This window comes from Mytilus edulis, chromosome 12, assembly GCF_963676685.1.
Source record: "Mytilus edulis chromosome 12, xbMytEdul2.2, whole genome shotgun sequence".
NCBI classification, from domain to species: domain Eukaryota; kingdom Metazoa; phylum Mollusca; class Bivalvia; order Mytilida; family Mytilidae; genus Mytilus; species Mytilus edulis.
In genome coordinates, this window is record NC_092355.1 from 17,027,080 (window position 1) to 17,099,168 (window position 72,089).

The window sequence follows — 72,089 nt, forward strand, 5'->3', positions numbered from 1 at the left end:
CAACCAATATATAATCATTCTAATTTTCACCTTTATTTCAAGAGGAAATCTACCCAATTCTCCGTAAACCATAAAATTAGGCGTAGTGTTTCTAACTTTCAGCGCCCTTTTGCAGAATTTCAAGTGAGTTTTTTCGATAATTTTCAGGTTTTCAAAGCCCCAAACTTCAAAACCATACAGTAAGATAGGTTCTATCATAGAATCAAAGAGTTTAAATTGTAGATCAATAGGTAAAGATTCATTCCGTATAATTTTGTAAATATAAAACAGTGCCTTTTGGGCTTGATATACAAGTTTCTTTTTGGTATCAAAAAATGTACCATTATATTTGAAAATGACACCCAAATACGAAAATGTATCAACAATTTCAAGTAAATCATTCTGCAGTGTAAATTTCAGATTTTGTTTAGTTTTCCTCTTGCTAAATACCATAACTTTAGTTTTCTTAACATTCACCTTCAGTTTCCAATTTTCACAGTACAACTGGAAAAATCTAAGGAATTTTGCAAGCCTTCTTTAGTTTCTGAAAAGATTACTGTATCATCAGCATACAGAATTACGAACAATTCAAAAAATATATGAAGTTCGTTTTCAAATTTTTCCTTTAAAAGTTCTAAAGGTATACCATCTAAATTTCTAAAATATTGTTCCAAATCGTTCAAGAAAAGAGAAAATAAAAAAAGGAGACAAGTTTTCCTCTTGCCTAACACCAATCAGACATGGAAAAAATTCTGATTGTTCACCATTATATTGAACATTGAGGAAAATCTGTTTGAACTTTAATGACATGGTCAGTCAACTGTTGCAAAGCTGATTACAGGTAATTATAACATACAGTGATTTTCCATTACGACAGTGCGTGTATTCTCCGGTGTGTATAACGTATAGTTTTCTGGAGAACATCCTGTCTACGTGTAATACAGATTGATGACATTACACAAAATTTCTTTTGTTGATGTGCTTAGGTATCTGTGTCCATTCCCTCTTTCAACACCACAAATTTTTCGAAGAAAAAAATTTAAAAATCATGGGTCCGTAGAAATATAGCAAAGGACCTCCTTAGTGCACTAAGAAGAAACATGTGCACTAAGAACCTGATGGAATGATACAACTGTCACAAAGGACATGACATATAGAAATAGACTTTGTAAAAATAAATAATTTCAAATTTTATGATCATATCTTTTGTATAATTAGAAAGTTATTTCATATTTTATCGACACTCGCCTCAATCAGATGATTGTCACCAGTGTAATCGATAAAAATGCATGTTCGCTCAACCATGACCGTTTATAATCCACTTTGTATACTGATTACACATGTAAAATTGAAGATGCGAAACATGTTATATTAGACTGTCCTTTATATGCAGATTTACGGGAAAGTTTATTTTATGACGTTAAAAGAAGTAATGGTGATTTTAGTATTTTATCTGATGATGATAAGTTTATATATCTTTTTAAAAGTACTGCTTTGGTGTGGTTGACAAGACCTGATGTAAATTCTAAGTAGAAAAAATTGTTTTTTATATGCTTGATTGATAGTGATGATTTTACAGACCTGAAATATTTTTATAGACATGATCAATGCAGTTATATGGTGTTTTTATTTGTATTTCTGGCGATTATATTTTTTACTTCTAGCTATGTTTAAGCGTATTTTCTATTCTTATTGTAACTCACTTTTCGTCCGTCGTCGTTAGCTCTTACAAAAAACTTCTCATCTGAAATCTTGGCCAAATTTTAGTTATAGAACAGTAATTTTGTTCAACCGAAATACTAATGAAAGATTATAAGAGTTTTATTTGGAAGCAATACAGCTTGATTAAAGATACATTTAGGTGAGGTAAGGTTAAAATTAATAAATCAGAAATTTAAAATTGATACTATAAGATGTTAGAGCATATGTTAAGGATAAAATAACCTAATAATATTGATAGGTCATGGACCTTCTAGTCGAGATATTTGAGATTTAAAATATTGCGGGAAAAGAATGACTCGGACTTTAACCTTAATTTTGCATTGATATTATTTGGATCTCAAAAAAAAAAAATAGAAAATCAGTGAATCAAAGACCTTTCATGAGCTATTAAGTCTCATATGAAAAAAATAAATGGGTGTTATGGGGCAAATTGTTTTACCTTGTTTTGTATGGAAAAACACCAAGGAGTCCGAACGTTTGACAAGATTGATTGAATGTCGGTTGCTTTACGTCCAGTGGCAAATATTTCATGCGTTTTCAACGAGAGCAAGTTAACAATACATACAACAGGAAGGTCTTGTTATAATAGAGGCCACCCGGGATGATGGTCGGGGAAATTTGGATTGCCACTGGAAAACGAATGTATATTGGATAGGGGCAGACATTTTGCCTTGCAACAGGCCACCTACGGACCCCTCAAATAGTTGTTGCAAGGGTTCTTAACGTGCAAAGATACTATATGTAATAGGTCAACTATATTTGGTGTATGGAAACATTTTATGACGTAAGTGTCAGTCTAGCATGTTTTATTTGACCTTGACCCCATTTTCATTGGTTGTTGGTCACTGTTAAGTTTTCTTGGTTATATTTGTTTCTTGGATACTATAAGCAATTAGTCAACTTAATTTGGTGTATTGAATGATTGTATGGTGTACATATATTTCCAGTTTGCTTTTTCTGACCTTGACTTTATGTTCTTGGATCTTGTTAAGTTTATTTGAAATTCAAAGCACAGCTTTATATTCAGGACTATCAACATAAAATCAATGGAGAGCAAAGAAGTCGAGACATTTGCGTGTGCATTGTTGTCATCATGGAAATGATTCATTGATAAAGCAACACATATTAATAATCATTGATGAATGATTTAAGCAAAAATTAGCAGGAGAGCGATTCAGGCCCTTGATAGCCTCTTGTCTTATTTTTTATGTGTATGGCTTTGATCTGGCTGTGGATTAACATCTAAGAATTGAAATTGTTAAATTCATATTTATGATTTATGTCAACCTTATTGTAACAATTATAAAAATCATTGTAATAAATTACTTTGCTCTTCATGGGCCCTTTAATTGGAATAAAACTATCTTATCTTATCTTATTTCCCTGTCCCTGACTTTCTTCTTGAGTGATCAAATCGTTTATAAATTTTTATACGCCCGTTTACGGGACGTATTATGGTATGTCATTGTCTGTCCGTCCGCCGTCAACATGTCGGACAATTAAATATAACTCAACAGTTCACCTTAACAAATACATAACATAAACAATACAACGTCCATGAAGTTGAACATTTAGAATGAAGAAATTATTTAATTACAGCATAATTATGTACCCAAGAATTGTATCTATTTTGCTCTTTGGTATAAAGTCACATCACAATTTGGTCCAATTAGTGAACTATATTTGCGTGCGAATTGATCGATGACCAATTCCCCCGGATACCTGAGGGCACCGGATACATCAGGGCCTACATCAGCGGACCTTTCTTCCACCTGCACTAGGTACAGGCAAATACATACAGAATGTGAGGGGTTAAACATGTTAGCGGAATCACAACCCTCCCCTAACCTGAGACAGTGGTGTTACAGTACAACATAAGCTTGATAAGAACGAACTATAAAAATCAGTTGAAAAAGGCTTAACTCATGAGATGGAGAATTTAAAAAATCATGCATCTTAGAACATCCAACATCCAATGTATTTAGTGTAAAGACGTCATAAACTGTCAGAGAGAAAATATCCTTGTGCAATGCCAAGATACAGGAGTCGACAGATTGTAGATCCTTTAAACATGTTTGTAAGCGACAAAACCTCCCCTAACTTAGGACAGGGATGTAACAGTACAACATAAGAACAAACTCAAAATCAGTTGGAAAAGGTTGAACTCATTTGATGCGAATGATTTATGTTAAGCACGGGAGCATTTACATGAAATAGTTTTAAGATATTTCTGGGTTTTTGACGTATCTTACCTTAATAGATATAAGAAGCTTACTATATTAATATTTCAAATAATTGCTTATTGTTATCACCCTTTGGCCATTAAACTTGTAAATTAGACATAAAATCGTATATTTTGACGTACGAAATACGCCTAAATTGTAAAATTGTGTTTGTCTTTCTGTTTCCATATTTTAAATAGCGTATTCCTGGAAATAGAGAGTCTTCATATTTGAATATATGAAAGAACAAACGTTGTTCGCTTGTGACACGGGAATATTTTAAATCAAATACAGTTTACAATTTTTTCTATCTTCCTATCTGTGCAATGTTTGTGGCGTTAAATATAATATAAAAGAAAAGCAGTTTAAAAACTTTTAACTAAGAAAGTTCATTATGGTTAGTGAATACAAACATATAACATCTCGCGTTATGATAAATTTTGCCTTGATTTAAACCCCTTTAAGGATGCAGATTCAAGACTGTCAACAAGGGTGTCACGAAAGGACTGACCCAAGGCTTGGTAGGTAGGAAGCATGTTTTACTATAACCATTCAAAGCATCGGTGGTGAAAGATATTTACTGAGAAAAAAGAAAGCTGTTGCAGGAAGAGAAAAGGTCGCCGTGACGACAAAAAGGTTTCCAAGGTGACATGTTACAGTAGTTAACCCGTGTTTACCTGAATAATAATATTTCAATCATTTATGTCAACGTATCCGATTATAATTTAGTATTGGACTTGACCCTTTTATCATGTTATATCCCTATAGAAATGCTCCTGTTTTGTTCGATAGAACCCGTCATGCAGAGACGGGGATTCCTCTGCGTGTGTTGTTAATCAGCGTGCATCATCCAGTACGCCGCTACCCACAAGTACCATTACTTCGGTGGTCTGGTACAAAGCCACTGAATATAACATATACCTTACAGCTATAATTATTTCGGCTGCAAAATATAAACACATACGACCCTTCTAAAAAATCACATTGCCAGTTGTTTGCTTGTTTACAAACAAAAAGGAAGATTCATTGAAGAGCCTACACAAAACTCTACTCTTATATACATCGGACATAGAAATTACCTTAATTATCCTAATCGAAATAATTGATGCAAGCTATACGTTATTGTAGTTTTAACAAGGGTAGGCATTATTTATTCGTGTTATATAGCCCTCAATATCGCGGTGGCACAAATGATCACGAATATAATGCCTACCCATATCAAAACTACAATAAAGTATATAGCTTGCATCAATTATTTCTTAATTGAGTCTTACAGTTTGTTTTTGTATAAATAACTTATTCTTTATACAAAATCTTTTGATAAAATAATACCAGCGTCTCCCATTCAAGCTTCGACTCCTAACATGTACATATATTCTTCAATGTAATAGGACAGCCTACAACCAGTTTGCAGTCAACCCCAAATTTCTTTCATGCGTAGAGGACTTGGAAATATTATATTATTTCATTCATGAATGTTCTAGCTGCTCTTGTCTCTGATATAAACTATCACTTGCCTGAACTTGTACAAAATATCAATAATCAATATACCTCATATGGAACATTCATGCTGTTTGATTTCAGTCGCCCCAGTGGTCTTTTTTTAGATTCGAGCGTCACTGATGAGTCTTTTGTTGACGAAACGTGCGTCTGGCGCAAATACAAAAAAAAAAAAAAAACAATCATGTCGGGACCTTTTATAGTTGACTATGCGGTATGGGCTTTGCTTATTGTTGAAGGCCATATGGTGACCACATCTTCATTTTTATATGGTATTTATTATGAGTTTATCTCTAAAAGAAGACATTTAAATGTATTGTTCAGAAGGTCCTATTTTGAACGAAGTTCCGTGCTGGCGACCAACTTGGCTGATGGATCAGCTACACAGTAACAACTCTTGGTCAGCACTTCAGAAGGAATATTCATAAAATGTTTGGTTGAATTCACAAACATACCGAACTCCGTGGAAAAGTGAAAACGAAAAGTCCCTAATCAAATGGCAATATTAAAATCTCAAGCATATCAAACAAATGAATATATTTCTGACTTGGCACAGGCAATATCTGTTGCAGAAAATGGTGGATTAAACATTAATTTATAGCTAGCTCAACCTCTCACAGGTATGACACTCGCATAAAATTCCATTACATTGAAAGAGGGACGAAAGATACCAAAGGGACAGTCAAACGATACTTATCTATGATGAGTTTATTTGAACAAAACAAACAGACACAATAGGCAACTAGAGGCCCCAAGGAGCCTGTGTCGCTCACCTGATATTTTTTTGCAAACTGCGTTTTACCCCTATGTTCTATTTTTTACAATGTCGGTCAGGTTGTTTGGCCGTGAGGGTCATCGGACACGTTTTTTTTAAATAAATATCCTAATGGTGTTTGTGGCCAAGTGAGGTTAAAATGTCATAACAGTTTCAGAGTATCCCGAGAAGATTTACAAACATTTATGAAAAATTGTTAAAAATTTACTTTAAAGGGCAATAACTCATTAAGGGGTCAATTGACAATGTTGGTTCTGCGGACTTATTTGTAGATCTTACGTTGTTGAACATCATTGTTGTTTACAGTTTATCTGTATCTATAATTATATTCAAGATTAAAACCGAAAACTACGAAATATCCTTAAAATTACTAATTCAGGGTCAGCAACCCAACAACAGATTCTCTGATATATCTGAAAATTTCAGGGCAGAAAGATCTTAACCTGACGAATATTTCTACAACAGTCAGATTTGCTCTAAATGCTTTAGTTTCAGAGATAAAAGCCAAAATCTGCATTTTACCCCTATGTTCTATTTAGATCCATGGCAGCCATCTTGTTTGGCGGGCCGGGTTATCGGACATATTTTTTTTCAAATTAGATACACAAATGACGATTGTGGCAAGTTTGGTCAAATTTGGCCCACTAGTTTCAGAGGAGAGGATTTTTGTAAAAGTTAACAGACGACGACGGACGACGGACACCAAGTGATGAGAAATGATCACGTGGCGTTATAGAAGTCAACATTGTGTTATAATCTTTATTGCTTTAAAACAAACAAAAAATATATATATGGTACAAAGAAACTTTCTCTGTGTTATAAATCGGCAATTGTCTCCTCTGTTTATTGTTCCATTTTGATAAATATTTCAAAACTATAAACAATATAAACTGCTGAGTATAACGGTTCATATTGGTCAGTAAGGACCTTTTGGACTACACAAAAAAAATGTATAACTTTTGTATTGCATGTCATTGATTTGTTTGGTCACATGACGTCTGTCCACCATTTTTATGCTTATTAGTTTCTATTTTTTTCAATTGCATTAAAATCTGATCATACTTTCTCCTTGCATACACATGTGATCTTAAAAATCTATTTAAACCACAAATTTATATGTGAAAACACACTGTTTTATTAAATAAAAGATATTCAAAACCTGCTATAAATAAATATATACTTGGAAGTCACTACAGACTATATTGCATTTTATTCAAAATTCATACACAAGTGAAACATTACATGATTACATTTAACAATTAAGGTGGTGCCAAGCACCTTGACTAAAATTTTGCCCTGTTTAATCTTAATAAAAAAAAATGGACAAAATGTTTACTTTGACCATTTGACAAAAATATAAAAATTTCAAAAATCTTGAACAACACACTTTCTCGGAAAAAATTCCTTGGACATATAGCAGTTTGACAAACACTAGTTTTCATAATTGAGAAGCTTAATAATTCTTTACCAATACATCGTCATTAAAACGTTTAACTGAATTTACAGAGTTATCTCGGTCCGTGTATATCTGCGTCCATTCGTTTTTCGTTTTGAAATATCAAAAACAAAAAACAAAAAACGAAAGTGATTTCATTTTTCGTTTTTGATTTCTTAAAACCAAAATGAAAAACGAAAGTGTTTTCATTTTTCGTTTTTGATTTCTTAAAAACCAAAACGAAAAACGAAAGTGTTTTCATTTTTCGTTTTTGTTTTCTTAAAAACCAAAACAAAAAACGAAAGTGTTTTCATTTTTCGTTTTAGATTTCTGAAAAACCAAAATGAAAAACAAAATAGTTTTCGATTTTCGTTTTTGATTTCACAAAACAAAAAACGAAAAACAAAAGTATTTTCATTTTTCATTTTTGATTTCACAAAAACAAAAAACGAAAAACGGAAGTGTATTTAATTTATCTTTCCCACACTGTTTATATGTCATTCAAACAATGACAATGTTGTTATTTGTCATTCATTTAAAGGTTCATCAGAGATAAAATTAAAACAATGTTGTCGATTTTTGTTACATATTTTACTATCGAAATCAAAAAGGGTGAACACAGTTCGTTTTAAGTATGCATAAAGCACTTTCTTTTTATTATTGTTAGTTGTTGACAATACAACTGGTGCGAAATTTAACGAGGACGAAAAAATGACGGCATTAGAAACATACGTTACTGAGGTTCAAAAAATGGTTATGCAAGGGATGTCACACAAAGACATCGCTATTTCTTTAGGCAGACAATATCAAATCGAAAGAGGGTGTTCCGAGAGAAGCGTCTGTAGTGTTAGGTACCACATTAAACAAGTACAAAAGCAAAAACAGGAACCAAATTAATTGATAGAAATATCTGTGGGGTCAGACGATCAAATCCTTTTTAGAATGTTAAGGAGAGAATAAAAACAAAACCCTAGACCTTTGAATACATACTGATCAACCATTTTCTACAAAAAAATCTGTCACATTTATAAAACGTAGTACACGAACATATTTAAAGTTAGGATTCATATACAATAAACGCAAATCATCACATTAATTCTACAATATATACAATTTAACTTTTTTCTTTGCTTTAAATAAAAAAAAAGAACTTTTCCCGCTCTTTTAATGGGTTAAACTCGAGGTACGGTGGATGTTTCTTACAAATGTATTTTATGTCATTTTTCAATTGAAAAAAAAACAGTGGTTGCAACAGTGAACAAGCATTCATATTATTTACATATGTCAAGGAGAATGATGAAGCATAAACACACAGCATCTAAGAAAGTTGTGCAAGTTTTATCCAATCAATTAGGAATTTTTGTTTTTCCTTCTCAAATATGAACGCAAATATTCTAGGAAGTAGGAACCAATGTTACATATTTCTATGTTGCTATGTTGATCAATCAATCGTTTCTTACTGAATATTACTGTTTTATTCTCCTAAAATTAACTACAATTATTGAAACAAACAAGTTTCATGCAAGCAAACAAACATAGGGCAAAGAGAGACTTTGGAAGATTTAATATGGAAAAAATATCAACTTATACAAAATGTTCTTTTTATTCTGTCTGACAAAACTGTTTGAAATACATACATTTTATAGAGTCCATACAAAATAGTGATTTACATTAATTGTTTCAGAAATTATTTCCAAGAATTTAATAGTAATATAGTTTCCAGCGAGGTTTGCGAAATTCAATTTTTTATTTCAGATTGACCGACTTTGACATTATCACTAATGTATAGACTATAAATTTACTCAATGAGTTCATATAGTATGATGATATTTCTGATTCACTTAAAACAAGTCTCTACTACGCATTCTTTGAATATTCCAATGAGAAAATGTGATGAACAGCAAACATTAATAAATATTTATAAGTGGTTTGTTTAGTTTTTTTATGTACCCAAAGACGTATCCTATATATTTTGAAGCATACATTTAATCGAGGGATTTTGTAATACTTGTCTTGCCTAGAGATGGATTACCGTAGTCATATTTGACAAAACTTTTTGAAATTTTATGTCATTTATGCTCTTCAACTTTGTACTTTATTTTGCATTTTAATGAGTGTTACTGATGAGTCTTGTGTAGATACAACGCGTGTTTGGCTTATAAAATTTCAATAAAAAGTAATATTACAGTAAAATGTTGGGGTTACCAAATTCTACGAAGAAATCGACACCATTTAGTAATGGTATAGGCTTAAATAGCTATTAAAATTACCAGGCTTATAATCTAATAAGTCAGACGCGCGTTTCGTCTACATAAGACTCATCAGTGACGCTAAGATCAAAATAGTTAAAAAACCAAACAAGTGTAAAGTTTATGAGCATTGAGGACCCAAAATTCCAAATATGGCTAAAGTAATCTGTGCCTGTGATAAGAAAATTCTTAGTATTTTGAATAAGTCATACTTTTGCTAACAGTAAATTTATAGAAATGACCATAGAATTGATATTCATGTCAACACTGGAGTGCTGCCTACTGGGATGATGATACTTTCGGGGTCGAAACGTCCACCAGCAGTGGTACCGACCCAGTGGTGTAAATAGTTTTCAAAGTTACCAGGATTATAATAACTTGTAAATGAGATAATTACGAAACTACATGTACAATTTGAAGGTGTTATGTTCAATGTTTATATACTTGTACTGCGGATGGTTGGAAAACAATTACAATAGCATTTTGGTCATCTGCAAGAATATAAATCAACATCATCAAAATGAATAAAAAAGTTTATCCCTTTTGCTAGCTTGTTTTACTCTTTGATTTCTTGTCCCAGCCACTTTCGAAAACATAAAAGTTTAAGTATTTGTTTGTGCAGTCAGTACACTGAATTAGATTTATCATTTTAAAGCAAAGAAAAATACTATTTTGAGAGGGATTAATAAGATATTGATTCCTGAATTGTTCAAAATAACCAAAATGGCATGTCCCTAGTCCTGCTGTTCAACATTCTAACTCTAAAATATTATAAAAAAGTTAAAAATAAATGTTATTTTTACTAATATAAGTTCTTTAACATGTTTAATTATTCAAAAATATGTTTTTAGCCAACATATTTTAATAAACAGCTTTTGACAAAGGATTTTAAATTTAAGAAGGTGTGTCCCTGACATTCCTGACAAAATGTCCACTACGAAACGAAGTCATTCAATTTTGCTTTATAAAATCAATGTTTCCAAGAGATATCAACATTAGGGTCTTACAAAAGAAGTAATGCTTTTAATACGGCAGTTCAAATGTTGGCAAAAAAAAAATTGAGCACATCAAATGGACCAGAGTGATACCGTATTTTTGTTAATGTCCACTACAAAACAGGTCAAATCTCCTTCAGTATCTGGTTTTAAAATTATGAAAAAAAATCAGTGTACAGCTAAGTACGTATTTTTATGAATTAGAATAATTATTGTAACTATTGCAATATAGGGATTGTGGGAAAACAAATAAAACATGTGAATATGTCTACTACGATTGAAACGGTCAGATACGAAACAAGTATGGGAGAAAAACGTTTCGTAATAGACACTACCACTACCATGACTACCATGCAGTCGTTTTTTTACACTTTTATTAAATTATATTCGTGCAAAACAAATAACAAGGATTATGTTCATGTAATTTGCATTGTGTTTTTATCAACATAGAATAGGATTGATGTCCGCTATGAAACGGTTTTGTCAACTACAAAACTCATCAAAATGTCCACTACATGAGTTGTACCTTCATATGTAAAGAACTGTCTAATCTTTACCGATAAAAAATGGTTCTCGAATTTAGAACATATGAGATCGTTCTAGTATATGAAGTAAAACAATCTGGAATGGCTATAGAAGACATTAAATTGTAATAAGATGTGCGTTTAGTAGCAGTTTCGTAGGGGACAAATGTCACTTATGAAACAGTACATAAATGAAAATTATATCATTTTAAAGAGTATTTAAGATTGCACTTTTTTTTTACAAACAGGTCTATAATAGAGGTATTCAAAATAACTCTTGAAATAAAAAAAGTTGATTTTCCATTTTTTTAGGTCTAAAATTCACACTTTTATTGAAAAAATGAATATGACAATAAATAAAACAACAATATCATTTGTAGTGTATCATCAAAAAATGTTCCTCGCAATTTCATGTGTAGTGTTATCTTAATAATTATTGATATGCAGTGAAGAAAACAATAGGCACATATTGTATGTGACCAAAATATAGATAGTATGCCTATTTCCAACCAGTTAATAAATTCGGATTCCACTATAAGTGTACCATTATAACTTGAACTTGTTGTATTTGGGTCAGTAAGACATTGTACAGAGAAATCTACACCACTCCTATAAGTAATGTTATAATCTAAACTTGTACATGAGATATTAACAGAACTTAATTCGGTACAATTGTAAGATGTTATGTTGAGCGTATATATAACCCGATTAGTAGAAATATCGTAAAAATATTGATGGTCTTTATTAAAAGCTCCGCCAATTAAACCAATTGTTAGAACACAAACTATGAATATGTCTAATCTTAAACTGTGTTTTTTCATAAAAAAAGATTTACAATACTGTACGGTACCTATACTCAATCTAAATCCAAAAGTCATCAAAAGCATCTTAAACATAAACTCAAACTTTTTTATGACTTGAATGTATAAAAATTTTCCATACAATATAAAAAAACCACTTCCATAAGATATCAAAAATAAAATTGGTAGCCATTGTTCAACTAAGTACCTCATGTCAAACGTTATCAATGATAATGACCAATACAAAACAATAGTCAGTAACACGTACATGGATCTTGTTACTTGTACCAAAGTAATATTAGTAGATTCTGTACTTTCTCCAACGCAATGCAATTCGTGTTCACTTCCCTCACTCATCATCCAGTTATCGAATACTATTAAAATGATTGTAATTAACAACGTTACTAAAGCAAATAATTTATGAAGGTTCTGAATTAGTTGTCTATGTTTTGTACTACTAAGTATGTGTGTGTTTGTATCAGCACAATCAATTAACTCTAATGCCGACATGCACGAGTTATTAAATAAATAAGGATTTGCTCCATTCTTTATCAATGTTCCCATACAATCACTGCTGTCCTGTATTGAAAGACGCCTTTTTATAATAGAATGTAAGGGTGTATTACCATCCTTGTCTTGCACGTTAACGAAGTCATGTAAATAAAATCTTAACGCAGTTTGTCCAGTTATATTAAAACACGTGGTCCTAAAAGCTGATATAGGTGTTTTTCCATACTCTCTGTTGTCATATGTATTTCGAATTGACTCAAAACACTGTCTCTGAGAGCTATGAGTGAGTAATAATTCTGTTGCACTTGCACTTTTTGTGTAATGTAAAGGGGTTCTATAGAAATTATCACGAACATTAACGTCAGCTTTGTTACGCAACAGAAGAGATAACATTTCGATATTATCTTTTATAACTGCTAGATGGACAGCAGTAAGTCCACTATTGTCACCTATGTTTACATTCGGTATCGACTGTTTGCATACATATTCTCGTTGAATATCTTGTGTGAACTCAAAATGGAAATCATCATTTTCAGGCAATTCTTTCCGAAATAAAACATTCATTGCATCTAAATTATCTAATAATACAGCGTAATGTAGGACAGTCAATCCCCTTATCGTTTTAGAATCAATATTCTCTGGTTTAATGTTTGATCTCAAATTTTCTAAATCGTTAAGGCGGACTGCCTTATGAATCACGGTCTGGGCTGAATCGTTTTCAATACATGCACTAATAAAACTAGCAATTTGTTGACTGTTTGGAGTAACAGCAATAGGGATTTCTTCTTCACCATGGCCAAAAAATTCTCGTAGACTTACTTGTGCTCCATTTTGCAAGAGTAAACGTACCATATCATGACGACCTGTCTTAAGTGCCATGTGCAAAGGCGCTTCCCAAAACAAGGACGAGAAATTAACGTCTGCACCCTGACAAATTAATTCTTTGACAATACGTAAGCTATCACCCAATACAGCTAGATGAAATAAGGACTCCAATCCAATTATTTGTTTTAAGGAATATCTACCTACAGTCATTTTACGCTCACAAATTGTCATTTTGTCCCATGCATATCGAAATAATTCATAGCAACCAAATGCCACAATCCAGTCCATAAGTGTTAGTTGACCCTTCATAACTTGTCTGATTGTGTCATTGCGTTCATCAAATAGATAATAGGATAACATCTTTAAAGCCTGTTGCACCACTGACTGATCCATGCTTGATATTTTCTCGGAGCTGCACTGTTTCATTAAAGTCTGTATGCTCTCATCAAAAGTGATTGCAAATAAATGGACGAATTTTCTATTCATAAAAAGAGGACTCATCAACACATTGGAAAATCTCCCGTTTTGTAATTCAACCTTAAATCTATTATATAATGGTCTGAAACGATCCTCATTCAACTCATCTTCCAGAATATTAACAATATTTTCATTAACATTTTCATTCGTGTTTTCAATTGAACGAACTCTGACTCGATCCCTAATAAACACGATATCACACTCTGAAAACATTTCTTTGGGATCAAACATATAAAAATGATAACTGATTGTCTCTTCAAAAACATCGTGAATAAACCAAAACTTGTTACTGACCTTAGTAAAATATGATCCTATAGCGGAAAGAGCACAATCCTCAAGTTCTTTCTTAGAAATGTTTCTTTGAAGTCTGCAAGTTTGCACTATTTTATATATTTTCTCATCATATTCCTTTGAGTCAATGTCAAATATACTTCTACTAAAGTTTCTATTGAACAACATACAAAGCACCAAAACGCAATAAAGCTTCTTGTTTTCATTACATATTTTATCAAGTTCTTCTTTGAACAGGGATAAAGGTTGCCTAAATAACGCGATCCTGTTTTGGAATCTTCTGTTATCATTTGCAACTAATTTGCAAAGGAGAGGGAATGCATAATTCGTTTTACATATTATTTCAACTTCCTCTGTTGTAATTTCGTTTTCTAGGTTGCTTCTACTTAGGTGTTTCATTAATATTTTCTGCTTTTCTTTTTGTGAAAGAGCAATTGACTCGTGCTCTAAATTAATGACTTCTTTGTTTAAAATTGTGGAGGCATTTTTGAATCTTTTGACGAGTGATATGTGTAATCGTAGTGTACACAACAGTTTGTTTGCCCCTGATACTGTGTTCAAGCAGCTTATAAGCTTTTCGTTCAATCTTTCCCATCTCTCTAACAAGGTTGGACTTAAGTCGTACTTACCAAGGACGTCATCAATAAGAAATACTTGTTTTTTATTTGTTTTGTATTTGATTATATCCTCTGGCGTCTCAATGGGAACAATTTCAAATCCTTCGTCTCTTAATTTGAATGCTATATGTCGGATGGTAGCTGTCTTTCCTAATCCGGAATTTGATGTGACCAAAATACAAGTACAATTTTTGACTTTATTATAAACAAGTGCTGATCCCTTTGTCTCATCAAAACTTTCATCATCTTGTTGCCAAGTTTCAACCAACACTGCATTTGTTTCTGTGAAAATTGTATGTAAAATGTATACAATAATAACTAGAACAGAAATTACCATACGTTACAGTCGTTACGGTCTTCTTCATTGTAATCAAAACAACATTGAAACAAGAATTACATCGCCTGGATACATTACGCTTCTATAATATAATTATATTGTGTTCATTTGCCGCGGATTTTTTTCTATTTGTTTAAAGATATAGGAAGATGTGGTGTGAGTGCCAATGAGACAACTCTCCATCCAAATAACAATTTAAAACCAGATGCTCCGCAGGGCGCAGGTTTAAACGACCGCAGAGGTTGAACCCTGAACGGTTGGGTCAAGTATGGACACAACATTCAAGCTGGATTCAGCTCTAAATTTGGATTGTGATTAAATAGCTGACACAGCATAGGTTTCGGACACAAAATGAATGTGGTCTAATGAACTTAAAATATTTTTTTTGCCTTTGAGCAGTTCACTATGCTGTTGAATATTAATCCTCTCAAAAAAATGTTTGAAGAAATTTTCTTTTTATTTATAAAATCTGAAATGAGAAAAATTTAACTCCCCCCCTCCCATTTTTTTTCACATCCCCCTTTCCCTTTTTCCAAAACTGATCTCAATTCAAATTTCTAATGGAGTTTGCAACAATAACTTCTCGTTTAAATACATCATAAAAGATTAAAATGTAACAAAAGCTGCTTGTTATCACTGAATGGTAAAGATTGTTTTAATTTATCAGTTGGTAGTAAAAGTGAATATACATTGTATATTGTATAAAACAATGATTTAAGTTGATTCAACTACTATTCTGGACAAAGAAAGATAACTCCAGTCAATTGAAAATTTCTTGCTATTGCACAATATTGTGCAATTAGATATTTCTTGCTATTGCGCAATACTGTGCAATTGAAAATATTTGCTATTGCACAATACTGTACAATTGAAGATTTCTTGCTATTGCGCAATACTGTGCAATTGAAAATTTCTTGCTATTGCACAATACTTAATATAATAATTTTGGAATCTGATTTGAACCAACTTGAAAACTGGGCCCATAATCAAAAATCTAAGTACATGTTTAGATTCAGCATATCAAAAAAGCCCAAGAATTCATTTTTTGTTAAAATCAAACTTAGTTTAATTTTGGACCCTTTGGACTTTAATGTAGACCAATTTGAAAACGGGGCTTTAAATTAAGAATCTACATACACAGTAAGATTTGGCATATCAAAGAACCCCAATTATTCAATTTTTTATGAAATCAAACAAAGTTTAATTTTGGACCCCGATTTGGACCAACTTGAAAACTAGGCCAATAATCAAAAACCTAAGTACATTTTTAGATTCAGCATATCAAAGAACCCGAAGCATTCAATTTTTGTTAAAATCAAACTAAGTTTAATTTTGGACCCTTTGGACCTTAATGTAGACCAATTTGAAAACGGGAACAAAAATTAAGAATCTACATACACAGTTAGATTCGGCATATCAAAGAACCCCAATTATTCAATTTTTGATGAAATCAAACAAAGTTCAATTTTGGACCCTTTGAGCCCCTTATTCCTCAACTGTTGGGACCAAAACTCCCAAAATCAATCCCAACCTTTCTTTTGTGGTCATGAACCTTGTGTTAAAATTTCATAGATTTCTATTCACTTTTACTAAAGTTAGAGTGCGAAAACTAAAAGTATTCTTCACTTTTACTAAAGTTGGAGTGCGAAAACTAAAAGGTATGCTTCACTTTTACTAAAGTTAGAGTGCGAAAACTAAAAGTATTCGGACGACGACGACGCCAACGTGATACCAATATACGACCAAAAAATTTTCTATTTTTGCGGTCGTATAAAAAGTAAACCATTATAGGTAAATGTCCGGCCTTCAACACGGAGCCCTGGCTCACACCGAACAACAAGCTATAAAGGGCCCAAAATTACTAGTGTAAAACCATTCAAACGGGAAAACCAACGGTCTAATCTATATAAAATAAATAAACGAGAAACGAGAAACACGTATAATTTACATAAACAAACGACAACTACTGTACACCAGATTCCTGACTTAATAAATAGGACAGGTGCAAACATTTGCAGCGGAATTAAACGTTTTAATGGATCCAAACCTTCTCCCTCTTTCTGAAACAATATCATAACATCACAACATAGAAAATAAATGTTTTCCTATCGTTCGTTCACAGTATTGAGTCTAGCAGGCTTTAAGGTCGTTATTTTTTCTTAATCAAAAAGGCTTCTTTACTTATTTGGTAACTTTTTGTGCATAATACGTTTTCTAAATTGCAATAACTTTTTCTATGGAGTAAGGTTTTTTTTTATCGAAAAGGCTATGTTCTATGAGGTGATGTGCTACTGGATTGTCTGTTTTGTTTGTATTAATTTTGAAAAGTTCAACAAAATCCTTTGATACAGTGTTTGTCCTTTTTTTTCGCATTCTGTACAGTAAATAGATCATGTTGGGCACCATATCGAAGAGAGACATGTATTGTCGAAATGCGCATCTGGTGCAGGAAAATTGGTACCGTTAATGTTATTACAGCCAATTAGGTTCTAATTTTTTTTCCGATGTTAGCACAGAAGACGTATGTTTAAACAGTGTGTGAACACAGTGCGTAATTTGTGCCGCATGTATCACAGCCATTACTCTGTTCACAAAAACAAAATCCGATACTTTTCACACATTAAGGAAACCGAAGTATTTAGTAATAACACCGAAATGTCCCGAAAAAAACTATTCAGAAGTTTTTTCTTAGATAAAGAAACAACAACTAAAAAGTCAAATGGACTCAACACTAATACCGTATACGAACGAATAATTACATTAGATGTAAGTTTCATCATAATACTTTATTCTGATTGGCTAACTACACATCACGTGTTATTCCTAAAGCAATTGCATCACTCAATAAAGCTTTTCATTCATGATAACACGTGGTCCCACAATAAAGTGTACAGGTGAATTAAATGAAATAATTATAAAATGTATTTCGGTCAACGCTTTTACACCCCAATGAAGTTACAAAAAGAAGCATTCAATTCTTAATATAAACAAAAATATACGCAGAGAAAATAAATCGTGGTAAAAGATCGTCATACAAGTAATTGTAACAAAATGTATCAAAGCAATGTAATTGTTGTTTCACTGTTATAATTCACTTCAACGAAGAAGGCCTTAATGGTTGAAACAAATGGAAATTTGCGATATACATGTTATAGTTTAATTATAAAACAATCAAAAACTCTTCATATATATTTCACTGCTGATGAAACTTTGGTCCGCAATTCTTTTCAACTTCTTACTTTATTTGTTTTTTTCAACATTTTTTTATTCGAGCGTCACTGCTGAGTCTTTTGTAGACGAAACGAGCGTCTGACGTCAACAAACAATTCTATCCTGGTATCTATGAAGATTATATTTATAGCCAGTATCATTATAACATAATATTGAACATTGAAAAGATACTGCATTTCAAGGTATGTTTACTACGGATTTAACTTGTGGAGAATGTTGTGTCTCAAATTCTAAAGCACCTGAGATCCCAATCGATATTTTGGTTGAGTTCGTGTTTCTCAGTCTTCAGTTTTCTATAGATTGTCTTTTAGTCGTTTTTGTTTGTCTTTTGTTCGTTTGTTGGTTGTTTTCCATGAATTTGTTAGATTGTTTTCTACATATGAGAATAAATGTTCTTTTGCTTCTTTTCTTTAGCATTATGATCGTTATAAAAAATACGACACAAGAAAAACAAAATCTGCAAATTAATATGTTCAACAGATCATATTATCCTGCTGGGGTTAAATATTAAATTGTTCCACATAAAAGCACTATGTAGTAATAAATTGAAACCCCGATCTTGGTTGTTTCCAAATATTAACAGAGAAAACACTAGACGACAACTAGACACAATCCGAACTTGTCTTGTGTTTTGTCTTCTTTAGATGGCTTGTGTGATTATATATTACAAACAAACCTGCAATTGTTTTCGGGAGATATCCTTCCTTGTAATAGGAGAGTTCACTTTTTATCTCTTCTTTTTCCTTGTCACAATCCACGTATTCTTTTTTCAGTTGCTTCAGTTCTTCTAATGTGTTTTCTTGTTCTCCATCAAGATCGTAATTCAAGATTTCAGTGACCTCAGATGGTCTTTGACCTTTATTTAAAGACGTCAATGCCTAAATAGATTATACAAGAAACTGATGAATAACATTCTATAACTTGTTTTATTTTTTTTCAACAATTTATCGAACGTATGCACTCGTTTTAATAATAAAAAACCTATTATGCATACATACATTTTCGTACACATCTTTTTTTTCAAAGCTAGTGATCTTTGATTTAAAGGGGCACTACCTACGAGATATATAAAAAACTAAAGTAAGATTTTTTTTGATCAATCAATAATGAAAGTGAAATAGTGAAATAATAATTCGCTTTTAGCAGCCAAAATGGTTCAATTTTGTCAAATTAAGCGATAAAACATTGATAATTACTCATTCACTTGCGTGAATTAGTCGACCTCATTAAATCCGTATTCACGTGTACTGCTTATTTAAAGAAAAAGAATGTCAACAATGAAAGTGAAACTACGGTAAATCATTTGATTACTGATTCGATTCATATTAAATCATTCTTATACGGTTAAAAACAATGAGAAAAATCTATTTTTAATCTATAACATAAACTCAAGCAGACCTAAAAAAAATCCAATTGCACGTGTTGGTTTAATCTATTCATATCTTTATTCATGTTTACATCGCTTATATGGTCTTCTGATGTCAAATTGATAGTTAATTAGATGACGTCTGGACTAAAATACACACGAAACGAACCTACACGTTATCTACCCCATGCTCTGTAAACTGTTTATTATAGACTTTTGGTAGTTTGGATAAATATTTTTCATTATTATAAATCAAATATGAGGATTGATTCAAATCGGTGACCACGAATTTGACAGCTAGTGCCCCTTTAACAGATTGCAATGTAATATATTGAAAATCAATCTTTACCCCGAAATAAAAAAAAAATAAGTAGCTGAAATATACAACGGCTTCCTGTCTTATTTACATGTTGTTGTCAGGGAATATCACACTCTTTAGATAACTAGTAAGTTTCTGTTGATGTTACTATTACATTTTTTTTTAATATTTTCCTTGGGATTAGTTGATATTATCTGAATTGCTAAACAGGTACATTTTTCAATTACTTACACTTACTTCGATTATTGTTATGTCAAAATGTCAAGCTTTCATTTGTTGTGTTAATGTAGTATGTGTTATATGAAAAACAAATGTGGTTTGATTACCAATGAGACAAATCTTAACAAGAGACAAAATAACAAAGAAATAAACAACTATATGCCCCTCTGCAACCTTCAACAATAGGCAAAACCCATACCGCATAGTCAGCTATAAAGGACCTCATAATGACAAACTTGAAAACGAACGGCCTGCTTAATGTACAAAAGATCGGGAAATGAATATGTTATACAGCAACAATCAACAACCACTGACTTACAGGATCCTGACAAGGAACATGCAAATACATGATGTGACGGGCTTTACCTAGTTCGAAGTTTTTCCACAAGCCTGGGGCACAAACTAGTGTAACAGTACAACGTAAGAACAAACTATAAAAATTATATGAAAAACACTTCACTCATCAGATCAATACAAAGCAGATAATACATCTAGCACAACCACAGAGTTGACTCTGCAGGATACTTATTCATTCCCGCAAGTAAAATGGCACTAAGCATATATTATATCAAATACAAGTTTTAAATAGGTTATTTTTTGTTGGAGACTAATATATGAATTCAGTAAATTTGAATTAAGCTGTCATTTGACTTGGGTCCTCATTTTCAAGATGTAGCAACAAATAGTGACTTCGGAGATAGCACCGTGTTAACATGAAAGCAAAATACAATAATTTTAATTAACATATTTACCTGACGATATCGGGATATCGGTATTTATTCGGATCTTAACATGCACTTGTGATGGTATTTAAAAAAAAAATTGAAAAATGTTGAAATGTTCAGGACTTAATTACATCTGTATTTGGGTAAGATGATGCATGCATGCGAATTTTATTTCATCTTACACTTTGAGAAGCAAATAATCTTTTACAACTTAATTAAATATTGTGTAAAAACGTTAATTATGAGCTATGAAAGTCAAGTGGCTCGAGCTTTTTTCTGAGGAAGTTTTAAAAAATGTCAAAGAAATATTTTTGACAGTGGGTTAGTCTTCACTATCCTATAGATTAACAACTTCTGGTTATATTTATCAATTAGAATCTTCAGTGAAGGTGGAGAACGAATGCACAGTTAATTATTTATATTGATGTGCCATTTGTATGCAAGAGTGACATTCCCTGTGTATTATGTGCCGATTCGAAAAAAAAAGTTATGCGATTATTGTCTCCCTTTAACAGGTTCAGTATTTTATAATTAAGTATAGGTTTCTGATATAATTTTGAATAATTACAAAATGTATCAATTTAATATATTTCAGTTTTTGTTATTGGTGTATCAAAACATTGATGTACGACTATCAATTCATAAATTTGAAACGTTTAAAAGAGGGACGAAAGATACCAAAGGGACAGTCAAACTCATAAATCTAAAATAAACTGACAACGCCATGGCTAAAATGAAAAAGACAAACAGACAAACAATAGTACACAAGACACGACATAGAAAACTAAAAAAATAAACAACACGAACCCCACCAAAAACTAGGGGTGATCTGATGTGCTTCGGAAGGAAACAATGTGAGACATCCGTGATATCGCGGGTCCGTGACTGAAATAAAGTATATAACTATGCGTAAGCCTTGTTTTAGTATTGGGATTGTCATCTGATAAAGTCATGTCGATTAAAAGACGCAAAGTTTTCTCTGCTTTCAAAATCTTTCTGTTTGAACCCGTCGACCTGGAACTTATCAATTATTGGTATTAATTATTTGGAAAACAAAAGGTCCTGGAATGGATTATTTTTCAATCAACAGCATTGTCCTATATTAGTTATAAATAAAGTTAGATTCTCTATTCGCTGTTTTACGTCATGCCCGCAAACAAATTGAAAACTGTACCTATACGCCTTATTTTAAGTCCATGATTTTAGTATTCGTATTGTCATCTAGGTAAGTCTCACTGATTAAAATACTACAATAGGGAACAATTTGACAATGATTGAATTTGGTAGTGTGACTACTAGTGTCAACCCTGTGATTATGACCCGTGTATATATACGATATAGCAAAATCTGAAATACACCGTTTGGTGGTGCGCCTGTCAGATACGGAAGGTACAGATAAGGTAATAGGTAACCGGTGAGTATACTATTGGTATCGATATCGGATGTGACCCGGAACTTATTTATCATTGGTAATATTAATTATGTGGAAAACAAAAGGGTCTGGAGTGGTGTAATTTTCAATCAACACTATTGTCTTATATAAGCTATATATAAAATAGAATTCTTTGATTTGTCGTTTTACCTCATGACGGCTGACACATTGGACCTCGTTATTTTAGTATTATAGATGGATTTCAATATGAAACAACATCCCTAATGCGCTTCGAAATGAGGAACTCCAAAGTCACGTAAAAGAAAAAATATTTGTGTAGTGATATTGAATATATTTCTATTTTTTTACAAATGACTGAGCCTAACCATTTGTGGTGATTATGAAAAGTAGAGGAACATAGAATAAATGTGTAAAAACTATGGAGCTATTAAATGTGTTCAAAGTATTAAATATTCGAAGAACTTATTGTGTTATAAAGGGGATCGTTTACCACAAGGAGCCGTATCACGAAAGGATGTTCGGGATATGCTAATTTACGGAAAAAGTAATCTCACTTCGTAACCCAAAATTAAACCACATAATTTTATGTGAAAATGTCACAGCTTCGAAACGAGCTATAATACATATCCAAGTTTACGATATGGACTGAGCTACAGGAAAAAACGGTATCATTACTGCCTATGTAAAAACAATTAAAGATATTGACCCATTTGAAAGTACCTGTTCCACGTCAGGAATATGATAGTTGCTGTCAATTCGTTTGATGCTGCTATCACTTGATTTTGCCATTTGATTAGATACTTTCCGTTTTTTATTTTCCTCGGAGTTCGTTATTTTTTAGATTTTACTTTTTATCTCTTGATCAATGTGCATTTAAAAATGAATAACTTTAATATACTATTGTATCCAACACAGAATTCATGGGGCTTGAACTTGTCGGGTTTTTTTCCCACAGCTTGGCCCTTGATGCTCAATATTGAACTACGAGCATGCTTTGCGAGCGGTAAAACATCACAATAAAGGGCCAACCCATGGTAAAATCAATATCGATTCAAGCCTTCATAATTATTTCCTCTTACCAAATAGTTATCAAAGGTACCAGGATTGTAATTTAGTACGCCTAACGCGGATTTTCTCTACACTAGACTCATCAGTGACGCTCATATCAAAATATTTATAGAGCCAAACAAGTACAAGTTGAAGAGCACGTTACGCACGGTATTCGGTCTATGTTTCATTTGACCATTTCTTGATGCATAAGTAGGACAGAAACAAATCAATTATGCGTATTATCAAATAATTACTTGTCTTGGTTCTTCAGTTTAATCGATATTAAATAAAACCTAATTTCAAAATATTAAATTTTATGTATTATTACATAACTAAGCAATAAGTCCCGTGATCATAATGCCATTTTTGCCGTGTAAGACATAACAACAATAACTTACCATACAAATACAAACAAACAAAAATCAAAAACTACTGAATGGATTACGATGAAATTCAAACAGGTGGGATATAATATGATCATATGCATGGTGTGAAACGGTTACGATAAATATCATGTCAGTTCGCATTCTATGGCCATTTTCGAAAATCCATACAGCTGTAAGATTTGAAAATTCGAGTATACAAAAATAAAAGCAAGCACTTCGATATTGCAATATTTTCACATAAGTCATAGAAAAGGTTCGACACCTCTACACGCAAATGTAATTTTATTGAATTTTACGAACACATATTTATTTCTTAGCTTAACATAGCTTCTCTAATTTTCTTTTTTTTTAAAGTTTTTTCCGTGTCTCCCTTAAATGTTACCATAGAGCCATTGTTTAAGATTTTTCAGTACCATGCTAATGTAGGGTATTTTAAATTTGTGACAAACAAATGAACTATGAAAACAAATGTTACTACTGAAATGCAATTATTTTAAAGATTGTTTTAAGCCTTTAACGTTAAGGAAACGCTAATTTTTTCATCAATTTCCATCAAGTTGTCCATGTTTCCCCAAAATGTTACCTCGTCCAAATTGAACGTTTTTTGCAAGGAACGTCAATGTAACGTATATATATTTAATTTTCCATAGACTAAAAGTTAAGCATTTTTGTGTCTTAAGCTTTTGACACGCTCTGTTGAATGATATATTGTTTGGAGAGAGTTTCAAATATTTATTCTAAAATGTATAAATCAACAAGAAATTTGACTTCCATCAAAGTTTTGTAAACCATGTGCTGATCTTAAAGGCGTCGAAGTTTTTGATAATTGATAAGTTTTCTATAATACCGAACCTTTCGACTAGTACGAATGTTTGTTGCATACACTAACAGTTATTTCCACGCATCCGACAAACTGACGCATGTGAAAAATACTGATCCAAATTCAAGGACTGTAGATCTCTTTTTAATCTTAATAAAATGAGCAATTTCAAACTGCCGTTTTCTTTCCAAAAGCTGAGAATGAAATTGAAATTATAGATCAAGCAAACAGAGGATACATAAAGTAGCTGTTGCTGCCATTGACCCGAACGAGAATTATTTCTCATTATAATCTTCTCGAAAGACTCATATTTGGAATGTATCTGTTGGTAGTACGGATAGAAAGACCCTAAAATTATTTCAATAAGTTAAGATTATGAGGAATTAAATAAAATCGAGAATGGAAAGATTATTCATCAAAAATGTATAATCAGTCATGTTCACAGTCTATATATATTTTTTTTTAAATAAGTAGTCAAACATCAAAAAGCCATATATGTATTAAAAATAGTGCAAAGCTTTAACGTTTTGTACAAAAATAGGTTGAAATAAATGAAAATTACGTCGACTAACGTTACCATTACTGAACCGAACACTGTGCATAACGTCTGAGTATTCAAAATTCCAAAGCGTTGTGCCAAATACAGATTAGGTAATATCTGCCTGGTACATACAATGTATGTGGTATAAGAAAGTCCGTAGTTTTTCGAAAAATTAAAAGTTTTGTAAACAGGGAATTTATAAAAATTACGATATTATTAATATGCATGTCAACACCCGATTATTGACTACTGGGCCTTTGATACCATCGGGAACGAAACGTCCACCAGCAGTGGCATCCACCCAGTTATGTAAGTAAATAGTCTCATCAGTGACACTCATATCAAAATATTTATAAAGCCAAACAAGAACAAAGCTGAAGATCATTGAGGATCCAAAATACCCAAATGTTGTGCCAAACACGGCTAAGGTAATCTATGATAAAAATAGACTTTTAATCGAACATTTAAATTAATAAATCAAATAAAAACTGGGGTGATCTTAAAAGTTTCGCACGTGACACCCGTCATCTTGCTAGCGGAATGAAAACACAGGGGATAAGTTTAAATTAGAAGGTCACATTTGGGGAGAAAGATAATGGGATTGTTGTTACGACGATTTAGAAATATCGATTGTCACCTGATGATCAGAAGCTCCATAACAATCAACCAACTCCTGATGGCGTCGGTAAAATACTCAAAGGGATTACTTAAACTTCGCCTATTGGAACTCTTTATTTAATAACTTTCTTTTTAAATAACAATATTTTTTCAACAAATTCGTGATTGAAAGTGTTCATTTAATTACTAATGTTTAACAATGTTTAAGTACTAGTAATATTCTATCAACGAATTCCTTTGAATAATGAATCATCTGGGAAATATATCCTCCATATCCTGACATTTTGAAACAAAGAAATTGTAAAGTTTTCAATTTGCAAGTTTGAATCAAAGTTTTGCCTTCAAACGACCGTCATGGTCATTTTACAGATGTGAGTCAAGATCTAAAGCAGACTTAACTGTATCTTTTGTATCACTGATGTAATAGATACTTTTTTTTACAGGGAAATGTTATATCAGATAAATTGTTTATTACATCACCTCTTTTCAAATGAGAACAATTATAACACATCTCTAATGGGAAAACTATACAAAATACCAGAAGCATTACAAAACTTTTAAACATACTGTAAAGGGATATAGTTACCATACTGTTGTCAGATCATTAAAGATGGCATATTTTGTCTTTAATATTGATTCACTTATAGGGTATTTGCATCGGAAATAAACACAATTATTCTAAAACGAGTTATTAGCATGATACGGATTATGTTAGTCTCATATATGGTATAATGATATGATACTGAACTACTAAAGGGAAGGATTGTGCTTGCCATTCATATTATTTTATGAATACATAATATTTCAATCAGTTTAATTGAAGTTAGAGCTGGCATATCAGTACCTGATAGTAGTCCTTTGTAAATGTATGTATCATGGTCATTCTGTTTAGTTTCCTTTATTACCTATTTTGACATCGGATTCGGGCTTCTTTTGAACTGAGTTTAACTGTATGGGTGTGTATTTGTTTTTCTACATTGGCTAGAGGTATATCATTGTATATGTAGAGGGCTGTTATCTAAAAAAAACATGTTCAACTCCGCCATTTTATTGCGTTTGTCCAAAGCCAGGAACCTCAGGCCTTTGTAAGTCTGGTATGACTTTTTTTTTGATTTTTTTTTTAGATATTTCGGAGTTATGTATTTTCGTCCAATATCACTGAACAAGTACACATTTTTGTTTAGGGGCCAGATGAAACACGCTTCCGGCTGAGAGATTTTCTCGTTGAATTGACGATCCATTGATGACCTTTGGCTGTTGTCTGCTCATACGTCGGGTTGTTATCTCTTTGACATATCCTCCATTTCCATGATCAATTTTAATCATGTTGATTCACATCGTATTAATTTGAAATCTTACTATGACTATGTCTTTTTTTTTTTGTCTTACATTAACGTTGCAATGTTGAGCTCTTCTTTTCGTGATTTGTTTTACAATAATATGTGCATTTCTTTGAAACTATCAAATACTAGTAAGCATTATTTTGTTAATGTTTAGCTACTTAATGGCAAAAGGAGGGCAGGTAATATCTAACTTTTTTTTTCAATTTGGGAAGGAAACAGTATTATCAGACAAATGGATCGCACAGTCAGTTTTACAAATTTCTATAAAAATTTTAATTTGTTTTTCTCTGTACAAATTTCCTTAAATAAGAAACTTTAAGACAAATCACAGCACGTCCTTGCATAAGGTTAATATGATTAATTACTTACTTGTCTTGCTTCATGTTTTTTTTTTATAAACATTTTAAAGTCAAATGGACAATGATTATTAAAGGGGATATTTGAATATTGTGTAACCGTAAATTGTGCAATAGGTCATGGTTACATCTACCCGCAATATAAAATACACATCATACTTTAGTTGCATAAAATCTTCCTAAAATGTCACAGAAAATCATTTTTGACCATATATTATAAGTCAGATAATGCATAATTTAATGTAAAAAGCAGATAGACCAAGCACATACCCTTTGCTATGTTATACGATAAGAAAATCTAAAAAGATGCATTAGCTATAACACTTTATCCCAATCATAACTTAACAAACAAAACATCATGATACCACTTCATGTAAGGAGTATATGTAAAAAAAAACCCAGTCATGCATCCTAACAATCGTTGTTTTATTTTTTTCACATATACATTTAAAAGACAAATACATGCACAAGATTGCTAAATTTGCTTTTGTTGTTAAAACTAACCTTTTCAATACGAGTAAATTTGTCTGTAAAATCAACATTATCCATAGAGGTATCGCTCGCATGGGCCAGTTGATTTCTGTACCACTTCAGTGTAGCCAAGTTCGCTCCTGGTAATATATCATTCGGATGTGGAAGTTGGTCCCATCCATTGGAGGGCGTTGATAAACCTCCTAGATTTCGTAGCAGACATATCATCAGTGTTAGATCGAAGTCCTTTGAAGTTGTAGCTAGAAAAAGAAATCAAGTGTAATAAGAGGAAGGATAAGGTTACGTTCTGGAAAATTTAACTTCCGTCGCATACGCATTCATTTATTTTGGTTGGTTATGGTTTGCATCTAAGCTAAAGTCTTCTTACCATGTAAAATTTTAAATGATGTTCGATCCTTTTATTTTGTGACTTGTGTTATAATTAGTTATCAAAGGTACCAGGATTATAAAATTGAGTATGCCAGACGCGCGTTTCGTCTACATAAGACTCATCAGTGACGCTCATATCAATATATTTATAAAGCCAATCAAGTACAAAGTTGAAGAGCATTGAGGATCCAAAATTCCAAAAGTTATAAGTTGACTTTTGGTGCAAATGTATCTTCTTTTTTTAAGTGGTTCAATATCTAGTTTAGCGGGACCTTGTTTTCTATGAAGTTTGTTTATAGCGCATTGTTAGTTGATTCATTGATTTATAATTAATTCATTTATTGATTAGTTGATTGGTGATAAAGCCAAGTCAGCATTATTCGGTCATTTTTATTTGTGAAGAAAACCAGATTGCCCGAAGTGAATCATTTACATCAAGAGGAAATCTTACAGTCAACGTAAATTAAACAGTGAGTCGCACGCACCTGCTTGTGCGGAAAGAGAGGTTGGGAATGCCTGAAATTCAGAAACACACTGTTGACAGATAAGTGACTCATTAGTTGATTCATTCCGACCTCTTGGCCACCCATGTCCCTTACTCTCATCTCAGATAAACCATCAAATGACGACGATATTACTTGGTCTTTTAAAATGTACTAAACGTTGTGGTAAATACTCATTGTTGAAGTCTGTATATACATAGACATGTTTATCTTCAAATACTTCTCATTGGGTCTCTTGCTGATATTTTTCTTATTGACATTCTTATAACATGATAAATAATGTGTTGGTATTGATACTGAATTTTCAATGGTTTTGACCGATAAGAACCGATTGTATTTTATCATGGTATAATAAAAATAATAAATGTTTTTCATTATCGTCAGTTTGACTCAGTATTTGAAAATATACAAAAACGAAAAAAAAAAGAACATTACATTACAATAATATTCGACATAATTACCTTTTGTCCAAAGAGGCATTGGGGGCCGATATGGTGACCATATCGTCCCCGGGACACCTCTTAAAAGATCTAATTGGGCCGCATTGATTCGTTTTGTTTTATTTAAATTGATAATGTCGCGCACATTACTGTTAATATCTTGAGCTAAGTTTGATGGCGGAAACTTTTCGTCAAAAAATCGTCTAACTATGTGAGGTGATACTTTAAAGTTTAGCAGGAAAAACCTGGTGAAGTTTTTTTCTTCTTCTGTTAATTTCGGTATCGAAGTCATGCTTAAAGTTAAAGGTCTCTTAAGGATATTTTTAATCCAAAGTCTTCCATTTTGAACTCCGTTTTTCGTCTATACCGATATCAGTTACCTGCAAAAAAATAACATTTGATTACAGGTGTATACAATATTTTAAGATGTAAATCAAATTCGGTGCTGCTTGTAAATGCCATGGTGTTGTCTATTCTCAGGTGATATTTTTTTTTACTTCTTGTTCAATGTTTCATACAATGATAGAAGTGTGAAATTTGATTAATAGCAACACCAATTATAGTTATCTAAGGTACCAGGATTATAAATTAGTACGCCAGACGCGCGTTTCGTCTACATAAGAGTCATCAGTGACACTCATACCAAAAAAGTTATAAAGCCAAACAAGTACAAAATTGAAGAGCATTGAGGATCAAAAATTCCAAAAACAATGTGCCAAATACAGCTATCTATAAGGTAATATATGCCTGGGATAAGAAAATTCTTAGTTTTTCGAAAAAATCAAAGTTTTGAAAACAGGAAATTCATGAAAATGCACCGAATTGCTGACTACTAATAAGTCTTCTCATTCTTTGAGCTGTGGCCAGTTTTATTTTACACTATTCAGATAAAACATTGGATCATTAACAGAGACATTTCATTGAAGCTTAATCACTCCAAACACAGTTTTTTTTAACACATTAATGAAATAGCAACATAAACAACGTGTGTGTTTTGTGTCATGTTTGTAACATCTATATTTATGAGTTCTACAAACATTAAAGTGTTAACCAGATGCTCCGCAGGGCGCAGCTTTATACGACCGCAGAGGTTGAACACTGAACGTCGGGGCAAGTATTGTTACAAAATAGGGGTAAGGGTTAAGGATGACAAGTATATTTATGTAAAGCTTTATGTAAAGCTATGATTATTCTTTTCTTATTATCCAGACTGCACTTTCTCAGTTTTACTTCGTTCGCGGTCGCTGCCGTTTAAGTCTGGATAATTGTGTGACTGAGGTTATATGTACGAACACTATTCTATTTCAGGTATCGTGTCCGAATTATATTATTATTGTATGTATTTATTGTTATATTTATTGGGAATGATAGGATATAGAGTTCGTCTCACTGTTTGTCCAAAGGGGGGTCCCGACATGTTCTCAGCCTTATTTCTCCCCGGATTATCATTGTCACGCTTTCTCACCTTTATCATGTATTTATATAAGGGTTATATATTGTAACTGGGTTTATCCTTTGTTAATGCTAAGCTTCCATCGTCCCCTTTTCCTATATTGTTCTATATTTCTCCTACGTTTACTGGAGGCCGCCATTTATTTACTTGGATTGCGCATGTGCTTGCCGTGGGAAAAGAAGACGACACACGACCTATAACCCCGTGGGCAACCAACCAATGAAGTGCCGTAGAATTGCCCACGGATACCATGGGGATGTGGGTTGGGGGCACTAAGTATATAAAGGGCATCTTCTGTGGGCTCAGGTTAGAACGTTGTAACCCGATACCAGGGACCTTTTAATATTATACACTGTACATTATACCTGAGAAATTACCATTTGTAACTGTTCAACATCGTTACCAGATTATATATTGGGTAGGTTTCCCCATTTATTAATAGACTGGCCTCTGACCTAGATCGTTGTACTACTACTACGGAATTTACAACCGAAACATTATGATTGACGCTTGACGTTCCACGGGGGTCTTTGAATCGTTTTATTTTCTGGGGATTATTATATTTGTATGAAATATTTCTATTAACTGTGTATTAAATTAATTAGGACTTGATTTTGACTCTGTTATTATTTTTAAGTGTTTTATTATATATAAAAACCAGTGCTTTTACAAGCCATGCTACCAATGGTTGAAAACCAGTAAAGTAGCCTACTACCAAGGTTGACTTTAATTATATAGTGTAACATAAAACAGTTTGAGGTCTACATACCCGAACCGTAACATTTAGTGTCCGGCAGTGGGATTTCGAAAATTAAAACCATACTTCAGAGAGAGACTGTGTGAATTTAACCTTTTGATAAAATTTAAGCACCAAATAAATTTTATTTTCATAGTAGACTCACGAAGTTCAATAAATTTTAATAAATTATTATAAATTGTAAAATTAAAAACTGAAAATGAACCGGAGTGAAGGGTCAGAAGATGAAATTGAAAGTAGGAGTATTTCTCCATTTAGTGGAAGCTCAAGACCTACCACACCTGAGATGCTTTCACCATCACAAGTCAGATTTCAGGGGGATAGCTTTTACCAGACAGCTCAGTTTAATGAAATAAAAATACAAGTTGACAAAATAACCAGTCAAGTAAATGTTAATACCAAAAACATACTAATGCTTAAAACAGATATTGGAAGTCTTGACAATAAGATGGAATGCCAGATGACACATATTGATAACAGACTTCATAGTAATGAACAAAATATGAAAAGACAGCTTGAAAATCATTAAGAAGCAATGATGAGACATTTAGAAAGCAATAATAACCTACTCAATAATATTGAAAGTATGCTAATCAAAAAGTTTAATACAGAAAATGAGCAAGAAAGCTCTCCCAAATCACCTGTTAGGACCAATATAAATAGTCCAAGTGTAACAAACAGACAAACCTCTTTAACAATAATACCAGATGGTGGTGATTACAACACTGTGAGTTCCCATCAAAATTTACCAAGAACTAATACCTTATATAGCCCTGAAATTAGTCCAGCAATACAACCCACTAGTGCAGTTAACAATAGTGCCTTTGTACCTATTTATACAATACCACAACAAGTACCACAACCTGTCAGCAAACCAGCTGCTTCACACAAACCACATCAGAATAGCTCAAATGTTAATATTGGCTACACCAAACCATTCACATATGACGGCAAGTCAGATTGGGTTGATTATAGGGTTCATTTCGACACAGTTTCAAAACTTAACAATTGGTCTGATGAAATAAAAGTATTAAAACTTATTTCTTGCATGCAAGGGGCTGCTTTAGCCACAGTAGGACATATAGATACTAATAACCCACCAAGTAACAATGATCTTATGCAAACTCTAAATAAAAGGTTCTCCCCGCCTAACCAGTCTGAAATGTATATGACCCAAATTGATGCTAGAATTAGGAGAAGAGGCGAGTCTTTACCAGAATTAGCACAAGACATTAAGAGACTTGTACGCCTGGCTAATCCAACAGCACCACTAGATGTTCAAGATAACCTAGCATACAGAGCATTCCGAAATGCACTTAATGACCAAGAACTCGAATGGGCTATTGTCCAAACTAGCACTGATACCATTGATGAGGCCCTACACCTTGCCCTCAAATATGAAGCTTATCATTTAAGCCGAAAGAGGCCCCCTCTAAGATATCAGACCAATGAACCAAATACCAAAAGTTCCAAAACCTCATATACCAAGGAACAGGATGACCAATCTAACCATTGTTATTACTGCCATAAACCTGGACATATTGCCAAAAAGTGAAGAAAGAGGCTTTTTGACCAGAAAAATGTTTTAAATGACGTTCAAAACCTTAACTGTTCACAAAGGCAATCACTTGAGGACCCGGAAAACTAATTGGAGCTGAAAGTAGGGGTCAACTTTCAGCCGTAGGGGACGAAAATATCCTTAGACCCGTATTATTTCAACTTAAACAAGATATTAATGAAGGATTATTTATGAGTTTGTCTATTCATAACCATAATGTTAATTGTTTAATGGATACTGGCTCATCAATGAGTGTTTTAAACACTTCTATATACAATAAGTTTTCACAAAAAGTAAAAGGTCATTTAATGCCATATAGATGTAAATTGCGAATGGCAAATGGCAGCCATGTGGTACCAATAGGTGTCCTGACCCTACCAATCAAATTAGGGGATCAGATTATTCAGCAAAAGATGATTATTGCAGATATAGAGATACCAGCTGTTCTGGGCTATGACTTTATGGTGAAAAATAAATGTGTAATTGACATTGCCAAATGTACATTAAAATTAAACAATCAGACCATTGCTTGCGAATTAGAAAGTCAAATACCAAGTTTATTTAGAATTACAATAGGACAGAAGGTCACCATACCACCTCGTAGTGAAATGATGGTTAAGGCCAACATTGATGAGGGTGCAACGGGTAAAGCAAATCTAGTGATTGATTCAACAGCTGAGTTATTACAAGATAGGGGCATTCTTGTTGAAAAAGCTATATACAAGGGAGAACAAAGTGAGCTACCTATTAGGGTGATGAATCTGTCTGATAGTCCACAAACCTTAACCAAAAACAGTTGGGCAGCCAATGCTGAGCTGTTACCAGAACAGGATATCATGAATGAAACAACCCATGGCAATGATGAATCGCAGGGCATACCACAATTTAAAGAGATTTATGAAACGTGTAAAAATGTTTTAACCCCTGAACAAACCAGTACTTTGAAGAATCTTCTTCGCAAAAACCAAAAAGCTTTTTCTATGTCCAAGTATGATATAGGTCTTACTGATATTGTTCAGCATAAGATAGATACCAATGGGGCCCGTCCTGTAAAGCATGCTCCTAGGCGTTTACCTATCGCCCAAAGGAAGGAGGTTGAAGTCGAAATTAAAAAAATGTTGGATAATGATATCATACGACCAAGTCAGTCACCTTACAGCAGTCCGCTAGTAATAGTAAGGAAAGCAGACTCCTCTATTCGAGTCTGTTGCGATTTTCGCAGCGTAAATTCTAATAGTGTAAAAGATTCCTACCCCTGCCCAGAATCGACGATTCACTGGATGCTTTAAGAGGTAACTCTTGGTTTAGTACTCTGGATTTGGTCAGCGGATATTACCAAGTTGCCATGGACCCTCAAGATGCTCCAAAAACTGTTTTTGTTACAACTCAGGGGCTTTTTGAGTTCAAAAGGATGCATCCTTTTGGCCTGTGCAATGCAGGGGCAACTTTTGAGAGACTGATAGAATATGTTTTGGCAGGACTGCAATGGGAGATCTGTATCGTTTACCTTGACGATATCATTGTGTTTTCAAAATCTTTTGATGAGCATGTTACAAGACTTCAGACTGTTTTTGATAGACTATATACTGCTGGCCTTAAAATAGCTCCCAAAAAGTGTTATCTTTTTCAGAAACAAGTTACCTTTTTAGGACATGTTGTTAGTAGTGAAGGAATTTCCCCTGACCCGTCAAAGGTTGCTGCTGTAAAGGAATGGCCAACCCCTACTAATATAAAAGAAGTCCGAAGTTTCTTAGGTACCTGTTCCTATTATAGGAAATTTATAAGAGATTTTTCAAAAATTGCTAGTCCATTACATAGATTGACCCAGAAAAATGTTCTTTTTAAATGGACTTCCGAATGTGCCGAAGCATTTTTAATTTTAAAAAATGTTTTGATAACTAGCCTAATACTGATATATCCTACTTTAGACAAAGAATTTATACTGGATACTGATGCCAGCGGTACAGGAAGTGGAGCAGTTCTTTCTCAAATTGGTGATGATGGCAAAGAACATGTGGTAGCCTATTACAGTAAATCTTTTAGTAAACCTGAAAAGAATTATTGTGTGACTAGACGGGAGCTACTGGCCATTATAAATGCAATAAAACATTTTCACCATTATTTATACGGTGTGCATTTCTGTGTTAGAACTGACCATGGCGCATTGACATGGATTACAAATTTTAAGAATCCAGAGGGTCAATTAGCCAGGTGGTTGGAAATTTTGGGCACCTATAATTATACTATAAAATATAGAGCAGGACTTAAACATGGTAATGCTGACGGTTTATCCAGGAGACCATGCAGTATGTCATGTACCCATTGTGAAAAACAGGAAAACCAAAAACAGTCTGATGAGAATGCTGATAGTCTTGAACTCATGGAAATAAGAGCTATGAGTGCTGATAACCAAGACCAAGAAGAGTCAAACCCTATTGCTACCAATTGGGTGCAAGGGAAATCACGGAATGAGCTGATGGAGTCTCAAATGCAAGACCCTATCATAAAAATTGTTAGGCAATGGAAAGTTGATAGTGATGTTAAACCGCAATGGCAGGAAATATCTCACCTTAGCAAATTCATAAGGCATATTGGGCCCAATGGGACAGGCTAGTAGTTGTGGATGGAATTTTATATCGTAAATGGATAAATACCATTACCAATACCCAAAGTCTACAGTATATTTTACCCCATACCTTTAGACGGGAAGTGTTAAAACTGCTACATGATGACCCTTTAGCTGGACACATGGGTATTAAACGGACTAGTGCTCGTGTGCGTCATAGATTTTATTGGGTGGGCTACCAAACTTTTGTAGACAAGTATTGTCAAAGGTGCATTGAATGCCAAAAACGTAAGGGACCATCAAAGGGTACCAGGGCGTCAATGAAAACCTATGTTGTGGGAGAGACCATGGACAGAGTTGCAATTGATTTATTGGGACCTATACCACAAACTTATAATGGCAATAGATATTTGATGGTCATTACAGACTATTTTACTCGTTATGCCGAAGCATATCCAATACCAAATATATATGCTTCTACTGTGGCTGATAAAATGGTGACCGAATTTATATGCCGTTACGGAGTACCCACCCAAATCCATACGGATCAAGTTTCACAGTTCACCTCAGATCTATTTTTGCAGTTGTGTAAACTTTTACATATTGACAAAACTAGAAATAGCCCCTTTCACCCACAAAGTTCTGGGCTGGTTGAAAGGTTAAATGGTACAATTGAAGATATGCTGAGCAAAGTAGTCTCTAAAAACCAAAGAGACTGGGATACATATGTTCCTTTATTAATGCTGGCTTACAGATCAGCCCCCATGAAACCTTAGGAGAATCCCAAAATAACATGATGTTTGGTCGTGAAGTTCACATGCCCATTGATTTAATTTATGGTGTTCACTCCCCTGATAGTAATTTATCGAGACCAGAATATATAGACCCATTGACCAGTCGTATGGACAAAGTGCATACTGTATTCAGGGATAGATTGGTGCATGCTGCTGCTCGGCAGAAACGCAAATATGACCTCACCAGTAAAAATTATCAATATAAAGTGGGAGACGGAGTCATGTTAAGGGACTCAAAGAAATATAAAGGGCGAAGTCCTAAATTTCAGTTCAAATGGGAGGGACCCTTTACTGTAATTAAACAAATTTCAGACATTTTATACCAAATTCAAGAAGGACCAAAGTCTAAGACAAAAATTATTCATGTCAACCGACTTAAACCATATAAGGTGGTACCAACCTCCGGGAGAACCTGCCCTAAATACCAGGGGTCAGACAAAGGACAGGACTGAGGTATAACGGACAGACCATGACGAATTATTATTTTTACTATAGTGTTATTACCATGTTTAGCATCAATATGAAGTTGCGTTTTTATATTTCAAATGTGACGTCATAAAAACATATGGTATTTTGAATCTTAAATAATGTCTTTATGGACAAAAAGAAAATAAAGTCTTGTATATATATAATTTTGTTTGCAAATCAATTGTGACGGTGTGTAGGTGTTGCCCTCTGCTTGTTTAATATAAGCAGGGCGAGACCATGATTTGATATAGTAATTAAATGCATATTGCATCTGTGAATTTGTTATAAGGTGCTTGTATATATGATCGAGATATATATATACACATGATAAACAGAGGAAATCAAATGTATCTACACATGAAAGTGTATATATATTATTTTATATCACATAACCAGTGATAGTATTTATGAGTACCATACCAATAACTAAAGTATTGAATACCCGAGTTAAAATGTTAGTTACAAAACTAAATTAAGAGAAGTGTATAAATTCTTCTATGATCTGTTGTTATATATGACAATGTATTTGTGTTATATTTTTACATTACCAGTAAAAGTACATGTAGTTCATGTAGTTATCAACTATAATAAGAGTTGGACCATTGCAAGTGTTATGATGTATAAACCTGTATAAATATACCTTTTATAACCTAATTCGACACCCTGTAGCTGCCGGGTATTTAACTTGTGTAAAATCATTGAATAATATGAAAAATAATTATGTTAGTACCATGTGACCAATGGATCGCTACTTACAATAACTTAGCCTCCGATCCTTTGTATACTTATGAGTTTCTTTCTTTTATTTTATAGACTATGGATATACCAATATGGAACCACCAATGTGAGGATTGTGGTAAAAGATTCCCAAATACAACTAAGTTAAATAAGCACAGACGCCACAACCATGGAACCAAAATACAGTGCCGGTACTGCCCCTGGACCTGTAGTGCTGATGATAAGTACCGCCTTCGTCAACATGAGACATCCAGACATAGTTATCATCAGTTCTATCCAGGGGACACACCAAGACATACAGGCAGCTTAAAATCATCAGTGGAAAGAGTGGAAAGGACTTTTCCGCCAAGAATTCAACCTGCTCAGACCTATCCATCAACCATTGCTAGTCCTAGGCATTCAGAAGCAACCATTCGGCAAATTACTGAGCTTCTAGACGAGCAGATGCCGGATTTTGCCGAGCTTCTGAATGAGCCTAGGACACCTTCATCAATGAAGAGGCTGAGAAATGAAGAAACTACACCCACTATCTCACCTTCACTTTTTGTACCATCCGACATCCTTTTCAGCAAATATCTTGAACCTATATCACAAGAACCATTTAAAGATACTCCATGTATGACATATTCTCCATCAGATAAGCCTTTTATTTCCAGATCAGAAACACCTATACCCTCTGTCTGTACACTTTCCAGCCTTCCAGCATGTCCAGTATCACCTGAACCTGCAGCACCTACATGTATCAACACACCACTGGATTTAACCAAAACCTTTACAACAGTCTATACTGAAGACGAACCCATGGATCTATCTAAGAGTACAACTATGTTACCAACAACCTCACCAGTACCACTACCAATACCATCACCCTCACCTGTAACATCACCATCACATGTACCATCACCATCACCCTCATCATTACCCTCACAGTCATCTGAATCACCTTTGGACCTTTCGATAAATTCCTACAAAACCATCCAACCAGCAGAAATAGATTGTACCCTACCAACAAACCAGTGGAACAAACCTAAAGGAATTAAAGTGGATCTTCCAGATTATAACGATATATCTCTAGATCCGAGGCTGTTTTCGCCGGAGCACCTTCATCATATATGAAACACCCCTTGTCTAAGACTCTGCAAGAACAAATTAACCTATGCAGGAAAACCCGTGCCTCTCGGTACCAGAGAAGGCTTATACCAATTGGTACCAACCGGATCATGAAAGAGGAGAGTGCTACCTGCCAGACGGGACAGTTTTAGAACTGAGAGATACTTGGACTGCCAACCACACTGAGGAATAAGTATATTTTGTAGGTAGGATTTTGTAAGTAGTATCTCCTTATTATTTTTAGTTCGAGGCGAACTCTTCCCGTGGGTGGGGGTAATGTTACAAAATAGGGGTAAGGGTTAAGGATGACAAGTATATTTATGTAAAGCTTTATGTAAAGCTATGATTATTCTTTTCTTATTATCCAGACTGCACTTTCTCAGTTTTACTTCGTTCGCGGTCGCTGCCGTTTAAGTCTGGATAATTGTGTGACTGAGGTTATATGTACGAACACTATTCTATTTCAGGTATCGTGTCCGAATTATATTATTATTGTATGTATTTATTGTTATATTTATTAGGAATGATAGGATATAGAGTTCGTCTCACTGTTTGTTCAAAGGGGGGTCCCGACATGTTCTCAGCCTTATTTCTCCCCGGATTATCATTGTCACGGTTTCTCACCTTTATCATGTATTTATATAAGGGTTATATATTGTAACTGGGCTTATCCTTTGTTAATGCTAAGCTTCCATCGTCCCCTTTTCCTATATTGTTCTATATTTCTCCTACGTTTACTGGAGGCCGCCATTTATTTACTTGGATTGCGCATGTGCTTGCCGTGGGAAAAGAAGACGACACACGACCTATAACCCCGTGGGCAACCAACCAATGAAGTGCCGTAGAATTGCCCACGGATACCATGGGGATGTGGGTTGGGGGCACTAAGTATATAAAGGGCATCTTCTGTGGGCTCAGGTTAGAACGTTGTAACCCGATACCAGGGACCTTTTAATATTATACACTGTACATTATACCTGAGAAATTACCATTTGTAACTGTTCAACATCGTTACCAGATTATATATTGTGTAGGTTTCCCCATTTATTAATAGACTGGCCTCTGACCTAGATCGTTGTACTACTACTACGGAATTTACAACCGAAACATTATGATTGACGCTTGACGTTCCACGGGGGTCTTTGAATCGTTTTATTTTCTGGGGATTATTATATTTGTATGAAATATTTCTATTAACTGTGTATTAAATTAATTAGGACTTGATTTTGACTCTGTTATTATTTTTAAATGTTTTATTATATATACAAACCAGTGCCTTTACAAGCCATGCTACCAATGGTTGAAAACTAGTAAAGTAACCTACTACCAAGGTTGACTTTAATTATATAGTGTAACATAAAACAGTTTGAGGTCTACACAACATTCAAGCTGGATTCAGCTCTAAATTTGGATTGTGATTAAATAGTTGACACAGCATAGGTTTCTGACACAGAATGAATGTGGTCTAATGAACTTAAAATTTTTGATTTGCCTTTGAGCAATTCACTATGCTGTTGAATATTAATTCTCTCAAAAAAATGTTTGAAGACATTTTCTTTTTATTTATGATATCTGAAATAAGAAAAATTTAACCCCCCCGCCATTTTTTTTCTCATCCCCCTTTCCCTTATTCCAAAACTGATCTCAATTCAAATTTCTAATGGAGTTTGCAACAATAACTACTCATTTAAATACATCATAAAATATATAAAATGTAAAAAAAAGAGCTTGTTATCACTGAATGGTAAAGATTGTTTTAATTTATCAGTTGGTAGTAAAAGTGAATATTCATTGTATATTGTATAAAACAATGATTTAAGTTGATTCCACTACTATTCTGGACAAAGAAAGATAACTCCAATTGAAAATTTCTTGCTATTGCAATCAGATATTTCTTGCTATTGCGCAATACTGTGCAATTCGAAATACTTGTTATGACACAATACTGTGCAATTGAAGATTTCTTGCTTTTGCACAATACTGTGCAATTGAAAATTTCTTGCTATTGCTGAATTCTTTTCAATTGAAAATTTCTTGCTATTGCACAATATTTAATATAATAATTTTGGATCCTGATTTGGACCAACTTGAAAACTGGGCCCATAATCAAAAATCTAAATACATTTTTAGATTCAGCATATCAAAGAAGCCCAAGAATTCAATTTTTGTTAAAATCAAACTTAGTTTAATTTTGGACCCTTTGGACGTTAATGTAGACCAATTAGAAAACGGAACCAAAAGTTAAGAATCTACATACACAGTTAGATTTGGCATATCAAAGAACCCCAATTATTCAATTTTTGATGAAATCAAAAATGTTTAATTTTGGACCCCAATTTGGACCAACTTGAAAACTGGGCCAATAATCAAAAATCTAAGTACATTGTTAGATTCAGCATATCAAAGAACCCCAGTGATTCAATTTTTGTTAGAATCAAACTAAGTTTAATTTTGGACCCTTTGGACCTTAATGTAGACCAATTTGAAAACGGGACCAAAAATTAAGAATCTACATACACAGTTAGATTCGGCATATTACAGAACCTCAACTATTCAATTTTTGATGAAATTTTACCCTTTTTGGCCCCAAATTCCTAAATTATTAAAACTAAAACTCCCAAAATCAATCCCAACCTTCCTTTTGTGGTCATAAACCTTGTGTCAAAATTTCATAGATTTCTATTTACTTAAACTAAAGTTATAGTGCGAAAACCAAGAAAATGCTTATTTTGGGCCCTTTTTGGCCCCTAATTCCTAAAATGTTGGGACCAAAACTGACAAAATCAATCCCAACCTTCCGTTTGTGGTCATAAACCCCGTGTTAAAATTTCATAGATTTCTATTCACTTTTACTAAAGTTAGAGTGCGAAAACTAAAAGTATTCCGACGACGACGACGACGACGACGCAGACGCAGACGCCAACATGATACCAATATACGACCAAAACATTTTCAATTTTTGCGGTCGTTTAAAAATTGATGATTTTTTCAGATACAATCTACATTTGGTAAAATGTCAATAAAAGTGTTGATATGGGTGTAAAGCAATGTCTTTTATGTCAATATAAATCAAATTAAAACTTTTCGACAGAAGAAAGAATTGAAATTTAAAAGAGAAAACGGCCAAAACAAAGGGTCAACGCCCACCAATTGATTATAAACACAGCGAGAAAAATCCTCATCTGGAGGTGGGCGTTATCGGTTTTTTATTTATAAGTCATCCAAACCCACTCAAGCAGAAAGTATTGATCTATTTTCTATTTAAACAGTATTTGTTTTGCTTTTCATACATATATGCTCAATAGCAAAAATATCCCGTTATCATCAGTATAAATAAAAACAATGTCAACAATATACAACCTATGATCATTTCAAAAAACATGAAAAATAGAATACTAAAAATCTGGACTTAAATTAAGGCGTATAGGTACAGTTTTCAATCTGTTAGCCGGCTTGACGTCAACGTATTCAAATTTATTTATAACTATTATAGGACAATGCTGTTGATTAAAAAAATACTCCATTCCAGACCCTTTTGTTTTCCAAAAAAATAATATTACCAATAATTGATAAGTTGCAGGTCGACGGGTTCAAACAGAACGATTTTGAAAGCAGAGAAAACTGTGCATCTTATAATCGGCATGACTTTATCAGATGACAATACCAATACTATAATAAGACTTACTCATAGTCAAATACTTTAATTCAGTCACGGACCCGCTATATCAAGGGTGTGTTCTAGTCATTTCTAAATTTGAGTTAACATGCCTAGCATTAATTGTTGCGTTTGAAGGCTCACTAATTCAAAAAAGTAAATAAACATTTCAATAGGCATTTTGATATTGTAGCTAATACCGCAGTCCCACTAGGCCACGATCGCACTACGATCTGTAAATAAAATGCAAATTTTGATGATCGTAGTGCGATTGTGCAGATTGGACTAAGGTCGTAGTACGGTCGTGTTAAGGTCTTCATAATCGTGATGAGCGTGGCCAATTTTGAACATGTTCAAAACAATCGTGGTGAGGTCGTGGCGAAGTCAGGTCGTAGAAGAAGCGTAGTTAGAGCGCAGTAGGGTCGTGGTACGATCCCAAAGTACCATCGTTGTGACAGCGAAGAGAAAGCGCGATTCTAGTCGGGGAGACTTCGCCACGATCTCACAGCGACGTTACTACCACCTCACTTCGACCATTACGTTCTTATCGCGACCCAACCACACTTACCCACGATTATACCACGTTTATGCCATGCTGTTCATGACCCTTGTAAGATTTAAGCACGCCGATGCCGTCCTCATCACGCTCTTCCGACGACCTGACTTCGATCATACTTCGTTCGACAATCATGTTCATTGTCATTGTCATATAAAATATGTAAAATATATAAAATGTTTTGTTTGTCTGCGTATCTATACGTAATTTGGACATCTTGTCCTTTTTTCTCAACGTCCCAACGATGATCGACATATCTGTGTCACCCCTACTATCGTTCACTAAAGCATTGTCATTTGATCTTGATGAACCAGCAATAGTTTGTGATCAAGGTTGGATTGTTCGGTCTGACATATCTCGATTGTAATATGATGTCTTAAAACATACATCATATTTTGTAAAAGAATATACACTTCCTCTCTTTGATAGCTGTATTATATGAGCAGAACTAAGTGTTTCAAATACAGATTACATTACACAACAGGACAGCAAAGATCATTTTAAATAGTTCATATCATATACGGTGATATAATTAGTCACTCAGGGTTTAAGAATAGAACTATATTTCATAAAGGACTTTTAATTTATTAGCGTGTATAAGGGTGTAAAAAGTAATGCACATGAATATCGGAATAAAGTAATGATCCATTATCAATGCAACAAGATATTATTTGGTTTTATCGGACAAAATAGTCTTTCAATACCACGAACAAGTTTAATAAAAAAAAACGAAATGTCAATGTTTCGGTAGTATTGTTTGGATTGGTATTTCTGTTGATGTTTTGTTTAAGTGGAACAAAAAACCCAGAGCGTTTAAAATAAAATGTTATCAATTTTTCTTTTTGAAACATAACAGCTAATCATAAGAGTGGTAAACGTAATGTAATGACAATAAAATAATTATCACAGTACTTTGAAACCAAAGTCCATATATTTGTCTTCTTCATTATCATGGAACACGTCTGTGATACATATTCGTATTTCACCATTTGTTTGCATATCATATTGCAAAATCAAAGGTAATTTATTCGTAGGAATTGCACCACGTGACTTTTTGATTACATTACGTTCCTTAAATTTTGATTGAAAATATAAATAATATCAAATTTTCAGATGATCCAGCCCTTTTCCGTCATAGATTATAAACTAATGCGCCTTTAAAAAAATTCTTTGGCGGATATTCACAAAACTGTTGTGTTATTCTAAAGGAAAATGCTTAAAATAATTTGGCCGAAAACTTAAGCAGCAGGATTTAAAAAAAAAAATTCAAATTCAACCTACAAGGTGGTTTCCTATATGCGGACAAATTATGAAATATTTATTTTTACATCTTTATTTCTGTTTTGAATCTTGCATTTTTACGATTTTTTTGTAATTTATGCGGTAATTATACCACGGTCACGCATCTGATTTTCAAACTAAAAAGGCCGAAAGATTTTGAAGTAGACAATGTTCATTTGTACAAGGACACAATTACAGACCGAAGACTAAAACATAAACAATACACCTTTGTGCGGACACATTTTTGATTCGCCATTAAAATGATATATTTGGATTTTTATTTAAGGGGCATATGTAATCCTATCGTCATAATAAGTCGAAATGTTTGCTATGCAAATAAGCAAAGTAACCCAAATTTGGCCATATGTATAGTTTATTATTGTTTATGTAATATCATATAAGTTATAAAATAGTCTGTTTCTGTGTATGTTAGCGGAATTTTTTTTGGTAAACCTGTTCGGAGTTTCTGATCCGTTTTTTTATTTTTCTGTAAGTTAATATGTTTCTCTATGTTTTGGTTTGTGTCCCGGATTTTTTTTCATTTAAATCGATTTATGACCGTTGAACTGCAGTATTCTACATTTATAAATTGTTATTTGGATGGAGAGTTGTCTCATTGGAACTCATACCACATCTTCCTATATCTAAATCAAAGGTGTCCTGAATATTTTCTCATGATCAGTGTTCAATAGGAAAAAAATCAAATTTTATCTAAACTATATTGCTATATTGTCGTTGTTATGTAGTGCTCTCGACAGTTCGGGCGTCTCTCGTTAGAACTGATATTTACAACAGTTAAGTCCCTTTGGTATGTTTCGTCTCTCTTTTAAGAAAGACATAATGTTCAACGTCCACAGCAAGTTTTGCCTAAAGGTCTTACAAGGTTTATCCCAGCTACTTTGTACTCTGAACCGGATCATCCCAACCAGATCACCCTAGCTGGAGTTTTCTTGTTCTGCATGATTTCCTTTGTTGTGCAAATTTTAGGCGGGGATGTTAAATCCACAATAAAACTAAGAAAATCAAATATCTATACGGAAAGACTAACTTTCAAAATTTGTGTAGAAAAAATCCAATGTCTATGCTGATATTCGAACTCTTAAACATACAAACCCACAAATCAAACCCCTACTCCATGATGATTGCATACAATCTCTCAGTAATTTAATAAAGTAAAAGGAAACAAGATATGTTCATAAGTGGGGCGGGTTGGCAGACCTTTATTCAGTGGGATTTTAACCCTTTTCATAAATAAGATGAGTTGTAAGACTGGTTGTTCAATGGGATTTTACCCTTTTTAATAAGTGGGGCGAGTTGGTAAACAAGAGTGGGGCGATTTTTCAGAACGTGGCGATTAAATGTTGAACCGATTGTTCAGTGGGACGAGTTGGTATGGTTTCATATTTAAACATCGTTTTCGTGGGTAATATAGGGTATATATTATAAAGTAGTATATAAAGTATATTATAATGGTTGTGTGGCGTTCTTAACTAGATTTTACTGAATTTTAAACAATTTTTCGTCTAATCTAAAACAGCTGGGATGTAAAATAGTTATCCCATTCGGACTTGGTATGTTAGTGTAAGATCACCCTCTGGTGTCCGGTAAAATTGATAAATATAAATATACAAAATATTACCTTAAATAAACTCATTATAGATACCAGGACTAAATTTTGTGTATACGCCAGACGCGGGTTTCGTCTACAAAAGACTCATCAGTGACGCTTGAATCCAAAAAAGTTAAAAAGGCCAAACAAAGTACGACCCAGTCAGCAGACTAACAGTGGGCCAACGTTGGCAAATGGTCGGCCCGTTGGTCGACCGTTGGTGTTGGCTTCACAACATTGGCCCAACGTTGGCAAATTGTCGGTCCGTTGGTCGCAAGTTTATGTTGGCTGCACAACATTGGCCCAACGTTGGCAAATTGTCGGTCCGTTGGTCGCAAGTTTATGTTGGCTGCACAACATTGGCCCAACGTTGGCAAATTGTCGGTACATTCATCGCACGTTGGTGTCGCCTGCACAACATTGGCCCAACGTTGGTCTGTTGTTGTAAATTCATATTATTATCTCATGTTGGTTATAAATAATCGGGCAAATGTTGGCATTATGTTAGTAGCAACATAGGGCCGATATGAAATTTTGTTAATAGAATTGATAATATAATATTTTACGCTTTATTTCTCTTGGGAGGCGGATAATTTCGATTGCAGCAGGCTTTATGAAAAGTTAATGTTATACCGAAAGTGTTTATCAACTGAAATTACATTTACAACTCTATGTTGGGCCTGGCCCAACGTTGCGTGATTATATATTATACTCTATATATAAGTCAGGTAAAATTTATACTGGAATATCATTACTGTAATAAAAAAATGTATATATCGTAAACATAGATTGCCTGGTTAAAAATTAAAATTTATTGCAATCATTATTTATAATAACTTTATTCATTAAACTTTGTGAAACATAATAATAGCAATTATATGCAGAGTGATATTTGATACAGCCAGTCTGTTAATCAAGCCCATTCTGATAGAAGGTTGACCATATGTTCGACAAATTTCAAAGATAGTTGCTATGGTAATTAAGTTTATAGGAAATCTGAATGTAATGGGATGGTCACTTTTGTGATTATTTCCTGTTGTGTATTTGTAAGAGAGCAGCGATACGAAGAAAACAAAAAGAGAAAATCATGTCATCTGAGATTCAAAGAGAAAGATAGTAACATGTAAGTTGTAACTTTAAAAAATCTGATATATATATACGATTCAGAATGACAAATACAATATGATTTTTTAATCTGAGGAATGTTGTTAAAAATCAAAACATATATTAATTTCTATCATTTTATAATGCTGATCTTGAAGTTTATACGTTTCGGGCGAAATATTTTCTAGATTTTAAATCATTTCAATCCTATTAATTATCATGAAATATTTGCCACTGAACATTAGTATCTTCAAACAAATGGTAAAATATATAAATATATAAATCTATAACCACAACATGTATGATCATTACTGAAGTTAATGGAATAAAATTGTCTTAAGATGTACCTTATTCCGTAATTTTTTCAAAAATGTGGTATAATGATTTCTCCTTCATTAAAATATAAATGAATTTGTTAGTTTTATTGTATTTCTAAATCGCATGCAAACAGATACGATATATTTGTGAAACCTAATCATATACACACTTGAATGTGTAACAGTGTTTTTATACATCAAATATATAACTGTTCATTACTACACATCTAAGTTATTCTTTATATATCATGTATATTAAATTATTCTTTATATATCATGTATATTACGAATATATAAAGCATGATACCGAATTCTGAAATAATAGTAATAAGGGACCGGTTTGTTATACCCACAAATCCGTCTAATACTAATGAATTTCTGACCATTAGACAAATAACCAATATAAAACAAAATGGTTATTTAAGATTTTATTTTGTATTAAATAGTGTTTAAACTATTTAGAATATACATTAATTCATATTACATATCTAGAAGGGAGATTACGCACGCATGCATTAGGCAAATACGCAATTCAAGTTTACTTATAACTTTATTACAGAGTCGGTTAGAAAAAAAACATAGCTGTAAAGAGTCTTCGGATAAGGAAATAGATGATGCAGCTGAAGATTGGCGGCGCTTAAGCCTTGACAGAGAAGGTGGCAAGAAACAAGAAGAGAAAAAAAAGAATAACAATTATAAATAATAATGACACTGTTGAAGTTCAAATTGAGGAGGACACTAATAGTGGTGACGACCAATGATATTAAATTTAAAATAAATAAAGTTTCATCTTCTGAATTATTTAATTTTCATTCTGGATCTGGAACCAATACAACTAAAATTACATCTCCGAAAAAACTATTTGTTTGATCGCCTAACCATAAGCCATACGTCATTTGTTCTGTTAAAGAAATAAATGAAATTGATATGAAAAAAGAAGATGTGGTATGATTGCTAATGAGACAACTCTTTACAAGACACCAAATGACACAGAGTTTATCTGGTCGATCCATCAAACATTGCCAAAGAAATATCTTAGCGTCACACAATAAATAAAATTAAAGAGGCAAAGTTCATGAAAAAAACAAGGACAGTAACAACAATGGGTAATACAAAAATACAGAATTGCTACCTTAAACTTTGGCAGTTCGGAATACAAAAAAAGATCAAATGCGCTCCGGGGTATTTATCATATACAGCTCCTCATGCAGCATCCATTGTAATTTGGTTGAAACAATAGACCAACGTATTGCCAACATAAAAATGAGAAATACCTACCTTGGACCTACATAGTGCCAACATAAGAAAAGATATTTCTACGTTGGTCCAACGTTGTGCCAACATGGATTTCGTTTTTCATACAATGGGCCAACGTTGGCTCTATGTATTGCATATAACCGTACAACGTTGGGCCAACATGAAGCCATCATGTTGGGCCAACGTAGGCCCACTTTGCACTTATACGTTGGGCCAACGTTAAAATACAACGATGGGCCAATGCAATGATATACGTTGTGCCAATGTTGGGCCAACATACTCATGTTGTCTGGGGAAGTTTAAGAGCATTGAGAACCAAAATTCCTAAACGTTTTGCCAAATTCAGCTAAGGTAATCTATTCCTGAGGAAGAAAAGCCTTCGTATTTCAAAAATTAAATATTTTGTAAACAGTTAATTAATAAATGTAACCATATCAATGATAGTTCATGTCAGCACAAAAAGTGCTGACTACTGGGCTGGTGATACCCTCGGGGAAATAAATCTCCACCAGCAGTGGCATCGACCCAGTAGTTGTAAATAAACTCATCATAGATATTAGGACTAAATTTTGAATATACGCGAGACGCGCGTTTCGTCTACATAAGACCAATCAGTGACGCTCGAATCCAAAAAAGTTAAAAAGGCCAAACAAAGTACGAAGTTTAACAATGTTTAAGAGCATTGAGGACCAAAATTCCTAAAAGTTTTGCCAAATTCAGCTATCGATCGAATCGAGGCCGAATCGATAATGAGAGAGACAAATATGATATATTGGGATTGTTATTATTGCTATTCGTACATTTATTAGGAAAAGTAATTTTCGTAAACATATAAAAACGCGATACAGATTATTATGCAAATGGGCAACCTCATATTCAAACATTTTTTTATTCATATCCCCCTTTCCCTTTTTCCAAAACTGATCTCAATTCAAATTCTTAATGGAGTTTGCAACAATAACTACTCATTTAAATACATCATAAAATATTAAAATGTAAAATAAAGTGCTTGTTATCACTGAATGGTAAAGATTGTTTTAATTTATCAGTTGGTAGTAAAAGTGAATATACATTGTATCTATAATACTAAAATTACGGGGTCCAATTCGTCAGCCGTCATCACGTAAAAACGACAAATCACAGAATTCAACTTTATATATAACTAATATAGTACAAAGGTGTAGATTAAAAATTACACCACTCCAGGCCCTTTTGTTTTCCACGTAATTAATATTGCCAATAATTAAGAAGTTCCGAGTCGAGTCCGCTACCGATACCAATAGTATATTCACCTGTTACTTATTACCTTATCTGTACCTTATCTGTACGTTCCGCATCTGAAAGGCGCACAACCAAACGTTGTATCCAGGATTAATATGCTATATACACGGGTCATAACCACAGGGTTGACACTACTAAATTGTCAAATTGTTACCTATTGTAGTATTTTAATCAGTAAGACTTTCTAAGATAACAATACCAATACTAAAAATATGGACTAAAAATAAGGCGTATAGGTACAGTTTTCAATTTGTTAGTGGGCATGACGTAAAACAGCGAAACAAAGAATTCAACTTTATTTATAACTTATATAGGACAATGCTGTTGATTAAAAAATACTCCATTCTAGGACCTTTTGTTTTCCAAATAATTAAAATTATTGTTTCAGTTCGACGGGTTCAAACAGAAAGACTTGAAAGCAGAGAAAAACTGTGTATCTTATAATTGGCATGACTTTATCAGATGACAATACTAATACTAAAATAAGGCTTGCGCATAGTTATATACTTTAATTCAGTCACGGACCCGTGATATCACGGGTGTGTTCTAGTATTGTATAAAACAATGATTTAAGTTGATTCAACTACTATTCTGGACAAAGAAAGATAACTCCAATTGAAAATTTCTTGCTATTGCTCAATATTGTGCAATTAGATATTTTTTGCTATTGTGCAATAATGTGCAATTGAAGATTTCTTGCTATTGCGCAATACTGTACAATTGAAAATTGCTTGCTATTGCACAATACTGTGCAATTGAAGATTTCTTGCTATTGCTGAATACTGTGCAAGTGAAAATTTCTTGCTATTGCACAATACTGAATATAATAATTTTAGATCCTGATTTGAACCAACTTGAAAACTGGGCCCATAATCAAAAATCTAAGTATGTGTTTAGATTCAGCAGATCAAAAAAGCCCAAGAATTCAATTTTTGTTAAAATCAAACTTAGTTTAATTTTGGACCCTTTGGACTTTAATGTAGACCAATTTGAAAACGGGACCAAAAATTAAGAATCTACATACACAGTTAGATTTGGCATATCAAAGAACCCCAATTATTCAATTTTTGATGAAATCAAACAAAGTTCAATTTTGGACCCTTTGGGCGCCTTATTCCTAAACTGTTGGGACCAAACCTCCCAAAATCAAACCCAACCTTCCTTTTATGATCATAAACCTTGTGTTAAAATTTCATAGATTTCTATTCACTTTTACTAAAGTTAGAGTGCGAAAACTAAAAGTATTCGGACGACGACGACGCAAGACGACGCAAGACGACGACGACGACGCCAACGTGATAGCAATATACGACGAAAAATTAAAATTTTTGCGGTCGTATAAAAATTGTTCACCTCAAAGCGGCACTTATTGCGTTCCATAATTTTTTTCTTTAAATAAAGTATGACGTATCAATATGCTGTCAAGGTTATCTCGTGATCTCTCGTGTATTAATACCAACATAAACAAAAGTTTACTCTAAAATACAGATTCAAAACTAATATAAACAATAATAAGTATGCAAACTTATTCAATTACATCTTCTTGACTTTTTTCGTACAATATTAAAAAAAGTCCTTAAAATAACTATAAAGCGTGTGTTTCATTAGTTATGATACCACGATGTTAAAGTTTATTCGTGGGATGTGTAACGAAGTTGAACAAAGAAAACTCTTAATCAAAGTAATTAAAATGATTATAGCTACTTTATTTAAATATTGTGTAAAAACGTTAATTATGAGCTATGAAAGTCAAGTGGCTTAAGCATTTTGCTGAGGAAGTTTTAAAAAAATGCAAAGAAAGATTTCATTAGTCTTTACTATCTATAGATTAACAACTTTTGGTTATATTTATAATTTAGAATCCTCATTGAAGATGGAGCGCGATTGCACAGTTAATTAATTATATTGATGTGCCATTCGTATGCAAGAGTGACATTCCGTTGTATTATGTGCCAATTCGAAAAAGTTATGCGAGTATTGTCTCCCTTTAACAGGTTCATTATTTTATAATTAAGTTTAGGTTTCTGATATAAATTTGAACAGTTACAAAATGTATCAATTCAATATATTTCAGTTTTTGTTATCGGTGTATCAAAAACATTGATGTACGAATATAATTTCATAAATTTGAAACGTTTAAAATGATTACATACCAACCGTTCATCATTTTTGAAAAAGACTAGGATTCAAATTCGTAATACTTACCTTCCCTTCAAGATAGATTGATTGGGAATTGAACCAAAGTTCTCTAAAGGTAATCACAGAGAGGGACTAGCAAGCAATTTTTAATTGTAGCTTATTTAACGTTAAAACAACTTTCCACTATAAACAAATGTTATTTTAAACAAATTTAAGGACCTTGTTAGCTAAATCTACAAATTTTATTAGATATTATGAATTTTTATTACAATAGATTAATATGCTATGTTATAGACATAAAGCTGGAGGCACAAGCCATTGTTTTCCCTTAAGAGAGTATTGGGTGCTTTCTTCTGTATGCACATCATTTAAAATCCATGTAGTCATTTAGATGCGTTAATCAGGAAGTTTATAGGCTCTTACAAGGTCACGGTATCAGTCGAGTTATCTCTCTTTGCAGCCATACCATTATATTTTCCAAACATTTGATCTTAATTGAAAAAAAACACTTCCAAAAGGCGTATTTGTAAGTAGTAAAGCACGATGCAATAAGGGCAATGTGCAATGCAGTAAATCCTCTTAACATATGCACATTAAGACAGTCTAAAAACTTGGAAGTCCAATTGTGACCTTGAATATCAATAAGTGTCCAATTCTCTACATTTATTTTCTATGTACCAAGTAAGGACAAATTCAATATACATGTAAGCATATGGACTATAGTGTTTTCACAAGAACGTACAACCTCTAAATTGCCTAAGTGCTAATGTGACTTTGACCTTTGCCTTGAAAATCGATAGTTGTCCAGATCTTGATATTAATGTGCAATGTATCAAGTTTGGTCTAAATTTAAAGGATATTGACTGTATAGTGTTCACAGGAATGTACAACCACTAACCCCTAAACTGTCCAAGTCCTATTGACACAATGAAATTTAACCTTTGACCTTTGCTTGATATTGACTCTAGGGTGTTGACAAGAATAGTTACGAAAAAAAAGTAAAAACACAAAAATACTGAACTCCGAGGAAAATTCAAAAAGGAAAATCAAAAATCAAAAGGCAAAATCAAAAGTCCAAGCACATCAAACGAATGGATAACAACTGTCATATTCCTGACTTGGTACAGGCATTTTCTAATGTAGAAAATGGTGGATTGAACCTGGTTTTATAGCTAGCTAAACCTCTCACTTGTATGACAGTCGCATCAAATTCCATTACATTGTCAACGATGCATGAACAAAACAAACATACTCAAAGAGTAAAAATGTCAAAAATAGGGGTACAACAGTCAATATTGTGTTATCATCTTAATATCACTACATAAACAACAAATGTAACAAAGTAGCACAAAAAGGCATACATCAAATTCAACATTCTCATTTTGCTTTTCCTATACGGCTGAATTTATCTATGTAAAGTCTACCCATAAATGAAAGAAGGTTTTCATTACTGGTGTAAAATTGCGCGTTTGAAATTCGCACAGGTAGACATAAAAATAATTTTGTCGTATGACGGCATACATAAATGCAGACTCACGTAAAGTAGATATAACAAAAAACAGACTTACAGTAAAAATAATAAATAAAATAATGGTGTGGTTCAAAGTATGACGGGATACATAAGTACAGTTTCACGTCAAATACGGCTGAATTTATCTATGTAAAGTCTACCCATAAATGATAGAAGGTTTTCATTACTGGTGTAAAATTGCGCGTTTGAAATTCGTACAGGTAGACATAAAAATAATTTTGTCGTATGACGGCATACATAAATACAGACTCACGTAAAGTAGATATAACAAAAACCAGATATAACAGTAAAAGTAATAATAATAAATAAAACAATGGTGTGGTTCAAAGTATGACGGGATACATAAGTACAGTTTCACGTCAAATGTATATCATAAAAAACAGACTAAACAGAAAAAGTAGTCTTATTGAATAAAATAGTTTTGTCATTCATAGTATGTCAAGATCCTTAAGTAAAAGTAATATCAATAAATGAAATAATTTTGCCGTTCAAAGTATGTGGTTTTACATAACCACAGAGTCACTTCAAATGAATATCTAAAAAAGACATATAAAAGAATACTATAATACGTAATTAAGATGATAACAAACGTCAGTACGCAAAATCTATACTTCAAGACCATCTTGTATTATTTGTGAAGTTGATACGGAATATTTATCAACAAGTTCTGGGTATCTTCCGATGAACTTTTTTAGAAAAAGGACGAGACGTTCTTTGACATATCCCTGGTTCATCAATTTTCTGCTCAGACACTGGTGACGTTTTACAAAGTCTGAATAGGAGCTGCAAGCTCTTGAATACCTAATAAGTTGGGAAATGTATATTCCATATGCAGGTGAAATTGGTATATTACTACTAAAGTGGGGGAAATTGATAATTTCAAAATTAAAATCGTCTCGTTTGTCATAGATTCTGGTACTGAGATGACTGTGTATGTCAAATTCGAGGTATAAGTCTAAAAATGAGGCAGAGGAAGCCGTGTCTGTGGTCTCTTTAATTTCTAGTTCTGGTGGGATGGAAGCGCATTTAACAAGGGGTTAAAAAAGTCAGTGTGATTTTGGCTAGCTGTGGAATAGGGTATAAGCTGCAAGAGAATGATGAAAATAAGACAGGAATACTGTAAAATTTTATTTTAAAAATCTAAAAAGAAATCTAAGAATTATACATCAAGTCAATTTTTACCTTTTTTTAACCTTTTGATTTATAACCATTTTCAAACATTATATTTAAAAAAAAGTAAGAATAATTTCGTTTTTTTTATTGGCATCTTTAATTTAAGGTAGCACAATACAAAGATTTTTTCACTTTCAATCAGACAACTTTAAACTGATGTAATTCATTTCATCCTTCTTTATATTTTATAAATGAGGTACCAAAAGAAAGAAGAAAGATTAATCTTTAAAATTGTGATAATTTCATTATGACATACTTATTACATAATCAATTGTTTTGTAATTAGTTGCTATATTGTGATGTCCACACTTGAGTGTATTTAGCGTCTTCATAGTATCCCAAAATATTTTATAGATTCTTGAACAACACAGCTTGACCTCCAAAACTGAGTCTCAGATTTCCAAAAACATCAATAGAACAAATGTTATACCCGATTGAATTTAGTGATCTCTTATGAATTGATGTTGCAAACTTCATTGAAGATTTATGAGAGAATGAAATACAATTGGTAAAAATCTGAGACACGGTTTTGGTGTGCAAGAATCTATAAAATATTTTGGGATGCTATGAATAACAAAGAAGCCAAATTCATTCTCGTCGTTAAATTTTTTATCTTAACATATAGGTGCAAAACGAATGAAATATTTCGTTCTTTGAACTCATCTTAAGGTTATATCATCCAAATGGCATAGAAGCTAACAACCATATGTCACCGTAAGATGCCTTCAACAATGAGCAAAATTCATACCACATATAGTCAGCTATAGTTCCCTTCAGTTCCGTAATATAAAAAGTTAATTTAAGACTACATGTTAACCATTATTGTTAATTGCTTTTGTGATTCCGTATTGTTCGCCTTTTAATTGTGAGAATCAAGACTTTTGCTTCCTGGTGCGAAGATAAAAAACAACTTACTAAAATCAGATTTACTAAGCTTCATTAAGCTTTATACTATAGACTTAATATGACAAATATTTTGAGAGAGAAACACGACTATAATTCGACGTACATAATATTGTTGTACTTATGAAAATCTTATTAACTCTTTTTATCCGTTGTCTTTTTTGTAATAAATTCTCTGAGATCCGGCGGAATCAACGTATATCTTCGGCACTGTTTTATGCAATATAACAAGAGATCGATAAATATGTTAATTTCCAGCTTCACAATTGTCAACCATGTCCGTGTACTGTTTATTTCCATTACAACAAACCTATGTATGTTTCATTTGTAGATTTCACATGTAGAAATCGATCATACATATTAATCCATCTTTTCTTCATATATGTATTACGAATAAATACAAATGATAGCCTTCAGTTCAATGCGTTATCATTGGTTTAAGGGAATCTGTCTAAGATTGACGAATATTCAGCATAATAATTAAACAGAATATATCAAAGACAATTAGAGAAATAAAGCGGTTTCTTGTACGTACCTTAATAGCATTTCTGCAGAATTTGTTAAAACTATTTCCATAATATGTAAATATGAACTCATATCCGTTAATTGAAAAATATTTTTTGTGTAATCATTTTTGTGTAAGCTGTTTTTCTTCTATCAGTTCGCTTCTTCAACCGTCATTGAATCGATTTTCCTAGAGCTCTGGGCTATTCCATTATGACTTGGTTGATAGGGGTGATATCGTCACAATCGGTATTTTTACTAAAAAATTGATTTTAGATCAATAAAGACGCGAAGTGAATATGATATTAAAAACAATGTCACCATTTTAATTGACAGCTGTAATCTTGATTAAGTATATTCTCTTTGTAATCAATAGGATCTTTAACGTTAAGAAAATATTGTTTGATTATTTAATCATAATTTACTAGTGTTGTCAAATAGTTCACTTTTGCCTAACCGGTTACTCGGATAATCGTTCGACCGATTAACCGGTTCACCGGTAGTTTAAGTTGGTGATTGAAAAACTTATCTATAGTACCCTACACATAGATATAAGAAGATGTGATATGAGTGTCGATGTGAAAACCTTCCATCCAAATCATACATTTACGTTTTTATAATACGATGAATTGAAGTTTGTCCTTTGGTATTATAAGGCTTGTCTGTGAAGATTCCTGGCGAAGTTTGACTTTTAAGTTATAGATATTTCATATCTTTTGGATAGTTTTGTGGTGTATCGTAAATTATACCATAGCTTTTGTTGAAACTCCCGGCAATAACCTCACGAGACGAAGTCGAGTGAGGTTGCCGAGGGGTTTCAACAAAAGCTATGGTATAATTTATGAAACACCACAAAACTATCCAAAATATGAAATATCTGTTTTAACCTATCGCATATATTGCTGTTTAAAAATGTGTATTTCATATATATTTGTTAGTTTACTTTAAAAATACTTTAATACGAATCAGTCAAATTACCCTTTTTGGACCTTACACATTAAGCTCCGCCTACTTTCTGAAATAAGCAAGGGCTTCTGAAACAGCGGGAACATCAGTTAGACAAGATTTTTCGACAGCGATGGATGCACATCTACATTGGTGACGGGTAACTTTACAGACAAAAGAAATTGGATGTTCTGCATATGCCTGCAAGAGATATTTTAAAAGTTTTCCGGAACCCCAGATTAAAAGTTGAACTGCAAAGGGTTAGTGTATTTTTTTTATTTTATCAAAATGTTAAATGTTCGAAATGTTTAAATTTTTATTCAGTTGTTGATTAATTTTATTATTCCGTGGAAATTTGAATCTCAAGAATCTTTTAGTTGAGTTTGGATGAATAATTCCACGTTTTAATTTGTACCAGAAGCCCAAGTCGACGCATTAATTAACAGGGAATTCAAAATTTCCACGATTAAAATCGCATGCGATGTATATTCTATTGTTTTATATATTCAGCTTCATTTAAAGAAACCTATGTTCAGCTTCATTTAAAGGAACCTATCTATTTTAATTCTCAAACATAATTGTTATTACATAGGCAACTTCGTTAACAGTTTAGATTTATATCAAATCGGATGAGAATCCAGGATTTTTAAAGGGGGAGGGGTCTAGCAAGTCAACATTTAAGGTAAAACTATATCTAAAAAAGGACTACGCATCTACCATACATGAAGCTCCTTGAAAAAGGCGTGCCTTCCGCTCCCTTCTCCTAAAAAAAATGTGCCTCGGCAATTTTAAACCCTTTTACCAAATATATTCATGTAGCTGTACAATGGAGGCTATGGGACTACAATCGAAGTAGACATCAGATTCTGAATCACCAAAAATCAACTTATATTTTCATGTATAATTTGATAATTAAATTTTAACACATTTATACCTTTTTTTTAAATTTGTTCTTGACAATTTTTTGTACATTTAAAAATATAGGGACAACGGAGTTGGTGTACGTGGGTTCGATTCCCACCCTAGGCATTCATTTATATCGGCTGGTGCAAAGCGGGCAGTTTAGCTTAGTGGCCCCACATTGACTCTGTTTTTCATATGTCAATTTAAAAATTCAGGCGGCCTCCTTTAGGTCTTTCCATCTTTGTTTTTCTTTTCGAAAATCATACACAACAAAACCATGGTATAATTGTGAAAATTATACCATAGATAGCTATGGTATAATTTTCGGTTATTGAGATTTATACTCTTGTTGCATTCCCATAGGTTACATTGTACAGCTATAGGTTAATACGTAATTAAACATGTCCTGAATATGAAAATGAGTGGTCAGATGATTTTATGGACATTTTATTAACAAGATCGGGTTTTTTCTAGTTATCATTTTAATCTTATAAATACATAACATCAGATGATGTAAAAGATACAAAACGTAAAAATTTTAAGATACATATGTATAGGAGGCCTAGAAGGGGTCTACAGAATAAAGAATAAGGTCAAAGAGAACAGAAATACATTTGTGGGGGCAAAAAACAAAGAACAGAGTAAAATAGGTCAACAAAATAAATAACAGAGAAAATTTTAGTTACAATACAATCGAAAACAGCAGAGTATAAATGAGCTATAAAAGTAAGGGGAAAAGAATTAAAGGCAAAATATATGTAAAAATATTAAAAAAAAAATGAAGCTTACAAAAATGGTAAGAATACAGAAGAAATGAAGACTTCCCCTTCACCCAAACCCTCATGTAGCAATAGGCACCCAAATAAACAAATGTCGGTGCTGGGTTGGTTTTTTTTTTGTGTCTCTGCAAAAAGTAATTTCACGTGGTTGAAAATTAAACAACTATTGTGTAGCAAGAGACAGTTGATTGTGCAATATATATATGGTATGCAACCGAGCTCTTGACTAGAGCAATGCAAACACGTCTAATTACATTTTTAACAAAGATTGATTTTGAATAACCGCTTACACGTATCAGCATACTTTTTATTTTTGTTTACATTTATTGTAAATTCATTAGTTGGGTTTGAACTTGTAAGAACGATAATCCAGTTTCTTTTCCTTTTTTAGTTTTAAGTCTTTTACTTCTCTGTAGATACTCGTCTGTCCTTATTCTATATGAATTGGCTTTTTCACATTTTAATTGATTTTAACAATGCGTTTTGTACTTATTTTTAAAAGGTGAGGCGGTAATAAAAAATTGTATTGTATTTGTAAATAATCTTTAAACAAACAGTATCAATAACCAAAAATATGAGCTTTTTTTGTATGAACAGCTTACATTACGGAACGTGTCAATCAAATTACCTTGTTACATCATAATTCCCGTAACATATCATATCAAAAACGATTTTCACGCAATTGACTGTAAAAAACTATTAAATAAATCGGATCAACGATGAGTATTGTCAATTGCAATTATAATTATTACATCATATAACATTAATTGCCATAAAAAAAGTTATTCTGAATGCCATATATGAGGACATTTATTTGTAAGTCTATAAAATAAAAACACTGCGAAAAATACCAATTTTGACTTTCTCGGTACTAGAACAAAGCTTTATTTGCAATTTAAATGAGTTGTTTAAATATTCTAAGTATGATTTTTATTGACATATATTGAACAATAACTAATATTCACAATGACTTGACGAGACACACGAAGTTCCTTAACTCTTTACATTTAGTATATACTAGTTTTGGCCCAAGTTTCATGACAATTTATGAAGATTGATGCATTGATAATTTATAAAAAGCCATGTAGAACCGCTATGACGCGCTTTGGCGTCATACATACAAATGTATGTCACAGGCTCAATAAAACTGTAAACCACAAAACGATTCTAAGGAGATAAAGGATTGCTTAAAACAAAAGGGAAGGGAGTATAAAACTCACAGTAGCTTCAGACTTGACAGAAAATGAATAAATAAATGATACTAGAACACACCCGTGATATCACGGGTCCATGACTGAATTAAAGTATATAACTATGCGCAAGCCTTATTTTAGTATTAGTATTGTCATCTGATAAAGTCATGTCGATTATAAGATACACAGTTTTTCTCTGCTTTCAAGTCTTTCTGTTTGAACCCGTTGATCTGGAACTTACCAGTTATTGGTTATATTAATTATTTGGAAAACAAAAGGTCCTGGAATGGAGTATTTTTTAATCAACAGCATTGTCCTATATAAGTTATAAATAAAGTTGAATTCTTTGCTTTGCTGTTTTACGTCATGCCCACTAACAAATTGAAAACTGTACATATTCGCCTTATTTTTAGTCCAGATTTTTAGTATTCGTATTGTTATCTTAGAAAGTCTTACAGATTAAAATACTACAATAGGTAACAATTTTACAATTTAGTAGAGTCAAATTAACCCTGTGGTTATGACCCGTGTATATAGCATATTAGTCCCGAATACAACGTTTGGTGGTGCGCCTGTCAGATGCGGAACGTACAGATAAGGTAACAGGTGAATATACTATTGGTATCGGTAGCGGACTCGACCCGGAACTTCTTAATTATTGGCAATATTAACAAGTAATAGCTTTTCTAAAAAGCTTGCCGTATTTTAGCTGATTATATTGAGATCAGTGGTTTGTGAGTAGTTTATTTTTATTGGAATATTGCACTTCAAGCAATGAAAACATAGCGCTTTTTTGTACTAATATGTCATTTTTGTTGTATTATTGGTGGACCTGTGTTATAATGAAAGGAGACTATAAAAGTGAGAATGGAAATGGGGAATGATATTATAATACAATGTATTCTGTGTCTATAATCAACTTGATAAAAATAGCATATAACGTAAATGCACTTTTGAAGATTACTACTTGACAAAATGGACAACAACAGAAGGCAGTGGCAGATCCAGAGGGGGGCGTAGAGGGCATACACCCCATCCCCCCTTTTGCTTTTTTTTTTTAAATGATGAATCATACTAGACTATGCGAACTTCGCCATTTCCTGTGTACTCTATTATTTAATTTTTATGCGACAATTCTTTACTTAAAAATATTTTTTTCGCCATAATTTACTGATTGTCAAAGTCATGTGATTCACTATGGTGGAGTTGACCAGTGCTTCGAAAAACGTCGCTCAGTAATTTTGAAATTCAAATTACAGTAACACATTGCTTAAGCTGAGGATGACAATCATGACACCTTCAAAGCAACATAGGATTGAGCAAGAACATATTGACTTCTATTTCACTATTCCACCAAACAGGAAGTAATACTCTGTAGACTATAACACTCTCATGAAAAAATGGCAATATTATTTACCTACGAAAACATGTTTAACCCCAAACGCCATTGTCATGATTGATATGGACTATATAAAATTGTTGTTTGGTGTGAACCAAGCTTTGCGTTGAAGACCAAACTACAACCTTTAATAGTTTACTTTTATAAATTGTGACTTGGATAGACAGTTGTCTTTGGTACTTACATGTATATGAGATCCAGTAATGTCTATCTTCAAGATAGAGAACACATTTTTTTGTAATAAATTTAAAACATATTTTATTCTGTAATATCTGATAATATGTATCAGGTATTTGTGATTTTTCATTTGATGTGTACCGGTACTCTCTGGTAATGTCAGTATCAGCATGATAAGTTGATTGGTTGTGATAAAAAAAAAAAATGGGCAGTTGTCATGTGCAGGTACACCACATGTGGATCTTCTTTCCCCTCTCATTTATAAAATTGTGCATGATATTTATCACAGAAACACACCAGTATTTTGGTGAATGAAACACTTGTCATATTAAATTAAAGTCAGAGGTTGAGTTAGAGGGTTTTTCTGGGGGCCTGGGCCACCCCTTTTGTAGGAAAAAATTTGTTGTTTTTATAGGGAATCACTGAGGCATGACTGGAGTTGGCCCCTTCTTAGGCAGTCAGTGGGTTCTGATTATGAAAATTTCTGGATCCACCACTAAAAGTTTGAGTAAAGTTAGATAACAATTTAATTTATGACAAATAATGTTAAAATTTACACAGATAATGAATGAAAAATCTAGTAAATTAAAAAATAGGCACTACATGTATTATCAAAAGCTTTCCTTGCTTATTCACAAGGACATATAATATCCTTCATGCTATTCTGATCTGAGTTTTTATTCATACATACATGTAATCTGGTGCTGTTCCAAGTAGTCTTCTTTTTTCTGTTTCTTGAGAAGTATTTGTTTTACCTGTTCAGTCACTGTAAAGTGTTACAATTCATATTTAAATGCAACACATAAATAGTGACCAAAAAGGTACGGCTATCACATGAGAATCTAGAAAAAAGTAAAATGTATATATTTTAAACATTTTTGTGGGACCATGAAAATGTGGTATATAGATAGACCATAGAACAAATAAGCAAACAAATTCAAAGGAGATGTACATGTACATGTAAGATGAATTATGAAAAAAAAGAGCCATGGCCAGGCTAAGCTTGACAGCATTTGGTGTTGAACAGGTAAAATGTTTGCATTGACAATAAATATAGCCTTTGTTAGAGGTGACCCAGGTGGCCTTTCTCTAAATCAGCTATATTACACATTTCTGGGCCGGGTTGAAAAATAAATGAAAATGACTTTGAAAAAATCTAATAGAAATACACCAAATTTGGGAGACATCTATTAAAATGTTTGAAATAATAAGGAAGTTGACAAGAACTAAGCTTTTTCAGATAATATACAGACTATTGCAGTCAGCCTATAAAAGACTCTGCCTTCTGAAATGTTTGCTTATACACTGTGCTTTCTTATAATGATTTAAAATCAGTGTGATAGTTTTCATGAAGAACACTGAGCGCACAGGTATTATGACAAGATAAATGTTGTGTTACATGTATCTACCCAAATAAGTAAAATATAAAAATTCTTGACTTCTAAAACCAGTGATTGATCTCCTGATTTACATCTCATCACTCTATGCAGATGCTGTGTGAAAAAAAAATTGACTTACCAGTATGCTTCTATCCATTGAGTTGATTTAATATTAATTATTTTGCTTTGAATACACCTTATTGCTACAATATGTATATGTGTATGTCTGCCATTACAAACTGAACATGTACATCACAAATATTCCATGTAAAAATTTGATGTTTTAATACAAAATATATGATGCCACAATGGAAAAGTAATTGTTGTATGACGTTAATGGTTATAGAGGGACAGATTCTCAGGTCAGCTGGGACAATAAGTGGGGGTGGGGGAGGTGGGCGACTTCTCCAGTCATGCTTCAGTGATTCCCTACATAATCAACCAAATAGTAATGTTCATGATGAAAAAATATACTAAGTGTAAGATCTGATGATGTGAATAAATTGAAATCAGACATATCAAATGAAATTTTCAATGCTATTGATATATCAATGAGCAATCTGATGAGTTCAGCCTTTTTTGACTGATTTTTATAGTTCGTTCGTATGGTGTACTGTTATACATGTACCACTGTCCAAGATTAGGGGGAGGATCGGAATCACGCTAACATGTTTTACCACGCCACATTATTTATTTATGTGTCTGTCCAAAGTCAGGAGCCTATAATTCAGTGATTGTCGTTTGTTAATGTGTTACATACTGTGGATTCATTTATTTTTGGTACCAATTTTCGGGGTTGAGGAAAATTTACATATTCGTGGATATTTTATTTCGTGGTTTCGGCAAGTCTACACTCATTCATTTAGAAAATTTGTTATTCGTTGAACATTTGAATTCGTGGTTCTCCTGTACCCACGAAAATTGGTATCCAACGAATATTAATGAATCTACAGTATTTGTTTTTCGTTCAATTTTTTTATATAAATAAGGCTGTTGGTTTTCTGGTTTGAATTATTTTACATGTCATATCAGGGCCTTTTATAGCTGACTATGTTGTATAGGCTTTGATGATTGTTGAAGGCCGTACGGTGACCTATAGTTGTTAATGTCTGTGTCATTTTGGTCTCTTGTAGACAGTTGTCCCATTGGCAATCATACCACATCTTCTTTTTTATAATGACTGCTGATCACCACTGTGTCCATACTGGGACTATTATGGTCCAACAACCAGTGGCGGATCCAGAAATTTTCATAAGTGCAGGCCCACCAAATTTCCCAGAAAAGTATGGCATGCCCCCTGGTCCCCTTCTAAATCAGCCTCCTGACAACTCCTAAGAATAAATCATCATGTTTGAGTACATCTAAGATCATCAAACTGTCTAACCCAACATGCAAACATCTTTTTGGGAGTTCGCTGTGTGACAAGTTTTTTGGGGTTCAAAGGATCGTATAAATGATTGCCTTGGGGGTCATTGTCAAATATAGAGCTGTGCATTGTAAAACGCTAAATTATATAATTTGCAACAGCTGACACTATAGTATCCTATAATGCACTGAAAACCTTGCCAATAACAATACCGTGATGCGTGGTGTAGGCTTATTTGCACATATTGCGCCTCACCTTGTAATTTTTGTATTCTTCTAATCATTATCAGTATCGTCGGGTTTGTTTATTTACACCAGAAATCAATGAAGCGATGAAAGTGCTGGAAACGAAATTCATCTTCGGTAAATTCCGTGATATTAATATTTTCTAATCAATAATTCCAAGCAATGAAAAATAAATGGTTATTTGTTTTATACATAGAGCATACGTTTTGTGTATTTACTATTTAAAGTTTAAGCTTCATACGAAGAAATCTAATACAAAAGTATCTCAATCATTTAACCGTTTTAATACGCAGTGTAAAGTGTAAATTATACACATTACTGTTCTATTTTTAGAGAATAGCAATAATACATAAATGTACAGTTTCTTACCATAATAGCAACATAATTTCAAGATTAAATCATCACATTGTCACATGATTATATAATCTGCACCAAATTGACAGTTTGTCGTGAGTTATCATCATAACTAATCACTATAGCAAATGGACACTTTATCATAATATGTTCCTATAACCTAGTATCATGATTTCAATCCGACCCCACTTACGGACGCGTGGAACATATAATGCATGCCACTCATTAATAGCCAATCAGACGTTAGAATGACCTTCATTTCCCCCAGAATCATCCCGGAAACAGCCACGAAGCAGCCATTAGATAGTATTTATAACCAATGAAATAACAGAAATACCGTAAACAGATTTACCCGAACCTGACGTTTAGCCTCTGACTAATCAGACCGTATCACCATGGTGATACGGTAATTACGTGGAAAACAAAAGGGCCTGGAGTGGTGTAATTTTTAATCTACACCTTTGTACTATATTAGTTATATATAAAGTTGAATTCTGTGATTCGTCGTTTTTACGTGATGACGGCTGACAAATTGGACCTCGTAATTTTAGTATTATAGATAGACATAAATTGTCTTTCCTTGCTTTATTCATTTTGTTTGCTATTCAAGTGTAAAATTGAAGTATACCTATCTCCCGCTCTATTTTTACTTTCAAATGTTCCATCGAATGCCACACTCGGGCTTTTCATAATTTGGAAGACACTTCCAATTATTTGAGCATTCTATTAACAAACTTCTTTGACTAATCTTTGGAAACTATTTCATTGTAATGTTTTATTATCCATGGACGCAGTTAGATTTTATCCAAACCATTTTATGTATACAAAACAGTTATCACCCTAGCTGTATTGACTTTTAAAATATCAAAGGCAACTGTGTTGCAGAATTATGATGGTCTGAGTGGACCTCTTCATTTCTGTTTTGTTTTTATATTTTTGTGTCATTTTTCACCATGATAATTCTTTATTTTTTAGTCCATTCATCTCTATTAATTTTTTAGGGCCTTTTCTTCTATTCTTTAATTAATCTAATAAAAAAATTAGATTTGACACTGATTCTCAATTACGTTTACCCATCCAGACCCGCAATTATATGAATCCATTATTTGTATTTTACTTTTAATATCGCTAAAATAAAAGTGTTTTGGCTGAATACACAAAATGTTTAATGTAGCTAAAATTGGTATCCAACGAATATTAATGAATCTACAGTATTTGTTTTTCGTTCAATTTTTTTATATAAATAAGGCTGTTGGTTTTCTGGTTTGAATTATTTTACATGTCATATCAGGGCCTTTTATAGCTGACTATGTTGTATAGGCTTTGATGATTGTTGAAGGCCGTACGGTGACCTATAGTTGTTAATGTCTGTGTCATTTTGGTCTCTTGTAGACAGTTGTCCCATTGGCAATCATACCACATCTTCTTTTTTATAATGACTGCTGATCACCACTGTGTCCATACTGGGACTATTATGGTCCAACAACCAGTGGCGGATCCAGAAATTTTCATAAGTGCAGGCCCACCAAATTTCCCAGAAAAGTATGGCATGCCCCCTGGTCCCCTTCTAAATCAGCCTCCTGACAACTCCTAAGAATAAATCATCATGTTTGAGTACATCTAAGATCATCAAACTGTCTAACCCAACATGCAAACATCTTTTTGGGAGTTCGCTGTGTGACAAGTTTTTTGGGGTTCAAAGGATCGTATAAATGATTGCCTTGGGGGTCATTGTCAAATATAGAGCTGTGCATTGTAAAACGCTAAATTATATAATTTGCAACAGCTGACACTATAGTATCCTATAATGCACTGAAAACCTTGCCAATAACAATACCGTGATGCGTGGTGTAGGCTTATTTGCACATATTGCGCCTCACCTTGTAATTTTTGTATTCTTCTAATCATTATCAGTATCGTCGGGTTTGTTTATTTACACCAGAAATCAATGAAGCGATGAAAGTGCTGGAAACGAAATTCATCTTCGGTAAATTCCGTGATATTAATATTTTCTAATCAATAATTCCAAGCAATGAAAAATAAATGGTTATTTGTTTTATACATAGAGCATACGTTTTGTGTATTTACTATTTAAAGTTTAAGCTTCATACGAAGAAATCTAATACAAAAGTATCTCAATCATTTAACCGTTTTAATACGCAGTGTAAAGTGTAAATTATACACATTACTGTTCTATTTTTAGAGAATAGCAATAATACATAAATGTACAGTTTCTTACCATAATAGCAACATAATTTCAAGATTAAATCATCACATTGTCACATGATTATATAATCTGCACCAAATTGACAGTTTGTCGTGAGTTATCATCATAACTAATCACTATAGCAAATGGACACTTTATCATAATATGTTCCTATAACCTAGTATCATGATTTCAATCCGACCCCACTTACGGACGCGTGGAACATATAATGCATGCCACTCATTAATAGCCAATCAGACGTTAGAATGACCTTCATTTCCCCCAGAATCATCCCGGAAACAGCCACGAAGCAGCCATTAGATAGTATTTATAACCAATGAAATAACAGAAATACCGTAAACAGATTTACCCGAACCTGACGTTTAGCCTCTGACTAATCAGACCGTATCACCATGGTGATACGGTAATTACGTGGAAAACAAAAGGGCCTGGAGTGGTGTAATTTTTAATCTACACCTTTGTACTATATTAGTTATATATAAAGTTGAATTCTGTGATTCGTCGTTTTTACGTGATGACGGCTGACAAATTGGACCTCGTAATTTTAGTATTATAGATAGACATAAATTGTCTTTCCTTGCTTTATTCATTTTGTTTGCTATTCAAGTGTAAAATTGAAGTATACCTATCTCCCGCTCTATTTTTACTTTCAAATGTTCCATCGAATGCCACACTCGGGCTTTTCATAATTTGGAAGACACTTCCAATTATTTGAGCATTCTATTAACAAACTTCTTTGACTAATCTTTGGAAACTATTTCATTGTAATGTTTTATTATCCATGGACGCAGTTAGATTTTATCCAAACCATTTTATGTATACAAAACAGTTATCACCCTAGCTGTATTGACTTTTAAAATATCAAAGGCAACTGTGTTGCAGAATTATGATGGTCTGAGTGGACCTCTTCATTTCTGTTTTGTTTTTATATTTTTGTGTCATTTTTCACCATGATAATTCTTTATTTTTTAGTCCATTCATCTCTATTAATTTTTTAGGGCCTTTTCTTCTATTCTTTAATTAATCTAATAAAAAAATTAGATTTGACACTGATTCTCAATTACGTTTACCCATCCAGACCCGCAATTATATGAATCCATTATTTGTATTTTACTTTTAATATCGCTAAAATAAAAGTGTTTTGGCTGAATACACAAAATGTTTAATGTAGCTAAAATTGGTATCCAACGAATATTAATGAATCTACAGTATTTGTTTTTCGTTCAATTTTTTTATATAAATAAGGCTGTTGGTTTTCTGGTTTGAATTATTTTACATGTCATATCAGGGCCTTTTATAGCTGACTATGTTGTATAGGCTTTGATGATTGTTGAAGGCCGTACGGTGACCTATAGTTGTTAATGTCTGTGTCATTTTGGTCTCTTGTAGACAGTTGTCCCATTGGCAATCATACCACATCTTCTTTTTTATAATGACTGCTGATCACCACTGTGTCCATACTGGGACTATTATGGTCCAACAACCAGTGGCGGATCCAGAAATTTTCATAAGTGCAGGCCCACCAAATTTCCCAGAAAAGTATGGCATGCCCCCTGGTCCCCTTCTAAATCAGCCTCCTGACAACTCCTAAGAATAAATCATCATGTTTGAGTACATCTAAGATCATCAAACTGTCTAACCCAACATGCAAACATCTTTTTGGGAGTTCGCTGTGTGACAAGTTTTTTGGGGTTCAAAGGATCGTATAAATGATTGCCTTGGGGGTCATTGTCAAATATAGAGCTGTGCATTGTAAAACGCTAAATTATATAATTTGCAACAGCTGACACTATAGTATCCTATAATGCACTGAAAACCTTGCCAATAACAATACCGTGATGCGTGGTGTAGGCTTATTTGCACATATTGCGCCTCACCTTGTAATTTTTGTATTCTTCTAATCATTATCAGTATCGTCGGGTTTGTTTATTTACACCAGAAATCAATGAAGCGATGAAAGTGCTGGAAACGAAATTCATCTTCGGTAAATTCCGTGATATTAATATTTTCTAATCAATAATTCCAAGCAATGAAAAATAAATGGTTATTTGTTTTATACATAGAGCATACGTTTTGTGTATTTACTATTTAAAGTTTAAGCTTCATACGAAGAAATCTAATACAAAAGTATCTCAATCATTTAACCGTTTTAATACGCAGTGTAAAGTGTAAATTATACACATTACTGTTCTATTTTTAGAGAATAGCAATAATACATAAATGTACAGTTTCTTACCATAATAGCAACATAATTTCAAGATTAAATCATCACATTGTCACATGATTATATAATCTGCACCAAATTGACAGTTTGTCGTGAGTTATCATCATAACTAATCACTATAGCAAATGGACACTTTATCATAATATGTTCCTATAACCTAGTATCATGATTTCAATCCGACCCCACTTACGGACGCGTGGAACATATAATGCATGCCACTCATTAATAGCCAATCAGACGTTAGAATGACCTTCATTTCCCCCAGAATCATCCCGGAAACAGCCACGAAGCAGCCATTAGATAGTATTTATAACCAATGAAATAACAGAAATACCGTAAACAGATTTACCCGAACCTGACGTTTAGCCTCTGACTAATCAGACCGTATCACCATGGTGATACGGTAATTACGTGGAAAACAAAAGGGCCTGGAGTGGTGTAATTTTTAATCTACACCTTTGTACTATATTAGTTATATATAAAGTTGAATTCTGTGATTCGTCGTTTTTACGTGATGACGGCTGACAAATTGGACCTCGTAATTTTAGTATTATAGATAGACATAAATTGTCTTTCCTTGCTTTATTCATTTTGTTTGCTATTCAAGTGTAAAATTGAAGTATACCTATCTCCCGCTCTATTTTTACTTTCAAATGTTCCATCGAATGCCACACTCGGGCTTTTCATAATTTGGAAGACACTTCCAATTATTTGAGCATTCTATTAACAAACTTCTTTGACTAATCTTTGGAAACTATTTCATTGTAATGTTTTATTATCCATGGACGCAGTTAGATTTTATCCAAACCATTTTATGTATACAAAACAGTTATCACCCTAGCTGTATTGACTTTTAAAATATCAAAGGCAACTGTGTTGCAGAATTATGATGGTCTGAGTGGACCTCTTCATTTCTGTTTTGTTTTTATATTTTTGTGTCATTTTTCACCATGATAATTCTTTATTTTTTAGTCCATTCATCTCTATTAATTTTTTAGGGCCTTTTCTTCTATTCTTTAATTAATCTAATAAAAAAATTAGATTTGACACTGATTCTCAATTACGTTTACCCATCCAGACCCGCAATTATATGAATCCATTATTTGTATTTTACTTTTAATATCGCTAAAATAAAAGTGTTTTGGCTGAATACACAAAATGTTTAATGTAGCTAATAGCCTTTTATTTTATCGAAGGATTAGTAATAAGGCCTTCCAGTCTATTTCATTTTTGCAGCATTTAGGAACGCAGTGGAAATCAATTACGGAAAACTAAAAAAAGTTTAGTATATACATTCAATCATGGATAAATTTATAGAATAGAATAGCAACCTTATTTTGATTCGGCATAGCGTAAATAATCAAACATGGGATCAAGTGAGCTTTTTACCAAATGTAAATAGCATTTAGATATTCTTAACTTATAAAGTTATAAAATAAATACGAATAACCTTGAGCTGAAATATTGACCCATGAACGTTATTTAAAGAGCTTGAGCTGTTGTGAAAAAATATCATAAGAGTAAAAATACTCGTAAGTCATACACATTTTAGTATAATGACCAGTTTATATCGTAAGTAAAGTAAAAGTAAAATAATCTTTATTTAAAGTCAGCGTAAATAGCCGGTTTTATGAAGAAATTTTAACTTGAATTTTAGGGTGAGTTCTAAAATGTTAAATAGGAGAATTGGTATATTGGCACCCTTTCCTACACGTTAATACGTATTAATGGTATAAAAGGTAAGTAAATGTGTATTGCATAACTTCCTCCTGTTTGATATTGACCCCCGGGTAGAAATAATCAAACATGACAAAGAGCGATCAATGAATGGTTTTTTTTTCCCTACTGTTTTTAATCATTTCCTACATGAAATTGATTTGCAGTTTTCAATAATTCATGCTTTTTCAATTTAAACTTCATTGTTTTCTTAATGCATCTGCATGGCTCGTTACATTTTCACCAAAGCACCCATGAATAAACCCAGAAAAATCAATCAATGTATGTTTGAACAATTTTGTAGGCATTTTACATTATTTTCCTGTCCATTTGTAAGTAATTGTTTCCTTATATTATGTTATACTTCAGATAAAATTCCAAAATATTGAATTTCGATATATTTTAACAAATACAAATAAGCATTTAAATACAAAGTTTTTCATAGTGAGCATTTAAAGTGTGTAAGTGATGCTAGTTAAACAAACACTGAGGTTGAAATCCACTCAAGTCAAATTCAATATTATTCGATACAAAATATGATGTGGTATGATTTTCAATGAGACGACCCTCCCTAATAATGTTGCAATATTAAAACATAAGAAGGATCAGCAGAAAAGAACTTATTAAACTCATCAAATAGATACAGAAATACATCTAACAAAAAAACAGACCGGACGTGGCAGGGTACTTATACATCCCGAAACCAACAAAAAGAGTCTAAATACAGATCTGAGAGTTCTAGCAGTTACTGGTAGCTAATTCAATTATATATTTTAACATGAGAAAAATCTTTCTCTAGAATACAGAAACCTACAGAAAAGCCACCATGCATAATGTACATGGGTGGAAGTTTAAGCACAATATTACATGTGCAAGTCTTATACTGCACTTTTTGACACCAATCATTTGAGAAAAAAAAAATCTTCTAATAGGCGATATCTTCTAACCAGATCTTATTAAAATATTTTAATATTGACATTAGGGAGCTACCATATGATT

General features: G+C 33.0%; 1 protein-coding gene across 1 annotated transcript; it reads right to left on the reverse strand.

Annotated features, from left to right (window-relative positions):
* Nucleotides 1–11,704: 11,704 nt before the first annotated feature.
* Nucleotides 11,705–56,366, reverse strand: LOC139497342 (uncharacterized). Its single transcript, XM_071285554.1, has 5 exons — nucleotides 56,215–56,366; nucleotides 29,451–29,809; nucleotides 28,130–28,356; nucleotides 19,166–19,367; nucleotides 11,705–15,203 (listed from the first exon to the last, which is right to left on the reverse strand). Exons 2-5 carry the CDS (start codon nucleotides 29,719–29,721, stop codon nucleotides 11,731–11,733), a joined length of 4,173 nt encoding a protein of 1,390 aa, XP_071141655.1. The 5' UTR covers nucleotides 29,722–29,809; nucleotides 56,215–56,366; the 3' UTR covers nucleotides 11,705–11,730.
* Nucleotides 56,367–72,089: the final 15,723 nt, after the last annotated feature.

Coding starts and splice junctions, on each gene's coding strand:
- LOC139497342 (XM_071285554.1), bottom strand. CDS start 29,721: ATGACTTCGATACCGAAATTAACAGAAGAAGAAAAAAACTTCACCAGG. Junction 19,368..28,129: donor AATTTACTCGTATTGAAAAG/GTTAGTTTTAAC, acceptor TAATCTATTTAG/GCATTGACGTCTTTAAATAA. Junction 15,204..19,165: donor TCTCCCGAAAACAATTGCAG/GTTTGTTTGTAA, acceptor CAATTTTCACAG/AAACAAATGCAGTGTTGGTT.